The sequence below is a fragment of the Lampetra planeri genome, chromosome 4 (assembly GCF_965212315.1).
Source record: "Lampetra planeri chromosome 4, kcLamPlan1.2.h2, whole genome shotgun sequence".
NCBI classification, from domain to species: Eukaryota; Metazoa; Chordata; class Hyperoartia; order Petromyzontiformes; family Petromyzontidae; genus Lampetra; species Lampetra planeri.
The window spans coordinates 8,270,340-8,331,287 of NC_136110.1; the positions used below are offsets into that span (position 1 = coordinate 8,270,340).

Genomic DNA, 60,948 nt, shown 5'->3' on the forward strand with positions numbered 1-60,948 from the left:
CATCAAAATGCGCAACTTTAAATAAATATAGACAACACGTTCTACTTCATTAAATAGATTTTAATTAATGTTTTCTCTTACAACATCAAAGCGCAGCGCCACATTAAATACGCACTACAATGACAATAGTTTAAAGCGATTTGAAGCATGTTTTATTTTCAAAATGGAAATATGGTTTTGGGGGGGGGGGGCAGAGCTTTGTGACGTCCAAAATCGCGTGACGTCATTTATGGACGGCCCCCAAGACGTGAGGAGGCCTTCATCCAGCAGTGGATTGACAACATTTGCGTAAATTATAATTATTTACACCTTTGTTGCGAGGACATTCAGTGCTGCAATGATTAGTGTGGAGGGTGTCTTGCCCTCAGTGAGGCGTAGTAGAGTCTGTGTAATTGTACACTGCTCTGTATCTCAATACCGCGCTTCATTTATTTATTTAAGCAGGTGAGAGAACGCTATGAATTGAGTTTTCTTGGACAGAATGGCCCTGCCAACGACAGCACAAACCAGAGGTGTGGACTCGAGTCATGTGACTTGGACTCGAGTCAGACTCGAGTCATGAATTTGATGACTTGCGACTCGACTTGGACTTGCATAACAGTGACTTTGTCCCACCTATGAGATGTGGACTCGAGTCATGTGACTTGGACTCGAGTCAGACTCGAGTCATGAATTTGATGACTTGCGACTCGACTTGGACTTGCATAACAATGACTTTGTCCCACCTCTGGCACAAACACACAAGCTGCTTAAATAACAAATTAACAGCCACGCAATAACGCAAGTACACTGTGCAATTATACGTGAACAACGCAAAACACGCAGCTGGTATCGAATGATACCGGTAAAGAGAGCGAATACATTACCGTACCATTACATTGAGAAGAAAAAAACAGTAAACGGCATACAAAAACCTAATATATATTCCATATAAATTTTCGAAATCTTTTGCCGAGGGTAATCCAAACTCAATACAGCTGTTGTAAAACAACATTTTGAATGTCCTACGTGAGTGACCTGTGCTCAAGAGATCCGTTCATGGCAGGCAGCTCTGCATCATCAATAGGAGGGCATTCACGTGGTACAGAATGTGTGTGTGTGTATCTTTGCCTGCCAGGCACATTGGATGCCTTTAAAAAATGTCAATACTGTACCCACTAAGGTACCGGGGCCCTGTTTGTTTGCTAAATATAGTGTACACTGCACATTTGTTAAGCGTGAGCTGTTTTAGCAATATATTCATTACTAATACGCGCTGTGTGTATTTACGTACAGTACTCTGTTTTGGGTGAATAAATAAATAGGCCAATGGGCAGGACGTTTTAGTTGAATGCTTGCCAATGAGCTCGTCAATATTTTGAGTTTCACTGCTGCGGAATATGAATGGGTGTCTTGGAACAAAAACGTGTCAACCCCCCACATAATACATAAATATGAATAAAACCATGCGAACTTGATTGGAACACGTTTCATATTAATTTTTATGGTATAATTTCCCCATGGATAGGCGCAATGGATTTCATTATTACTGTTTTTCATTCAATAAATCCACCTACTCTCACAAAAGCCTTCTTGGTTCAAGTTTGTATAGGGCACAACTCAATTAGTAGAGTTAACAAGATAAGAGCCTGTGATGCAATCAAGAGTCGGCCATTGTTTGACGATGAGCCAATGGTCTAAAAGCTTTAATCAGAGATGCCCCATTTTACAATCTTCTCTTCATTTGCAATTAATATACCAAATGGAAATACCACAAATTCCGTACTCTTTAGGCTCTTGTGAGTTGGTGGCAATCGCAAGGCCGTATGCAGAATGTGCACAAATCATGGTGATGTCATCTTGACATGCAAAGCATCTGGGACACCTGTTATAATGTTGCTGGTGAATGCTACTTTTTCGTGTAAGTATATTATAATTATCACACAGCAGTTCAGATTTCCTGAGTTATGGCTTTTTGTGTTGAATTGAAATTATCCACTCTCCACTTGCTCTAAACGTGTGCATGATATTTCATGCACGGTTAGAGTGTTAACTGTGCAATTGGCTTGAGAAGAAAATGTGCCGAGGTATTGTTTCATTGATAAATTGTATTTCATGTATTTATTTCTGAAGCCCCCTTTGGCAGTCCACTGCTGCATAAAGGCATCCCATACTTCACTACGCTGGTCAGAGTGTGGGTGACGAAGGGGGAGCGATAGTGCAGCGGTAACCACGCTGCGCTACGAATCCGGCCAGCTGAGTGCTCAAGGCCAACACCAGTGACGAATATCTCAGCCCGTCATGTGTATCCCCCAGGTCGACTCAGCCTCAATGAGTAACTAGTGCAGTGTGTAAACATCGCCACCGGGGAGACAAAGGCAGTCGGGCGTGGTACTGGCCTCCCACCCTGTCGTGTACCGTGCAGACCTTAATAGGTGCTTGCTAACAGCACTTTCCCCAACAGTCTGTCAAGGTTATAAGGGTAATCTTTGTCTCAGGCCTAGTTCTGATACCACTCACAAGCAGTGTTAGCCATTACAACGAATCAAACTTAGACCGTCGGGTTCATAGCGCAATGAGCAAACCCCAACTCTGCCTGTCTCCCTTCCATGAACTGTTGTGCCATTAGAACAGCCAGTCATTCTGGAGCTCAAAAACAGCCATTGGAGACATTGCTTATATATGTTGTAATTGTATACTCTCCACAATGATGCAAATGCTAATTTAGAGTTATGTTTGATATAATTTCGCGTCGAACTGGGACTCAGTATCGTAAGGGGAGGGGGGGGGTTATTGCCTGTAAGGTCAGCAGTTCTCCAGCATTGATTAAAGGAAGCATGACTCTGCTGATGAGACACTGTGTTGTTGAAGCCGGTCCAGAATTTGCTTGTTATGAAACAATGTGCGCCTTTTGGCGTCATCTGGTCCAACCCATGTGAGACTAGGCTCTAAGGAAAGCTGTCTCGGGTGTGGACCCATCAACTTCAAGGACAGTGCACATTATCAGAGTTATGTATTTTATTTGTATTATGACTGCAGGTATTGCGGTCTATGCAAACATGACTCCTTGTAAAAAGGTGTCAGTTTTGTTGCCAGATAGAAGGGTAAAAAAACAAATTATCATATTTTTGCTGGCAAATGAGGTTCCCATAATGTTGCTGGAATTATGCACTCCCAGAAGGCCGTGTGGCTGATGGGTTGTGGAAGAAATACTTTTATTTCTTTACGTGGAGAAACAAATATGTGAAGGAGACGTAAAGTCTGCTTATTTATTGTGTACGGTAAGTATTTATTTCTCAACAACGATGATTACTTTGAGTATAGAACATTGGCAGCTGTTGTCTTCACACGGTTAGTTATCAACCACCATAAGTCATAAACAGTTTGTACAGGGCTGCTCGTGACATCACTACAGCAACTGGTCTACGTCAGTAAGGTAGTACGTACGCACTTCAGTTGACTTATCTTGCCATAAATGTCCTTTGTCTGCCCACCCACTCCCTTCACAACAGCATCACACCACCACATCGTAATTTGCATTATATCAGAAACACGTTCCCAGCGTGGGCGATGACACCCTTCTGAAGATGGGATTATTGGACTGCTTAAAGTAATGAAGCAATTCATCACGGATCACACTTTTGAGTAAATAAATCTAGCAGATGACCATGGGAAGTAACGAGACACTTCTCTCGGAAAAAAAAGCCAATCTGTAACTAATGAAACTATTTTACAGGATATAATTAAAAGCAAATGAATATCCAGGTTAATAAGTCCTCCGATTAGCACAGTTGGCCATGTAGCTACGTATGGTACGAAATAAGTTCAAATAACGACGAGTCAACAGGATCCGATGGTTCTGTGGTTGGAATCCCCCTGTTGCCTTATAAGGCATGGAGCAGTAGCACAGTGGTTCGTACATTTGGATATGGGCCCAGAGACCTTGAGTTGGTGATGAGTAATATCTGAGCCAGTCTCGGACCATTACACACCGCCGCTTCCTCCCCCCCAATAACCTACACTGCACGAGGAGGCCTTCATCCAGCAGTGGATACACAAATGGTTATACTTTGTTTATTTTATAACCCGATATTGAATTTCGATTTAAAGCTTTCGTGACTGCAGGGATTCATCTTCTTGGTTCTTTCGGCAAAGTCACGTAGAAGGGAAATAATAAAACAACAAAAATAAAACATAATAAAATAATTCTCACGACGTTTCGGCCACAACGCAAGCAGCCGTCCTCAGGTGAAGAACAGGTCTGTCGGAAAGACAGCGTCTGAATGATTCTGTCGGAAAGACAGCGTCTGAATCATTCAGACGCTGTCTGAAACGTCGTGATAATTATTTTTGTTGTTTTATTCTTGTTGTTTTATTATTTCCCTTCTACGTGACTTTACCGAAAGAACCAAGAAGCCGATATTGAATGCTAAGAAACGGGGGCGTGGGCAGGACGCAATCGCTTGACGGCCCGTGGTCGAGATTAACTACGGAGTGGCAGCCAAAAGAGGAAACCCGGCCGGGAGGATGTCCACCCTCGTGTTGGGGCGATGAAAGCAACCGGTGTGCAGGAGCTAGATGGACTGTTGCATGGTGATGACTTTAGTACGCCTTCAACTAGCAGTGGATGGATCATGGCTGCTGCTGAGTATGATAATGATGATGCTGCATCAAATTATTGTCAAAATAGATTTTTTTGTTTCCTCAGCGGTGTGATTTAAAGAGCAATTGGCAGCATCGACATCGATAATTATGAGTGACTGTGCCAATTTTAAGGTTTTGTTTTAAACAAGACATCCTTAACCAATGCTCACTGACCAGCGTGGTGAAGTATGGTCAAACGACTCTCGCGACTGCCACGACGTGAGAAGGCCCTTTTCCAGTAGTGGATTGACCAGAAGCGCCGTTAATTATTCCAGCCTTATTATTCCGAGTTAGAAGCGTGCTAAATAGCCACACAGCGACACGTGGCAGAGAGTGAATGAATAATCAGCTCTGCCCATGTCTTTAATTCAAATTCAAAATGTGTCTTGAATCAGACAAAACATTGCATCTTTCATTTTCATTCATTCACACATCTTATTTCTTCAACTTTTTTCCAAGGTCCCCCCCCCCTCCACCAAAATCCACTCTGTAGATGAATGAATTTCTGCTTTACAAGGGGGGTCATTCATGACTTTATTTGAATACAAAATCAAATATTTACAGAGGAAAGTTTGTATCGAACCGCCTTATTTTTTATGCATATTTCCCCTGCGAACTCAAATATATTATGATTGTGATTAAAGTATTTATTTCTAACAACCATCTTTAACGGTCAAGGAAAATGAAAAATGAAAACGACGAGAGATATATATTTTTTTCAAAGACTGCCCAAATGGTTCTGTTGAACATTTGCAAAATAAGCCAACTCCTGTGCTCATGTGGCTCCTACCCTGGCTGCCACCTGTGGCCATGCAAAATAGCTTCAGACGGTGTGAATCTCAGAGCCGGCTGTGTGTGCATTAAAAAGACTGGTTGTCCACACATCAAAATGATTGGGCTAAATCATACAATAATTTGTGATGGGAAAATTCTGATATGCTTTGAGATAAATTCGAAAATGACTTTATAAGAGGCATATGCATGTGTGAGGCTTGTCGTGAACTAAAAGGTGAAATGCGTAGGACTGTAAGTTATTGATTTTAATTCCGTGGTGCCTGTTTATAAGAAGTTTGCGTTATGGGTTGAACAATTCACCACCCCCCCCCCCCCCCAAACGATTTGAGAAATGGTAACGATGCGGTGTGGTGATTTGATTTAAAAAAATGAATGTTTCACACTGTAGAAAATATAGCGACCTCCACGAGCTGGTAAGGTTACATTAACGTATTACGCGCAATATATACCATTAAATAACGTCTATTCCACACAGAAAATGTTGCACGTGTATTGGTCATGCTTAATACTTTGAAACGATGCATATACGCATAGTAAGATCCTTGATATTAATCGAGTGATGTAATGCATAAGAATAGCAACCGATTGAATTAAACAAAAATTATTATCATTATTACAAAGTATGTGTGGTGTGGAGTGGTGGCACAGTGGCTTATGCGTTTTACTGTCAACCTAAGTTCGATTCCTGGCCATTGCTAATATGAGTGGCGTGTAACGTCATCACCCATGCCCCCCACCTGCCCACCCCACCTCATCAACCCACCCACACTGACCAGATTGGTAAAGTATGGTCAAACAACCGCCATAATAGCCGACATGGCACGAGAAATCCTTTCATCATCCAGCAGTGGATTGAGATAGGGGCTGTAAATGTTTCCAAATATAGATGTTTACCAATCTTGATTTGAAGCTTTCGTGACTGCAGGAATCCATACTCTTTGGTTCTTTCGGTAAAGTCACGTGGGTAGAAAAAGAATAGATCACGACGTTTAGACCGCAACACAAGCGGTCGTCATCAGGTGGGACAACCACAGCAAGAAAACAAACTGCTCAAGTAGGCCAATTACGCTTTTCTATTGAACAATACCTTTGGCAGAGTACTATACTTACTGTTTTGTTTAAAAGTCGGGTCTGCGCATGATTTACGCTGACTCGCGTCATTTTCGGATGGCATCATATGTTCAGATTTAAGGGAGTGATATTGGCATTGAAGCCCAGAGGCTTTGCAGGGCGGTGGTTACACGGGTTTACGGGGAGTTCCCCGTTCTCGTGATGAAAGCCCACGCGTGTCCGTGCAGTCCCGTAAGTCTTGTTGTTGCACGGGCAGTTTTACACGTGCCCCTTTGGGGGTGGGGGGGGGGACCTCCGAAACCCCCTGAGCAAAACCATATTTCTAAGGCCTCCCACTTTCAATTCACGAACTCTCGTGAAACGACAGAAGAGATTTAGACGCGAGATAAGTGATGAGATGACAGGTAGAGACAACACAGAGCTGAAGCGAGACGTCGCCAATTGATGAGCGTGCAGTGTGATGGGATGAAAGATCCAGGCGAGGCGGTCACGTGGTGAAATGAGAGACGCAGACAAGACAGAGATTGAGAGAGATGAGGACAGATTTAGACAAGACAGAGATGTATGGGGAATGATTTATAAGAGAGATGAAGTGATAAGAGACAGTAAGATAACATTGAAATTGATGTTTTCGCACACAATATGAAATTGATAGGTACGATTTGAGAAATATGTTAAGAGATACATTCAAATGAGCGAAGTGATATGAGAGGTATGCATTCCTAAGATGATCAGGAGACAGAAGATACATTGGAATTGGATAGAAGAGATATATGTTCTGAGAAAGATGAACTCAGATGAATTCTCAGAAAAAGTTAGATATATTAAGATGAGATTGAAGAGATGAGATTGAAAGTAGGAGAGGGTGTATTCAGAGATGGGAAACAAATCAGGCGAGACGGAAGAGCGAGATGCTGGGAGATATATGTTTTCAGATGAGATATAAATGTTAGAAAATAAATTATAATAGGAGATGTACATTCAGTTGAGAAACGTATTCTGTCGAAATACAGGATAGAGATTCAGAAGTGATACACAAGATACAAATAAATACGGGATATATATTTTAGAAGAGAGACGTCTATGAGCTGTGTGATCAGAAGGGACAGGCGTCTTTAGACGTGTTCGGAAAAGGAGCGATAGGAGGAGAAAAAATGTTCAGAAGAAAGGGCACAGGAGAGAGACATCGTCAGAAGAAGAGCGACAGGGTCGACCTGCAGCCAGAATAGGCAGAAGAGAAAAACAGGAGCGAAAGGAGTGGAGGAAAGCCACACGTGGACACGTTGTTCTGCATTTCATGTGACCATGTCAACGATTAAGGGGCCTTCCATAAATTACGTCACGCACCTAGGAGGGGGGGGGGGTCAGACATTTGTGACGGTGTGTGACGAGGGGGTGGCGGTTTGAGAAATGAGACGTCACATCAAAATGCGCGACTTTAAATAAATATAGACAACACGTTCTACTTAATTAAATAGACTTTTTTAATAAATGTGTTCTCCTACAACATCAGAGTGCAGCGCCACATTAAATACGCACTACAATGACAATACAGTACTGTAGTTTAAAGCGATTTTAAGCATGTTTTATTTATTTGGGGGGGGGGGGGGGGGGCAGAGCTTTGTGACGTCATATTTGAGGGGGGGTCTGACTTTTTGTGTCGCCATGTGACGAGAGGGGGGGGTCAAAAATCCTGCAAAATCGCGTGACGTCATTTATGGACGGCCCCTAAGCCCCCACCCTCAATTATGCCTCGACACAACCACCGCCGCCCTCCTGCGTGTTTATTTATTTATTTGTTGTTGACGACGATGATGATGATGGCAACTTTTGGCGTTTACCAATTGTTGACATTCTTGCATTAACGTGGTGTGACATGCTGGGAGCTTCAAGCATTTGTTTTTTTTATGTCGTGTTTACCCCAACGTGTGAGCATATTAAAAGGGCTTTTATGGCAAGGGTGCCCTTGTTTTGAGCGAGCAAATGTCAGTCGACGGCGGGGCCAGGGAGGGTTTGCACGTCGTGAGTGGTGACGACATTTGCCAAAGCTCGAACGAACGCCAAAGCAAGCAATGCAAGGGTGGTGCTCATCTCTGTTGATAGCCCGCAGCCCGTGGTGGAAATTCCACATTCTTGTGGCAGTGGCCTGTAGTGTGTACATTACACAGCCCATTACCTACAGTCGTGGATACGATCAAGTTGTACGTGTTATCGTATTGTACCACGGCGTGTCGACATGTTTTTTCCCCCCAAACACATCTGTGTGTGTGTGCGTAAACAAAGATTGAATAGGCTTATAGACGAATGTATAATGTGGGTGGTATTTATGTATTTTCAACTTATACTGGTAGGACATCGTCCGTCCGTCCGATGTCCGATTAGGTGTAGCAACATCGCCCCCTACTGCAAACACTTGGCAGGACCCTACAAAAACCTTTAGACTCAGTGAGGCTTTCCTGGCTAAACAAGTGTAACATTCCCTTATGATTCCCTGAGATAGTTTTTAATTAAAACATTTAAATTAAAAATTAACTCACAGCGGCCTAAAGCCTACAGCTAGGCATAAAGCCTAGAACTAGGCCTCAAACTCTCCCTTCGTATCGTACCCCCGCAATTTCATTTTATTATAGCCATTCATTTGTTCGTTCCTACCAGCCCACCCCGCAGGGACCTGTTTGCGCACCGTACGTGGCCAACCGCGCTAATCGGAGGTGCAGGGGAAGGACAACAAACTCATTGCGACTTCCGACCGCTTTTCCAAGGGTGAACTGATTCGCCCCTGATGGCCATTACAGAGATAATACTAATCTAGATTTGAAGTTTTCGTGACTGCAAGGATCCATACTCTTTGGTTCTTTTGGTAAAGTCACGCAGGTAGAAAATAAGCAAGAAACGAATTGCTGTGGTTGTCCCACCTGATGACGGACGCTTGTGTTGCGCCCGAAACGTGATTTAATTTATTTTATTTTATACCTACGTGACTTTACCGAAAGAACCAAAGAGTAGCTAATACTAAGTCTTAATTTCACAGCTAGTAAGATCCCACTTCTGGGCCAAGGCCTCCATCCACCCATGCGGTCCCTTGCCACCTCCATCCAGTGCACCCTCCAAATCTTGTACACCTTCACCCGCCATCTCATTTCCCATCTAGCTCTCTTTCTCCTGCACTCTGTCACGTTCCATCCCATTGTTACGTTTTCCCATGTGTTGTCCTAGCTAGATTGTCCTGTCCAATCGGAGACTAGATTACAGAGAGTACATTCAATTGCGCAAAGTTAAATGCAAAAGTCAATGCATCATGGCCGCCGTCATTTATTAGCAGTATCAACATTGCTGCTTGCGTTATCCTATACAGAAAATGGCAGCTATATTTGAAGTAATTAAGTGTTTTAATATGAAAGGATGAACGCCGAGAAACTAAACGGTGATGGTTTTTAACGTCTTCTTGGTTCTTTCGGTAAAGTCACGATAATAAAATAATTATCTCCCTTCTACGTGACTTTACCGAAAGAACCAAGAAGATGAATCCCTGCAGCCACGAAAGCTTTAAATCGTTTTTTAACGTGTTTTTACTTGAGTTAACCGTGTTTTTTTGAACATACCAAACTGACAACGCTGATATATGACCCAACATGGAATCTATACAAAACTGTTGTTTAAAATCGCTCTGGGTCAGAATTGCGAATGCATTTTTTTGACTTCAGAAATGAATGCTTGAAAACAAGCCGTCAGTGTTTTGTCACGGGTGTTGGATGCCACATCTGTGATGGGTTACACACTTTTGCGTATAAATAACGCCTGTAACTGCAGAATGTGCTGCACAACATTAGGGAGAAGGTTAACAGGATATATATATACACATAGATTGACCGCATATTAAAACAAGTGGGCAAGTCAATAGATGGTGTCCTGTTGACTGGTTGTCCGCAGTGGTGGCCCAATGGAGACTGTCTCGTCATAGGAATGTGGAATTTCCACAGCTCAGGGCCACCAGTAGAGATGAGCACCGCCCTAGTGTGCTCATATGCGCAACACTACACTTGATTAGACACGTGTTATGTATGTGTATCAGGGTCGGCGTTGATCTCGTTCAATTGAACATAGGCTGACATTAATCTCCTGTTTACAGCTCTTGAGCCATTGATGGAAATTCCACATTCCTATGGCCCAAACACTGTCGAACTCTCCACTGAGTGGTAATTCATATATTGACCCTGGAGGGATAAAGGGTTAAGTTGACCCCCAACATTTGTATTGCAAGCCGAGTACTCTATCTCTCACCTGGCCTGGTAAATCAAAGAACAAATGATTACATATCGTAGGCATTATTACACTGTGTAATAAGAAAATTTGGTCCTGGGTAGTAAGTGGTATTTCCTAATTGCTTATGCCTCAAAAGTACATAAAATGGATATTATTCCCCACAAACTTTGCTTTTGTGACCAGGACAGTGATATTTAGAAATGTACCTATTTTCAATTACAAAACGGGCGAATTTGTGTCTTTACGTTCACATAAAGTCAGAAAAAATTTCAACCACATCAATTCCATACACCCATCCATCAAATTCACCATGGAAGTGGAAAATGATGGCAAGCTGCCATTCCTGGATGTTTTGATCCAGACGAGGCCTGATGGCTCGTTGGGACATTCCGTCTCCAGGAAAGCCACACACACGGATTCCTATCTAAAGCCTGACTCCCACCATACACCATCCGGCCCAGAAGAACTCATCAAAACACCCAGCAGTCGAGACTAACGACAGAGAGGAGACAGCCGAAGGAGGGAATGGGCCCGAGGAACATGTGGATGTACGGGGTAAAAACAAAATCACAACGCATAACAAAGCCGAGCATCAAAGCGATTCAATAACACGGCAGTGCCCTCATACGTTGTGCGTTGATAGGCCACGCAAAGTATTTACACCATTGAGCTTTTACGCCTGCACTGCAAGTAAGGGGAGCGAGATGGTGCGATTGCGTGAAGCCAATAAAGGCTAATGAAGCGTAGCGGCAATGTAGGCACGCAGTGCTGTGAACTCCTCACCCCGAGGCCCTAGACCCAGTGAGTGCAAGTCTGAGAGTCACTGGCATCAGCTCGCTCCACCGAAGCCCGATACTTTTAACAGTGGTCAAGTTGGAATGTGTTTTTGTATTTTACTAGGGCTCTTAGACTCCCACCCCCCCCCCCTCTTTACGTATAACAGCGTTGCGTATTGTACGCGGTATTTTCACGTAGACGAACTACGCATGAACATGTTGCGTGTGCAACGAACCGCCCTCTTTGTTAATCCACTGCAGGACGAAGGTGAACCCTGACCCTGTTTGGGTTGTGTGACGATTTTCCAAGCTCATGACGACCTGTTTGTGTCTATGGTGGTCCCCATCGAAGCATCATCCAGGCTTAACCCCGCTTAGCTTCTGAGATCGGACACGTGGGTGGTATGGACAAAAATGCAAACGAAACATATGTAATAATATCATCGATATCATCAGACATGATCATTCCACTGCTGGATGAAGGCCTCCCCAAGCCGTCGCTGTCCCTCGGGGTCCTGCAATGCAAACAATCGAACAAGTTCAAGCACATTGTCTGATTTCAGATTGTAGTTGGGAATCGAACTCAGGTGGACGATTTCATAGCACCGGAAGATATAAAGCCTGGCTTCGATCTTGCACCCATTTACTATAGCTAACTATAAAAGTAAAAGCGGACTTTTTTAACAATTCATTGTCTTCGTAACTCTTAGGCGATGAAGCAAGCAACTGTGCGCAAGCAAGCGCGTTATGTAACAGAATGTTATTGTGTGCGATGGTCATGCGCCTGCTGCGGTCTGGCAAGAGAACTCGATCGGCGAATGTCATAAGAACTTTAGAAGGTAGAGTTTGGCGCAATTGACCCTGACAAATGTTCCCAATTGTGATAACTGCAGAATGTCAGGGCCAGCACTGACCCCCGAGAGGTTTGCAAAGAATTCCATTGTTTCGTGTCTTTGTTTCTCTTCAAATGAACGGTACGTACCGGTGATGAATAATACCGGTGCTGAATGATGAGGCGTCTCAAAGTCACCCAGTGGTGTTTACCAAGGAAGCGTCGGCTCGCAAGCAAAACAAAATGCAGAACCGAGATTGAGCGGCGTGCCCATGAACCGCGTTGCGTAACCTTATTTACAGGTTGGTGGTGGGGGGGCATACAAAACTCCATGACACGGCCAATATTAAATGCTGAACAGAATGAGTAACGTAATTCTAGATTTGATGCTTTCGTGACTGCAAGGATTCATACTCTTAGTTCTTTCGGTAAAGTCACCTAGGTAACAAAAAGGATTTTATTTTTATTTTTTATTAATTTTAATTTCATTTTTTTACCTACGTGACTTTACCGAAAGAACTAAGAGTATGAATGAGTAACGTGTCAGCTGGCCGTGTCTATTGTGCATTCTGCCCCGGCTCTCACTCCGTGTATGAGGAAAGGCTCCAATGCTCAATTGTACTATTTTATTTGACTATAAGAGTTTATAAGGGGGAGCTGAGTCTTAAGCAAGAGGGTTCGGGGGGGGGGGCAGGCCCCCCAGCACCCCCCGAGCACTCGAGGCTAAGGGGCCGGTAAACACGAGCTTCCATGAATGCGAATTGTCAGCAACGCCAAATGAGGCACGAATTATTAACGGCCAAATTTCACTGCACAAGGGAGGCACTCTGCGCGCGCTTGCAAGTATGTTAACTTGATCGGCGAAAGAAATAACTCGCTCGGCGCTCTCGGATATGTGTTACGTCGTTGCTTCATCGAGCAGATCATATCCTGTTGATAAGTGCTTTTTTTTTGTTTTCAGGAAGTATCCCCCATCTGCTGGAGGTTTTGGTTTTGGCCGGGGTGGTGGCACACAATGTGGCCTTTGGCGTTTGCGAAACGAGCAGGCGGGATTGTTGAGTGTCGGTCGCGCGCTGGTCATTGCTTTTTTTTTGCGATGTTTCTTCCGCTGTGCGTTGGCTGTGCCAGCCACAAAGGTGTTGAACTTGCAAGGGATGGAAATTTGGACTTCTGGTGATCTGGGGTTGAAGATAACGATATTGAATTATTACCCATAATGCTCTCGTACACAGCACTTGGCAAGACTTGATATCATAAATTCCATCAAGCTAAACACACGTGTCTATGATAAGTAATTACAACACTAGTGTTACAGCTGAAAGGCAAACAATGTATAAAGTATTCCCAAAGCACTCCAAATACTGAACGGATTGTGAATTATTACCTAGAATGCTCTTCTAAAGTACTTGGAAAATGTTTTATATAATAGATTGTATCAAGCTAATCACACATGTCTATGTGAAGAGAGTATACCGCTATTTGTATTGTGACAGCTGATACCAATCGCATTCCAAAAGTAATCTTAATATAACATAAAGAAAATAAACTTAGTTCTTTTAATGGTTTAGGCACACACCAACACACTTGACAAATGAAAACAATTACTTTATCGACAGAAACCTACATAAAAAAAGACAACAATCACCCACATAAAAGATCACAAATCTACTTCGCATGTGGCAGAGATTTGTAAAAAAAAGGGAGGAAAACTGGCTCAAAACGGGTTGTTTTGTTGTGCACTTTTCGCAATCGGTCTACAATTCTGCGCCGGGCGTTCAAGCTATGGCATCATGTGCTTTATAGAGTGTTTCGAAAATATGTGCTGAGATATTTTAATTTGGTAAAAAAAAATGTTAACTCTGAATGAATTCCAACTGATCATCCTTGAAACCCTTGCATGGAGATCAGTATCTTGTGTTGCTCCACGTGTATGAAATGCTGCAATACAAATTGTGCACCCTATGAGCACTCACAGCGGGCTTTGTACATAAGTAAGTATATCTTATTAATTTATATAAGCACACACCTGCATGGCTATTGTTCCCGTGAACTTCACTCATTATATTCCTCCACACATGTCGAGGGGGTGAGGTCTACGAGACTGGGCGTTTAGTTCTCATCCGTACTATTTCCATTCACCATACTCCAAGTCGCAACACTTCTCTTTCTGAGTAATTCCTCGCACTGCTCGACTTTAGAATTCGTTCCCATCGTCTATTTTCCTCATAGCCTTACTCTAGTCAAGAAGCGTAACACATTCCTGCGGAGGGAGCTGGTAGGAACGTTGGGTTGCTCGGTCAATGGCCAGGGTCAACGGCGGCGTGGTGTATTCCGCAAATATGCCCGACTGTGAGGGCAGGCACAAGCCGGCGTGAGTAGGTTAAACGTTGAGTTTTATAAGGGCACCACGGGGTGACCAGCCCCTCCCCACCCAGCCCCACCCCTCCCGCCCCCCACCCAGCTCCTCCCCACCCTCCCCACCCAGCCCCTCCCTGTACGACGGACGGACGGACACAATACTCCCTTGTGGGCTGGTGTAACCAGGAGGTTCCTACCAGTATTACACTCTTACACACCTTCAATAGTGCTGTTTATGACTGGCCGCTTGGTGTTTTGGGCCTGTGCACCTGTGCTCAGCAACCGTGATTATTCTTTCGTATATGTTATCCATGTTCGATCTACTGCTAGATGATGGCCTCCACAAGCTGTCACAATCTCCCATGGTTTTGTGATGCAACAGCCCATCTGACTCACGTACACGGAATAATTGAACCTCTCCATGTTGCACGCATTCTTGGGCCTAAATTAGACAGCTTTGATTTTCGTGTACATGGCATATAAAACATGGCACAACATTTTAAAAGTGCACAAAGAGACATGGGAAACAAAAGAGGAACACATGGATTTGAGAACATGTGCACGTTAAAGACATCATATTGACTCTGAAGAGAAGTGGGCTCCAGCAAGATACGTCACTAGAATGGATGATGGCAGGGAGTTAAGCAGAACATCGGCATCTCGCTTGCGGATCTTTCTTTTCTGAGAGGAACCAGTGAAATGTCAAAGTGCTCAACTATTCGTTGTTGCATTTGACAATATAAAAAATATATAATTTAGAAATGTTCATTTTGAATGAGAGGTCATCACAGCAAGTGTTTATTATGTTTTATTTTTATTATTTTATTATTTCCCTTCTACGTGACTTTACCGAAAGAACCAAGAAGACAGCTCCACATAGTTTTCGACCTTGCGATTGCCCAGGAAGCCACGAACCACTGCGACAAAGCTGTGCTAAGCCACTTTCTCCTTACGAGTGAGCTTCTTGGGGAATTCATTGCACTCCAGGATCATCTTTATCTGTGGTCTGACAAAAACACCGGCTTTGACCTTTGCCTCAGACAGCTTAGGGAAGAAGTTTTGAATGTACTTGAAGGCTACCGACTCCTTATCTACAACTCTGACAAATTGTTTCATAAGGCCCCATTTGATGTGCAGTGGTGGCATCAGCACCTTCCGGGGGTCCACCAGTGGCTCCCACTTGACGTTGTTCCTCCCCACAGAGAACTCGGTCCACTGTGGCCAGTCCCGCCTGTGGTAGTGCGCTTTGGTGTCTAAATCTTTTGTAGTCATTTTTATATAAATTTAATATAAATACATGTTCATTTTGATTCATGTTATTTTTTTCTGACTTTACGTGAACGAAAAGTCACAAATTCGCCCGTTTCTCATTGGAAATAGGTAAATTTCAAAATATCACTGTCCTGTTTCGATTTAAAGCTTTCGTGACTGCAGGGATTCATCTTCTTGGTTCTTTCGGTAAAGTCACGTAGAAGGGACGTAATAAAATAATAAAAATAAAACATAATAAAATAATTCTCACGACGTTTCGGCCACAACGCAAGCAGCCGTCTTCAGGTGGAGAACAGGTCTGTCAAGTAGACAGAGAGAACAGGTCTGTCTACTTGACAGACCTGTTCCCCACCTGAAGAGAACAGGTCTGTCTACTTGACAGACCTGTTCCCCACCTGAAGACGGCTGCTTGCGTTGTGGCCGAAACGTCGTGAGAATTATTTTATTATGTTTTATTTTTATTATTTTATTACTTCCCTTCTACGTGACTTTACCGAAAGAACCAAGAAGATGAATCACTGTCCTGGTCACGAAAGCAAAGTTTGTGGGGAATAATATAAATTTTCTGTTCTTTTGAGGCATAAGCAATTAGGAAATAATACTTACTACCCAGGAACAACAACAAAAATTGTTACACAGTGTAATGGATGACTCTGTCCTCAGAGCTTGACTTCTCACTGAATAGTGTCTGGGTCTCTATTAGACGAGCATCGATGGCACGTGACTAAGTAGCTGCGGCCATGGAGTGGTTATACTGGGTGTGTTGTCCTGGGTATGGAAATATTTTCTCGGTCGCTGACTCGTACAGGTCCAGCTGAAATTAAGCCATGTTGCGCGTACTGCACAGGAAAACATGACGACTCTGCCCATCGATGTGGAAAGGGGCGCGGAAGACGATGGCTACGTGCTGCCACTCAACGGCTACGAGCGGATGATGGACGGGAGGCTGAGGTGCAAATTCTGCGACTACACGTGCAAGGACATCAGGCGTCTGGAGGAGCACATGAGGACACACACAGGTGAGTGGGGGGGGGTCTGTGTATGCCAGAGGTGGGACAAAGTCATTGTTATGCAAGTCACAAGTAAGTCTCAAGTCTTTGCTCTCGAGTCCCGAGTCAAGTCGAGTCAAAGATGAGGCAAGTCCCAAGTCGAGTCTGAAGTCATCAAAATCATGACTCGAGTCTGACTCGAGTCCAAGTCGCATGACTCGAGTCCACACCTCTGAGGTGGGACAAAGTCATTGTTGTGCAAGTCACAAGTAAGTCTCAAGTCTTTGCTCTCGAGTCCCGAGTCAAGTCGAGTCAAAGATGAGGCAAGTCCCAAGTCGAGTCTGAAGTCATCAAAATCATGACTCGAGTCTGACTCGAGTCCAAGTCGCATGACTCGAGTCCACACCTCTGAGGTGGGACAAAGTCATTGTTGTGCAAGTCACAAGTAAGTCTCAAGTCTTTGCTCTCGAGTCCCGAGTCAAGTCGTCAAAGATGAGGCAAGTCCCAAGTCGAGTCTGAAGTCATCAAAATCATGACTCGAGTCTGACTCGAGTCCAAGTCGCATGACTCGAGTCCACACCTCTGGTGTATGCGCCTGCAGTCTAACGGTTAGCACATTGCGTTCAAGCACCTGGGGAGTTTGATTCCAACTTCTAGCCAACACCTTTCATGATTATCTGAGCCAGTCCTGGAGCTCTCCTAGGTCCACTCAGCCTCAAATGAATACCTGGTATGATGTGTAAACATTGCCACGTGGTGGTTAGGCACCCACCCCCTCGTTTTGCGGTGCCGGTCTTCATATGTGCGCGCTGACGGGACTTGCCCCAACAGTCTGTCAAGGCTATATGGGTGATCTTTGTCTTTATTACACACACGGTCTCACAGTAAGATGCAGAACTCTGCCACTTTTTTATCTCCTGTCCCTTAGTCCTAAATTATAATCATTCTCAAATGATAGTCGCGTCAAAGTGTTTTCTTGCTCAAATAAGAAATGAATGAGGCACCGCTCGACTTTGTGAGTGGTCATGAGCCAGTGGCAAATAAATTCACATTCATATGGTAGGGTACCAGTCTATCTGTAGGCCGACCACTGCTGACTTTGCACAGTGGTACTCAGTTAATTGACTAGAGAAACGAAAGTCGAGTCAATCCCCGACTGGAATTTGAACTTGCAACCTTCTGTGACTCATATGGCCTCGTCTTACGTAACTTTCTGTTCTGCTTACAATGCAATCGGCCCACTGCATATGAAGGTCCCTGCATATTTCCTATTGAACATAATTCAAATTGGCTTATTTCTGCTTATTTTCTGCATACAATTGGTACCTTGCATTTCATAATTGGGACCGTAAATGGGCAACTACTATAATGCAGTGCTGTATATATAATTACATTTTGACTTAAAACTTTCATGCCTGAAATAATTCATATTCTTTGGTTCATTCGATAAAGTCACGTAGATAGAAAAATTATAATAAAAAATAAAGTGAATAAAAAGAATAAAAAACACTAATGTAGACTGTAGCCTGGTTCTTAATCGGAGTGAGTGTAGTGGCAATCTATAATGTAGACTGTAGCCTGGTTATAAAGTTTGGTGAGTGTACTGGTAGTCTATAATGTAGACTGTAGCAATGGTTATCAAGCTGGGTGAGTATACTGGCAGTCTATAATGTAAACTGTAGCCTGGTTCTTAACCTCGTTGAATGTACTGGCAGTCTATAATGTAGACTGTAGCCTGGTTTTTAAGCTGGTGAGCGTATTGGCAGTCTGTAATGTAGACTGTAGCAATGGTTCTTAGCCTGAGTGAGCGTACTGGCAGTCTATAATGTAGACTTATTATTGGTTCTTTCAATAATAAAAATATAAATAAAAACAAACACCACGACGTTTCGATCGCAACACAAGCGGTCGTCATCAGGAAAAGGGGGGTTAGCCTCACAAATCAATTCATGACCCAAAGTGGTTGATGACATCTTTTCAATGAGAGCTGAGTTTATAACCATCCTCTCGGTTGAAATTGTGTCTGTGTCTGTATATATGGATGGCTTCATGAACGAATCTTTGTTGATAGCCAGTAGGCTTGCAAAGTACCATGGTCTTAGAGAAATACATTTCGTGCGAGCCAGCCGCATTAAAAAAATGATCAGCCACGGCACAAGTATTGGTCCTACCGTGTTTCAAATCTGCCTTATGCTGACGAACACGGTCCGAGACATGTCGTTTAATTTCCCCAATGTAACTGCTGCCGCAGATACAACTTAGTTTATAGACGCCGGGATATTGCATGTCAGGAATCTTGTCCTTCACAGATGGGATTAGATCACAAATTGTATGTACTGTGTTAAATCGGACCTGGATCTTGTGTTTGTTCATGATTTAGGAAATATTTTTGGTTACCCCTGCTATGTATGGCAAGGTGATGGTTTTGATTGGATCCTCAGATGGCTCCTTCCTCACGGCTGGGGTGATGGCTTTGCGGATTGTGTAGTCAGAATATCCATTCGCCTTGAGAGCTTGGTGTACGTGTTTGAGTTCACTGGTTAGGTGTTCATGGTCGGAGATACATTGAGCTCTATGGTGTGGAGTTTTGATGAGGGAATTCTTCTGAGATGGATGGTGGTGGGAATCAGGTTTTAGGTAGGCGTCAGATTGGGGTACATTCCTGTAGACAGAATGGCTCATTGAGCCATCTGGTCTCTTTTTAATTAGGACATCCAAGAAAGGTAGCATGCCATCCTTTTCTACCGTCATGGTGAATTTGATGGCTGGGTGTATGGAATTGATGTGGTTGAGGAATTGGTTCAGAGCTGGTCGGCCATGTGGCCAGATGACAAACGTGTCATCCACGTACCTCTTCCGCAAGGACGGGCGTAGAGTGGATGCCTGGATGGCATCCGTCTCAAAATTTTCCATGTAAATATTGGCTACAACCGGAGATAAGGGAGAACCCATTGGGGTGCCTTCAGTTTGTTTGTAGAATGTTCTGGTGAGGCAGTGTCTCACCAGGGCCGGTACATCAGCATTCAATCCTTGTTGGACCAAATCTTCAATGATTGCAATGGTATCAGGCATAGAAACTTTGGTGAACAAAGAAACTACATCGAAACTGACGAGTAAATCACCTGGGGACAGTGAGATGTCCTTAATTGACGATACCAGGTGAGCTGAGTTAAGAACAGAAGGGGTGGTCTTACCAGTGAATGGCTGCAAGGTCTCAGACAGATCTCGGGCAGTTTGTAGGTGGGTGAGCCAATGGTGGAGACGATGGGACGAAGGGGTGTACCTTCTTTATGGATTTTTGGTTAGCCATATAATCTGGGTGGTCGAGCGGCAGAAGATTTTAAGGAAACGCGTTTGGTCTGTTCAATTAATGAAGCTGAATCAGTGATGATACTGTTTGCTTTTATAACGAGGCTGTTGGTGGGATCTCTTTTAATTTTTGTGTAGCTACCATCATTAAGTAAGTACACGGTTTTGTCCATGATGACCCTGGCATTGCTGTTGTCGGCTGAGAGGATGACGATATCATCCCTCTTTTTCAATTGAGATAACTTAAAACACTCATCCTTACTGGTATTGCTGGCTGGTATCTTAGCGCTTTTGAGGATTGCAGCGATTTCAGATCTTGTCTCGTCTGCAGCGATGTGTCCCAAACCCTGAAGAGCTACATCGACCTGGGCAAGAATGTCATCCACTGGTTTGTGTTTGTGGGTGACTGCGAAGTTCCACCCTTTAGCCAAAACCGACTTTAGACCATCGGAAATTGGGATATTACTCAGATTAATAACAACCTTGTCAACGTCTAACTTTTTTATGTGGATCTGGTTTCTTCTTGGAAAGGAGGTTGAACTTGGAAATCAGGTTATTTTTACATTTAGCTGACATTGTGGCGGCTGATGAAGCAGTCACGTTATCTACATGTTCATAATCAGATATAGTAATTTTTTCTGTCAATGTTAAGTGTGATTTCAATAGTGTATTGTCTACATGATCTAGTTCAGTATTGAGCAGTCTAATTCTCTCTGAGATCAGGGCCAAGCTAGCCCTGAACAAAATTTGTTTGGCATTGCAAGACATGATGGCAGCAGAAGTGAGTGTAAATGAGATCGGTATTACAATGATGTATATATCATTGTAAATCGGACCCACTCATGCAGACAAGGCAGTCAAATTTTGGATACGTAAAACAATTATAATCAAAGTAATTATATGATTGTATATGACGCTCACGAGACCAAATTAGCCAGAATGCACCTGATCTTCTCAGGTCTCAGAAGTTAAGCATGTTGGAGCCTGGATAGTGCTTGGATGAGCGACCACCATGCGAAAACAGGTGTTATAGGTATTCTTTGGGTCTTTCGGTAAAGTCACGTATGTTCAAAGAAAATAACAAAAAATGTATGTTTTGTTATTTTCTTGGCACCTATCTACGTGATTTTTACCGAAAGACCCAAAGAATATGAATTCCTGCAGTCATGAAAGCTTTAAGTCAAGGTGTTATAGGTTGCTGTGTTGTTAGCATGGAGACGTGCAGCAAAATCCACTGTTGTAGTGCACTATACTACCACACCTATGCTCCCCGCCTACTGCAACCGGCAGTGACAAGTGTGGTCATATAACCCCCACGACCCGTACAGCATGGGAGGGGGCCTTCATCCAGAAAGTCGATTGACAAAAAGGTGGCAGATAAAAATACATCTCAGAAAGAGTAAATGAATTCTACACTGAGCTGAAGGGTTGTAGTCTAGACAGTATGTAGTGTAGACAATTTAAATACATTATTCCAGTCCCGCACTCACCGTACTAAATCATTGTGAATGTTGTGAATGTGATGATTCACCCCCTTGGCGATTGAATGAATTGGTCACTTCGGAGATGGGTGGTGGTGATTCAGCTCAAGGGTAAATTCACGTTGGGCTCGTTGTGGTGCATGCGTAGTCGTCGAGAGTGGCTACGAATAACAGACATCGTATTTGACTGTTAACAAAAGTAAGTGACCTTGGGCACTGTTGTTGTCGAATATGTTGATTTTATTTGTTGTGTGTGGATATATGTAGAAGTTGGCGATCCATTTATAGATACCCCACAAACAAGAGTGATACAAAATACATCTAGGTTTTGTTTAAAAGCCTCTACACGTCAATCTCAAAGTGTGTGTTTATCTTTTCTACACTCTCTTTGTAAGAGAACGGAGCTATAGCTTTCATAGTATATTCATCACCTGTTGAAAATCAAGCGTCATCAGAAATCGGCGGGGTATCTATAAATGTATCACACATCCTACAACCAAGTGCGTTGCATTACCCCATCTCAGACCTCGAAGAATTATGTTAGCAGTGACAACCTATTACTCATCGTCCAGAGCAGTCTAACGCTCGCACAGCAAGAGGACCGGCCCCACGTGTAAAACCACAGAGATTAAAACGCTGGATTAACAACTGTACGCGCACACTACTCACAGCAGCACACGCGTCTAACAAAGACACGACACGTGTCTATCTCGCTATAAACGCCGAGAGGTGCCTCGCTGGTTATTATTTCTCTAACGTTATGAACGAGGTCAAAACAAAGGTCAGCATCGCGTAGAATATTGTGAAACGTGCTCGTGATTGCACAGTTCAAGATGTTCAAAAATGGGCACGTAAGTAAAATAATAGCTCGTGTTTAGAGCCCCTGTTCAATCCGTCGCTGGATGAAGGACTGCCTCCCCGGTAAACATGCAACGTCGAGCCAACGTTGGCACGTGTTGGAATCATTGGACCACGTACCTGTCAACCCATACGGTTTGCCCGTATTCTTTGTACAGATAAATTGAGTTTTCAGGTCCATACGGCGTACAACCGTTTCAATGCGGGCAACAACAACAAAACAACCGATTTGTTTGTGTTTCTCCCTTGTGATGGGACTTTGTAGGATGAACGTTGAGATTAATAAGGGCACGGGGTGATCAAAAAGGTCTGAATTTTTCTGTGATAAGGGGTTGACAGGTATGGGACCAATTCGGCCCAACGTTGGTCTCAAAGCTCCATGTGTACTGGGTCTATGCCTTTTCGGTCGGTCATGGGGTGGGCGGGGAAGGGTTGTTTGACCATACTTCACCACGCTGGTCAGTGCAGGTTTGTGAAGGATGATTTTGTCTCTGGTGAAAGGCGATTCTGCTCTCATGGCAATGGGGCCTCTGTATTTAGTGAAGCGGCTATGGGATACTGCAACTCCATGCATGTGCCCTCCAAGCAATGTTTAGTTTTTATACATATACGGCTTTAACAGTTGAAACCAACATTTCCGCACATTTGTCAATAACTACCCCAAAACAAAATATAAATAATAGGCGACGTTTCGGTAAATGGTCCTTCATAAGGCGTAGAGACAGAATGTCAGGCCAAAGAGCTTGAGTGAACGATAGGCGGACGGCTGCTGCGCTGATCGATATTCAATTGTGGGACAACAGATACCTGTGCAGTATTTGACTGGGATTTCCCCCCCCCCACCTCTTGTTGAAAAGGAAGCTCTTGCAGCCTCGCTCTTTCACTGCCGTGACTTTTTGCCTTGGTTTGTAATCAGTTGTTCAACTCTGTGCGCACTGAGCCAGACTGACGCATTACGCAACCTCCCCCCCCACCTTCCATCGCCGCGTTACGACCCCTACTGGGCCCTCGAGACTGTCAACGTGGCAGCTGATGCTGAAATTAAATACCACCGTCTGTAGACCTTGATGTAATAATAAGTTGGCCATATATTTGACCATATTACAGATATCGTTTAATATTTGCGAGGGTTGGTGGTGGTGGGTATAGAGATTGGAGAGGATAGTGTGATGTGATTATTTTTTTTATATATTTTATACTTTAGCATTTTCATTACATTCTCCACTTGCTTTCTGGGTAAAAAAAAAAGATTCACATTTGGAAGGCAGCTGTGTTTCATGGCATAATTTTAAACTGAAGGGGAGGAGGGCAGAGGAGGGCACATATAGCCCTGAACACGAGACTTGGGTTACATCTCTTACATAATTAGTTTGGACAGTACATAATTAATATGCGTCTCATCAGCACTGTTTTACCTCTTTAAATAGCTTCGACATCTTACTGCCGAACACATTTGCATGGCTGAACGATTTTGAAGTACAACTCTTTCGCGAGTGAACTTTGTACACATTTTGTAAAATTCATGGATTCGTTGTATCTCGCCACTGTACTCCAAACGCCTCCAGATGGGCTAAAAGGGCAGCAAGAATGGGAGAGAATGTATGTTTACACCACATGGGGCCTTAAGAGGCGGCATTGCCTTCTTGTGCCACCCCAACTCTAACCCCTTGTGTCGTCTGCGCCGCGTAGAGGGTTGCCACCTCAGATGTACAACTAGAATGATGGGACATATGGGAAAGAGGGAGAACTACACGCAACTGACCCAAAACAGGGGATAGTAATGTTTAACACGTCGGCCTTCTCGACCAATTCTGGCAAGTAGTAACGAATTGTCAAGTTTTGTTTACGCGACAAACCTCACCAAATTGCCTGTCGGGTGGCGGCGGGTTAACGACACATTTATACTTACGCGATCTAACCCCCCAAAAAAACCCATTATTATGAATATTATCAACGGATTGTAATGTTTAATGGTCCAGGAAGCCGTGGATTTCCCCAAGAACAGCCATCTCAAAAAGAGTGCAAATCCTGTAAAAACAGCATGAAAAAAACCCAGGACAAGGTGGTAAACTCCACCAGTGTCACACAGAACTTCACCTTACGGTTTGAATATTTGACAGTCGGGGAGGATGAGGAGGGCTTTTCTGCTGAACGTGGCGAATCGTAAGCCACCGACGTCCCTGCGTGTGTGTGTGTGGTGCGTGTGTGTGCGTGTGTAGTGTGTGGTGCGTGTGTGTGTACCCTTTGTTGTTGGCCTTGGCATTGTGCCACCCACGCAAGGCGGATGACACGGCCAGTGTTGGTTTATCACGGGGGGAGGGAGGGAGGGTGGTTGGTTGGGCTTTAGAGGATTTAGGGCAGATGCCGGCGCGTACTGGTTTGAACCAGCGCGGTGCGGGTGAGCAAGCCCACAGAGACAGGAAGAGATGCAGGGTGTGTGCCGACCACCACCACCACCACCCATCCCCTCCCCTTGCCTCGCCACAGACTGGCCTGCCCTGTTTGTCCCTTTTTTCTTTTGTTGCTGGCTTGTTGCTAGCCGGCGACTTGCGTCTGGGAACACCGTCTCGAGAGACATGGGTCTCTCTCTCTTTCGAGTGCATTGTTCGGAATCTCCTGGGATGCACAATCGGCCGTTTTAATAGAACCTGCAGCGCGCCAGGCTGACTCCAGTGCCTCGCCCATGACATTGTTAACACGTGTTTACTTTAGAAGGGACAAGAGGCCATTAAACTATTGCATTGTCTAGGGTTGTGGGGGGGCGCAGACAATGTTTTGGCGTTTATGTGGCATTTATATGAAATGGCACTTTTCTTGACCACATTTCTATGGAAACCATAAAAAAATGTTGGCTTTTTTCACCGAATGTTCTGTGTACACCCCTCATTGTGAGCGTCGAAAAATATATAATCGTCTCGTTACCTTACATGGCTTTCACTCGATAATAAAATAACGAGTGTGCTGAGCATATTTTTATCTTCTGTGTAAAAAATAAGCCCGATAATTTTATGCCAATGAAGTGTATACTGTCGCTGATGTGGCACTCACGACAGCCATAACCGGTTTGTGCCGGTTGGGACTAGAGACCAACAACTTCCCTCTTGCAAAATTAACGTATTTGTTCTGCATTCTTACAAATTATACAATGCTGCGATGTGTACAAAGGGTTCAAATGTGATTGGCGTCGTAAGAATTTAAACAGCTTTCCTTCATAAAATCATAATCCTCCGATTATTACACGGAGTGTATAGTGCGAGATGTGTTGGCATGCCAACTGCGTTGTGAGGCTGTGAACATTTAGGGCTTGTTTTACGGGGTGGCTTACTGCCGTCCTCGTACGTGGGACGTTTTCTTGATTAACCATCTGTCAGAGGCGTAGCTAGGGGGGGCAGGGGGTACATGTGTCCCCGGGCGCCAAGGTAAAGGGGCGCCAAAATGAGGCTTACAACGTTACATTATAACTTATTGCGGCGGGCGCGGCAGCCTGAAACTACTGCACAATCTACACCGCAACCTAAAAGTTTATATATCCCGCCACACACAGCCTACATGTCATGTAATTACATTTTCTCAGGTCATAAGATTTGTGGATGTGGATTTTCAAACTAAAAAAGTAACTATCAAAGAATAATTTTTAGGTTATATCGATATAAATGCAAAAGATGCAGCAAGCCTAGAAAGAGTCATCGTCGAGAGACTAAAATCTGACAACATACCTCTAGCCGACTGTCAAGCACAATGTTACGACAATGCTGCTGTGATGACTGGGAATATATCCGGCCTTCAACAACGAATTTGTGACAAAAATCACAGAGCATTGTTTGTCAACTGTGACAACCACAGCTTAAACTTAGCAGGAGTACATTCAGCTAAAGGGATCCACTTGTCGTCACATTTTTTGGAACAGTTGAAAGTATATATTTGTTTTTCTCTCCTTCAACAATTCGTTGGGAAGAGTTAAAAAAGCTGTGCCCATCACAGTAAAGCGGGAGTCTGAAACACGCTGGAGTGCGCGATCAAAAGCTGTTAAAGCTATCTATGAAGGACTGGATGAACTAGTAGGGCTGCTAGACAAATTATCGGAGGACGTAACTATGACGCCTGAAACCAGAAGTGATGCAGAACAGTTACAGGAATGCGTATTAAATTTTAACTTCATAGTTTTATTACATTTCTGAAATGTCATTCTTGGAAAAATTGATCGTGTTCAGAAGCGCTTACAGGATCCTACTATGAATTTCAAGGAAGCAGCAACTGATCTTGAATCTTTGGAGTATGAATTTGTCAAGCTTCGTGATGATTTGAGCCAAATTGCTGTAGAAAACGCCAAAACAAGATGCACAGCCTGGGGGATCGATGTGGACAGAAGAATTAGGCGACGTTGGAAGATGCCAGGAGAACTGGCAAGAGATGCAGGACTTTCAGCAGAAGAAGAAATTGTCCGCGTTATGAAGAGCGTATTTTATCGATGTCAACAGGAGATGTCAACACGGTTTTTACGACTAAAAGACCTGAACACAAAATTTGGATTTCTGCTGGACGTCAAAACTCTTTTATCCGACACAGATGTCGATGCAATTAGTCGAAATTGCACAGATTTTGGAAATTTCTATGACACCGACATCAATGGCCACGATTTTTTCACAGAAATTGAAGATTGCAACATGCTGCTCAGTAACCGAAATGAAATTCTACCAGAAACTCCTTTTGGATCTTATTGGTTTTATTGTGTTTTATGGAGACGACATATTTCCGAATTTGCTAATTTCACTGCAAATTTTATTAAAAGCAGTTTCAATTGCAAGCTGTGAGCGGTCGTTCAGCAAATTGAAACTTATTTTGTCGTATTTGCGTGCTTCAATGGGACAAGATCGTCTCAGCAATCTTGCTCTTCTTAGCGTTGAAAGAGAAACATTGGAAAAAAAACAGATTTTGCTTACGTGATTGACCAGTTTGCGACAGTGAAATCAAGATAAATTAATCTTTTGTAGACTGTCAACCAGTCTACGATAGTGACTGAGTGAGCCATGTAATATAATTTCTATAAATTTGCTTTAAATACAATGTTTCATTAAAATTTAGATTGTTATTCCTTATTCGATGTAATAGGAAAATGTGATTAAACGGGGGGGGGGGGGGGGCGCCATATTTATAGTTCGTCCCCGGGCGCAAAATATCCTAGCTACGCCTCTGCCATCTGTTCTTCAAATATAACATTCCTGCCAGCGTTTGGTGGGCAAACAACTCAGAGTTCACTCAATAAGGTCATTCGTTTGCGATGTGAAGCTCATCGAGAGTTGAGCGAGAGCTCGTTCATTGATTTTAATGATTCAGCACTCGCTAATTCACTCCAGTTGCTCGCTCGCCGGCAGTCAGCTGCTCCCTTGTCGCTCTTCTATCGCTACTGGCATCGTTAACGTTCCCGTGAACTCCACTCAATGATTCCTCGACCCGTGTTGAGAACCATCATACCGCGCACGTCAAGCAGACCTCTCTTCTTCTGCTTTTTTTCCTCGAAAGAAACAGAACTTTTGGAATTTCTCCCCATCGTCTCTCCCAAGAAAATGTAACCTCGCTCAATTCAAGAAACGTGTTAACTCTTATCTATTGCTTATGTTTGTATTTTTTTATTTGTTGCACGGATGGTTCCATTTAGCCATTTTGCCCGGGTATTTCACGAGGTAATACCTTGGTGGGTGAGCACAGCAACGACAAAGCCAAACACGTCAATGCTGCAGAGAACGAGTACAGGGTCCTTCAGGAATATCGCAGAAGACTGACTACTTTGATAGTATGTTAATTGTTGCTGGTTGTTTGACAATGTGGGCCTTTGGGCCCGTGCCCAGCAATTGTGTAAAAAACTATTATAGAACTGAGAAGGCTGGCACAAGGCTTTTAGTTTGTGAAAAATTCCTGTCACGGTGGCTGCATCGTTCTCCAAAAGGCTCCTGTGAAGAAGATGGTGGTGTCTCGGTGGTGATGATCGAAACTGAATAATTTAATTACAACAAAAAGGATCTGTCCCACCCTCTAGTGGAGAATGTGTATTTTAATTCGTGAAAATCTACAGGAAAATCTTGCATGAGACAGGCAAACAGTGTTTGTGAACTGTGCATTGGAATTGTCTACCCAATAAGACAAGGAAATCTTATCGTTTTCTTGCAATGCTTTGCTTAAGATTTAGCTATGAACGTATTAAATGTAAAAAAAAACAACACAGCTCTCATTTCCATATTGCAAATTTGTAAACGCATCAGCTAATACCCTCTGCCATAGGTAACAGATTGTGTGCTGTTGTCAAACTAATTGGGGGCAATATGTAAGTTATTGTGCAAGGAACAAGCCTTACTTGGCAAACAGTTGTATCTCAATGTAGATAACACGGTAGTAGACACACGGGCTAAATCAAAAGAGAAAAGAGTTTGCAGAACGATAGAAATTCATGAATAAAAAAATATACGAAGAATGAATGGAATGTCACAATAGAAAAATAAATATCAATAAACATTGTATTTAGTTATGGGAGCACGCTTTAAAAAAGGTATATAGTTGCTGGTATCCTCAAACTGCGACACTGCCAAATTGGTTACATTTTAACCATTTAATCAGCATCAGCCAGGACATTCTGTCGGTTTGCGCCATAGGCTTTTCCATTTAATGAGGGGCGAGGGTTTCTGTTCAAATCATTAACCACTATCATGTTTTTAGCCATGTTGCATATTTGTTTTGTCTTTGTAAAATAAATATTCAGCACTTAACACTGCCACGAAAGGGCATGCACACCTTCCCACAACAAACACGAGCTCGTTAAATAAGTGTTGCACTTATGAAAGTATCCAAAAATGGCTTTTTAAAAATCAAGTTTCAGCCGCTTGCCAGGTCCATGGTGCTGGTGCCATTTATGTCGGACACCGTATTGAAAGTTTGCATGTGGTGGTGCATCTGTCGATTTCGAACGCTACCGCCTGCAACCTCAGAGTCTGCGCTCGTAATCCAAACCACGAAATGTATCATACCCAGTGCCGCAATGAGACGTTGTTTACCGGCCACATCCTACTTGCGTCAGGAGAAGACACAGGCTGTTTACTGGACGTCCAAGTATAGAACCCACTTAATGGTTTCTAAAATAGTTTCCGTGTACAGAGCAGCCTTACGTTAAACAAGACTTCCATAATTGCCATAGCACCACCCTTTTCCAGGAAGAATGTTGCCCTGCTCGTCGCGTGGCTGCAGACGACGCTGGCCTGCAGTCTCGCACGGAGGCATCTCTGCCAAAGCTGCCTCGGGTCACACGGCGAAAAACGTTTCATAGTTTTGTTAGTCTTTCGGAGGGCTGGAACATTTTAAGTGATTTCAGTTTTTAGACCGACATTAATATATGTGTAAGCGCCGGTGGATCAGCTGTGGAGCGAGCGACTTGTAATTTGGAGTTTGCTAGTTCAAATACTGTTTGGGGGTTTGACTCGGCTCATTATCTCTCCGGGATCGATACAATGATTAACGCTTTAGTGGGGAAGTCAACAGTGGCTGTCCTATGGATAGACTCGCCACCTTTGTAGAAATGCGAAATTTCCACCACTGCCTCTGGGGTGTAAACAAGAGATGAGCACTAATCTCGCTATGCTCATTTGAGCAGGAAATTGCTTTTACTTTATATGCTCATGTGCCTTCACCAAATCACCCCGAATGCATTTGATCTCGCCACATCTCGGAAGCTAAGTTAAGCAGGACGGACGCTTGTGTTGCGCCCGAAACGTCGTGATTTATTTTATTTCATACCTACGTAGAGTAGGATTTGGCATGTATAGTGTTTGGATGGGCGGCCAAGACGTACAGCAAATTGTCTGGGCTGTTACGTGATGGTCAGCAGAGGCGAGTGAAGGGAAATCCATTGTTGTACTATACGCCTATGCATCCTGCCTTCACCAAACCTGCATTGGTACTGACCGGCACGGTCAAATAACGCCCATGACCCACTCGGCATGGAGGGGAGGGGGAGGAACTCATCCAACAGTCGATTGACACAGGGGCTGTACATGAACTCCACGAATGGTTAAGTAGTTTGCCGAACCAAGTCTATGTTGACATTTCAAAAATTTAATCATCTTTGCTCATTCCGTTGCTTTTTTCTTTGTTAAATGTCATCACACAGCTGCCGGTAATTAACACTGTCAGAGGCGTTTCAAGATGTTTCATAATTAATGTGGATACGTCCTGTCACTCATACTCCCTCGCCCCAGAATAAAAGATAATATCTTAATGATTTTGATTCAGTTTTATCTTCAAAATATTTTAACTCTACTCTTTCTCCAACAAATGAATCTTCTTACCACTCAATTACGTCAACAGGTAATGTTTGGGATATCTATGGAAGGCGAGGGTGGTGCTGCAGGTGTAATCTACACATGCAAAAAAAAGTCTAAAGATAAATACCCTTAAGTCTTGAGCAGAATCATCATGAAAATCACTACAGTATTGAAACCCCAGAGAAACGAAAATTGGGCAAATACGAATCAATTACATGACAAACAAATGTATTTTAGAAAGTTATGGTGAAGAGTTGTGCACATTTCTTTATTTTCGACGTTTATTCTCTCAATCCAGAGTAAATCACTAATTACTGTATGTTGAAATAAATGTTTAACACGTAGGCTTTCGCGACCAATATTATTCATAATAAACGTTTTAGGATTAGATCGCGTTATTAATAAATGTGTCGTAACCCTCCACCACCCGACACGGCCAATCACCAAAAAAGTGTCACGTTGACTAAAGACAAATAGTTCACTACTTTAGCCCACCGGTGTGTTGAAGAGTGAATCCACAACATTTACCATTTTTGAGTACGGCGTTTCGCTGGTAATTACATCCAGCATCATCGGGCAATTCGCCAGAATGGTGAGGCTCTCATCAAGAGAGGGTCTTCAGCTGACAACTGCCCATACTGATTGCACAACGCAGCTGTAGATCAGAGTACAGCAGTCATGGCAGCATAGCTAACTCAAATATGCCTCAGTGAGTGTCCGACATCATGAAAGTATGTAATATGCATTACCCGGCTGAATAAAGACTTGGGTGGATAAGGGCTCTATTTACAGAGGACCACACAGGACCACCATACCTTTTATAGACGTTGCACATGTGTCACTATTTAGATTTGTCAGCAGTCTAGCCATTCGGTGTTGTGTAATGGTTGCAAAAACAACAAGACCCGAGAAAGAAATCATTGCGGTCTGCGTGATATCAACAGGTTGGTGTATGTATGTTGAACTTATTTTGCGCCGTACGTAGCCAACCTTGATACGCGGACGTTTGTATACTGTACAAGCAAAACTCTGCTTTGTCTCCATGCACCAAAAATTAAGTCCATCAGCCTATTGCTTACCAGACCAACATTATCAAACTCTTAGGTTTTTTCGGTAAAGTCACGTAGGCAAAAAAATTATAATAACAAAATAATAATAAATGAAAATAACTAATTCTAGATTTTAAGCTTTCGTGACTGCAAGGAATCATCTTCTTAGGTTTTTTCGTTAAGTCACGTAGAAAGTAAAATAAAATAAAAACAAAAATCACGACGTTTCGGAGGCAACACAAGTCTCCGTCATCAGGTGGGACCGTCACAGCCAGATTAGCTGTATCAAGTGAGGCAATGATTCAAGATGTAATCCCTTAAAAGCGAGTTGAGGGGGGAGGGAGAGGGAGTGGGGAGCTCATCAGACTATGGTAGCCAATGAAAGGAACGTATCGGGAGGGAGGGGGGGCGAGGCCAAAAGGGTGGGCGATGGACGTGGAAGCGCTTGTGCGCAAGCGGCCAATTACTGCACACGCCAACACAATGGAGCGATTGTGCGCAAGCGGCCAGCCACTGCACCCGCCAACACAATGGGCAGAGAGGAGGAGGGGAGGTCTAATACACATGATAGACAAAAGAACGAAAATGATGATGGGTACAAACTTAGGGGGAGCTCATCAGACTATGGTAGCCAATGAATGGAACGTATCGGGAGGGAGGGGGGGCCGGGGGGGGGCGAGGCCAAAAGGGTGGGCGACGGACGTGGAAGCGCTTGTGCGCAAGCGGCCAATTACTGCACACGCCAACACAATGGAGAGAGAGGGGGAGGGGGGGGTCTGATACACATGATAGACAAAAGAACGAAAATGCCCATGTTTATACCAATGCTGGCTGAACAATGAAGAGAGTACTGTTAAAATAACTGGGGATGTTAACACTCGGTAAAGTACAGTAAAATAGTGCCTGTCAGATAAGATGGTCCAAAAAATTTGTGATTAAGTCTTTTTTGCGTGGTTGATAACATCTTTCCAATGATTACTAAGTTTGTACCCATCATCACGGTTGAAATTATGTCTGTGTTTGTATATTTGTATGGCTTCGTGTACAAACCTTTGATGGTAGCCGGGAGGTTTGCAGAGAACCTTGGTCTCGGAAAAGACAATTTCATGAGAGCTGAAAATAACTAAATTAAATCACGACGTTTCGGAGGCAACACAAGTCTCCGTCTTCAGGTGGGACCGTCACAGCTAAATTTACTTAATACAGTAAATTATACACCTGAAGACGGAGACTTGTGTTGCCTCCGAAACGTCGTGATTTAATTTAGTTATTTTCATTTATTATTCTTTTATTATTATTTTTTTACCTACGTGACTTTACCGAAAAAACCTAAGAGTATGAATCCTTGCAGTCACGAAAGCTTCAAATCTAGAATCAACATTATCAAGCGGCAGTTCCTCAAGCAAGCAAACTCTGTACCGGTTTCAACCTTTTGGGTTTCATGAGCAGTCAGGCTGGTTAAACAAATGCTGTTGATTGTATTGGATGTTATTGGCAACAATGCAACATCACAAAAATAAAGCTGGGTACCGGATGCTATTTCTCTCGTGCAACAAGTTTAACTGCAATATGCATACTGTGATGAGAAAGCATGGTCAGGTTGTTGGAAGGTGTCAAGGGATATTGTCCATATGTAGTAACAATGTGCGAGAGAGAGAGAGCGCGATAAGAGATTGACCTAAATACTTGCACTAAATGGGGATAACCTTGTAGAGCAAGTATTAATCTCATGGAAATGATTTCACTATGTAACACGATTTTTATTCCTGCGTAGTAAGTGTTATGTTTTTTATTGCTTATGCCTAAAAAGTATAGAAAATGGCTATTATTCCCCATAAACTTAGCTTTTGTGACCAGGACTTTACGTGAAGGAATGACACAAATGCACACCACGTTTTCTCATTGAAAATAGGTAAATTTCAAAATATCACTGTCCTGGTCACAAAAGCAAAGTTCGTGGGGAATAATAACCATTTTCTTTGGCTTTCATAATCAACGCTGTAATCAATGTTGATCTAACAAAGGATGTTTGAAAATTACCTATGGCTCAAAGAAAATTTTACAAAATCTGGAAAGTGTGCAAAAAATGCTAGAGTTCACGCATCGATGGAATTCCACTGATAGAAATAGGAACATGTGGACCAGGGAACAAGTGTAAAATCAGTCATCATATTGACAGTTATGGAACGTTAGCTAGGGCAGTACACGTTGCTAAAAGGGGTGATGGTCGATGGACAAGACTAGTGATGGGATCGCAGCCAAAGTAGGGAATCGCCTGAGAGGCGATGGAGCAATGAGATCGGTGTACGTGCAGGAGTGAGATGGATCGTGGAACAGCACGGGGAGGCCTTCACTCCGCAGTGGATAGACAATGGCTGATGATGACAATGAATAATGCTCATTCATTATGAAGGTTTCTGGGTTAGATCGCGTAAGTATAAATGTGTCGTAACCCTCCACCACCCGACACAGCCAGTAAGGTTTGTCACAGAAACAAAACGCGCCAATCTACATTTTAATTTATTTTATTTTATACCTACGTGACTTTACCGAAAGAACCAAAGAGTATAAAACGCGCCAACGAGTTACTACTTCAGCCCACTGGTGTGTTGGAGAGTAAATCCACAACATTTACAATTGCTCGTTAAGGATTACTACTTTACTTTGTCTTCTTGGTTCTTTCGGTAAAGTCACGTAGAAGGGAAATGATAAAATAATTCTCACGACGTTTCGGCCACAACGCAAGCAGCCGTCTTCAGGTGGAGAAAAGGTCTGTCACGTAGACAGAGTCTGAATGGCACGCCCCAGGCTTGGAGCGACTATTTATGCTGGAAAGGAGGGGCGAAGAGCGTCTTGACAAAATAATTTGCATATCAAGAGGAATTTAGCCTATTTACGAAAGCTTTAAATCGAAATTTATACTTTACTTTGCTCGCAAGGATCCAGAGAAACCCCTAATTTCAATAAGCAAGGCGTTGCTCAAACCTTAACAAAATAAAGCTCAGCTGAACGTACGTGCTCAATGAGAGAACTCGCCCCAGGGAATCACGTTGCCCGGCTGTGCGGCGCGCAGGAGAGAAGCCATTCCGCTGCCAGCTGTGCCCCTTCGCCTCTGCGTACGTGCGCCACCTGGAGGCGCACACGCACTCGCACACGGGGGAGAAGCCCTACAAGTGCAACCTCTGCTCCTTCCGCTGCGGCGACCGCAGCAACCTGTCGCACCACCGGCGCCGTCGCCACGAGGCTTCGGGGTCGGCTCCGTGGGGTCTCCGGGGAGGAGGAGGAGCCCGGGGCCGGATGGCGTCGGTGGGGTTCGTCCACAGGACCCACCATTCGCCGCAGATCAGCTTGTGCCATCGAATCGCCGGCCACGGCGGAGGGCAGTGGGCTGGCACCAAGTGCACCAGAAGCGTTTTGAACGTGGCGAGTGTGAGTTGCACGTCCGACGCCGTGGGGACATTTGGCAGTGGCGACATGACCCCTGACCTGCGACGTGACGGTTTGATTTCAGATGGTGGGGCTGCTGCTGCTGCCCATCTGTTGGACGGGCGTCCGCTTGGCCAGCCATCCATGTCTGTGGAGCACATCTCCGGTTTGGGGTTGGAAGTGGATTGTGGGTCTCGTGCAGTGCGAATCGAGGAATGTAGCCAGAAAGTGATCTGTTGGAAGACTGGCAGGATCATTGATGAGGTGGGCTATGGAAATGATTATGGAATAATTCACAGTGACACTGAAGAGCACATTCAGGGATACAACGCTGATGAGTTGGCATCGCAAAAGAAAGATAAGCAAACACAAAGAAATTCACACAACCTGGAGGCACTGTCTAAAAGCCCCGTGATTGCATCCTCGTACAGCCTTACTCAGCATTCCCCAAATCAATCCTACCCAGAAAAGCAACCACAGCATCAAACACACAGAGAGCCACGTTGCCACTCACAATCCTGCTCGCCCCACACATCTTCATCATACACAGGCAAGATGGAGCCAGCAGAGAATGGCAGCGAGTGCTCAACATCATTGCACAGGCCATCGAGCGACAGGGAAATCATCATAAAAGGCAACACGCTGAGGAGTCGCAGCAGCAGCAGCAGTAGCAGCAGCAGCAGCAGTGCAGTCATCCTGTCTGTGCCCCACGTGTCCAGGTCCGTCCTTCCAAACTCCCACTCCTCACTTAGGTTTCCTGGCCCAGGACCTGGAGCCCCAGTGGATGGCCACACGTGCCCACACTGTGGCATATGGTTCCCAGACAATGTGCTCTTCACCATTCACATGGGCTGTCACGGTCACGACAACCCGTTCTGGTGCAACTTGTGCGGGCGCCGCTGTCACGACCGCTACGACTTCAACTGCCACTTTGCACTTGGGCAGCACAGGCGGTGAGTGGAGGTCGCACGCGCCCTGCGCTGGAGGGAGCAATGGCAAGGGGACCTGGGCAAGCACCCAGGTTGTGAATAATCGCCTCCTTTCTCCAGTCCAATGCAAGAACCTCCCCAGCTTCACCCTTCCCAGGAAAGCAATGGCCAATGTTGATTCGCATCTGAACATTTCAAGTTACGGAGGCAGGGTGCCACAGTGGCAATACCTGTCCCTTCCAGCAAAAGGGCCTGGGTTTGATTCATGACTGGTGCATTTCTGTGTGGAGTTTGTATTTCGCAATGTTCTGCATGAGTTTCCTCTGATTTCTCCAGTTTCCTCACATAGCTACACATATATACAATGCAATTGATATTGGCCGAACATCCACATACTTGCAAATTACTCCATTTGGGTTACACACCGCGACATCGCCCCCTACTGCAAAAGAAACGTGGCAGGAGCCTTCTAAAAAAAAGTATCTTGAGGCTTTCCCCCCAAGATCATTAATCGAGAGAACTGAAGCCATTCACTCAGCCCTGCTCAAGCCATTGAATGGCTCTCTAATCTAACTCTAATCAACATGAAATATTGTGACATGAAGATGTTGTCCAAAGCATATGGTCATGACCAGGGGTCAGTAAAAAAACCCTCAATTTTTCAAGAGCCACAATGCATGTGAACACGAGACGGTGGCCCTGAATAAGTAACGGTCGTTTTGCGAACAAATTGATCTCAATTCAAATTGCTTGTGAAAGTGAATTGTAATAGAAAAAAACACTTGTTAAGCGAGACAAGCCTGTATTTATGAATGAGTTTGGAATCCAAAGTATTATATTTAGCCTTTTCCATTAAATCGAAAATCTGTACATATTAATGTTTCATATATGCCATTGCTATGATATATGCACATATTCAGATATGTTGCACATATTTATATATGGATGCTCATATGATCTTGTGTTTTTTTCCCCACAAAGCAATGGCAACAATAATTCAGGGCGTTTGAGGACATGTGTTAAAGTATACCAAGAGGATTACTTCTGCGGAGTTGGAGTGATGAGCTCAATGAACAAGAGATAGACTGTGACGTCAAAGTACCATGTGGGATGTCGAGGGGAGGTCTTCATCCAGCATGATGGTGATGATGGTTGATAAAGTATGCTTTGTGTGTGACTTGTAAGTTGTCTTTGCAGAACCCCGCTGTTAAACATGTACGCTCATGTTTATCATTGATCATCCTTCGTTCACCACTGGATGCATTTCTCCCCATGCCATATCAGCCAAGAAAATAGATTGGCCATACTTCACCACACTGGTGGGTGTGGGTTGGTGATTGGGGGTTTTGGGGGCAGGACGGTTTCAAATATTACTTGCCACTGATATTGGCCGTGGCCTGGAATCCAACTCGGGTTGCTGGGTTCATAACACAGTGCACTAACTCATGTGCCATAACCCCTTGCATGTTTACAACCCCCGAATTTGGCAGGAGACTCGCATTCATTATCCCTGTGATCTAGGGAGACCGAACCTCCCGTATTTTGATATTTTAACATCGCCACCAGCCACCACTCTCCCCGTGTAAACATGGACGTATGCTTACACAAATGTTTTGTTCTTCAGAAAGATTTGAAGCACATTCTTGTTGCATTAGGGCTGTGTAGGGCATAATTGTGCATAATCGTATTGACAAATACAACTTACATGGATAATGTTTCTACATGGGCATAGATGGTTAAACTTCTTAAAATTATGCTTGATTTAAAAATAAAACATTATTACGAGTCAAAAATAAAACGAATTCTGAGTTTTAAAACATACTCCGAATGCAAGTCCCGGGCTTTGCCTGGCCGCCTTTGTCTCCCCAGTGGCAATGTTCACACACCACGCCAGTTTCCCGTTTGAGGCTGAGTCGACCTAGGGGAAGCCCAGGACCAATTCAAATAATCGTCACCGGTGGTGGCCGTGTGCGGGAATCGAACTCAGGTAGCCGGGTTCGTAGCAAAGCGCGCTAACCACTACACCACCGCTCCACCCACACACAAACGCGCGCGCGTCCATAGGTACACATAGACGCGCTTGCTGCAGACACACGCAACTTTCAGGGTGCGTACGGCAGTAAACGACTGAAATCATCAAGCAATGGTGCGCGAAGAACGCCATAGACCTGCAACACATTTGTAATTTCCACACGGGTCACATGACTGATGTGACGTCACAGCTCACTTGCCGTGCAAAATATATGCATTATGCCGCCCCCCCCAAAAAAAGTCTATTTTAATAATGTTTGCATGGTGTACAGTCTGGAAAGTACCCACATGCCAAATTTCAAGTTTGTTGCATGTCGGGAAGTCCGCTAAACATTTGGAACAGACACACATAATCACAAATTTCCCTCTTTTTATATATATAGATAGACTTTCAACCCAGAAAGTACATTGTTAACGTATTCATTGCATGTGTAAATTACTGTCATGACGAATGACAACATTTGTTAGATTTGCTTATTTATTCTTGGTACCAATGGACGTCCACACACTATACAGAGCATCTTTTTTACATTTAACATTCAATCTAAAAAAAACATTTATCACATGAACAAAATTACGTAAATTGTCCTGCATTAACTCAGTTGATGTTTATCAAAATCTACATACGCCCAGAAAACCATAATAAGAATAGAAATTAATGAAATCCATCAGCCTAATTTAGTTGAATGCTTGCATTACTTATAGCCCTGTTTCGTTTGCCATTCAGTAAAGCACACTGTGTGCCCTGCGCATTATGATGTGACATTTTGACCGGTATATGTTTACATTCTATTTCAAAGAGGCTGAAAATACTTCTCATGGTCATTATTTTCAAATAATGTCTTCGAAGACCATTATGACCAAATTTATATGTTGTTGAACCGTGCTTATTGTGATTGCGATGAAGAAATTGAATGTTAAACTGTCCAGCAAAACTGAAATAAAGTCGCTTACAACAGTATGTCTGTTGCTCGATTTAACATGGAATGCAGCAACGGCAAAATTAATCTGCATATTCATTATCACAATGTCTCATTTATACCACCCTTCCCATGCAGTACATCTTGAGTTGCCAGCACAAAGGGGTATTTGAGGTAAGTGCTCATGAAGAAAGTGATTGGAGACTACTTTAATTACAATATAAAAACAACAGTACACACAACATATGCAACAAATGGCAACAGTATCGAAAAAGCTAAGCTGTACTTCTCTTAAGTTATTCACAGGCTATCTGAAAATGGCTTTAACTTAGTCTTCAATTGATTGTGGATGCATACATAATCTCTGGGAAAGCTCTTCCACAAGTTGAGTGCCAAATCGCAAAATTCCCATTCACATTGGTCTGCAACATGCAAATTTGCTGAAACGCACGAAAGAAAGTGTTGCGTAGGCAAAGATACTTTGATTAGTTTTATATGGCGTTGATGGTTATCATGGAAGCTCAAAATTCAACTTGGTGGGAATGTTACACTCTAAACCCTGGGAGAGGATTCATTAAAACAAGCTGGTGCCATCAGTTTTTACCAGGTTAGGTTTTTAAACTTTTGTATTCTTCCTCTAAAGTATATTTTTTTGGTATTCGTAGCCTGGGGAGGCACCAACTCCTTGCCTATATTTCCTACGATATTTCATTAAGGTTTATTACAATAGGCCACGATTGACTATAATTACTCTTGCAAAATGGAAGCCAATAAATTGCAGTGTTTACCATTGGATGTTGTGCAACATTTTAAGAATGCAACAAAGTTCTGTGCATAAAATGTATGCAATTATTTTTGAGCTTTACGTGTGCAAATGTCTTATAAGGTGGTGCCTTCGCAAAAACTTTGACAAATTTTCTTAAACAGGCGACCAGTCAAAGACAATGGTGAGAATGAATGTTCACCATGTTGGCATTTTATTTCGACATTGATTATTATTCACAAGAAGCTCAATATCACATAAAAGAGACCAACTTGCAAAATATAGAGGCGATATTTGGAAATATATGACTTATTTGCGTGGTGTACTCCTTGCTCTTCATCAGACAATGCTGGCATTTCATCTAAACAGAAGCAACACGCCAGAGGAGTGCAATGTCCTGCCGGCACCTATGTTATTGATGCTGCACACTGCGTCACTAAACCGATGCACGAGGCGGAGTTCTCAGCGCATCCCTGCGTCCATGAGATCGCGGATGAACCTCGCGCGATGAAGCACGAGCCACGCTTCCAGCTTTGTGCCCAGCATTCCTTTCAGATCCTGCGCGTGCACACACACACACAGCACGTCGGGATCTTAAAGCAGCGTTAGCAACTCTCATAAAGCAGAAAGTCGCCAAACGAACATCAAAGAGTCACTAGTTAGACTTCCCTTGCATCTGCCACCGCCTCTAAAGTCAAAAATGTCACCATACCCTTTACCTCTACAGTGCTGTTGTGGTTATGCGGTCTAAACTATGGACCAGACAGTAAACGCATGTAGTCTGCACTCTTTCAACAAACTAATAGCAAAACTAAACACGCTCTCCTGAAGTTCTCTCGTGGCTAGCAGACCTCAATATTGGCATTAGTTCCTGAACATATTGCTACACGCAACAGAACATCTTATTACAAATAGTAACGAGTGGTCGTGCAGCGGTTCGTGCAATGCACTATGAATCCGGTTACCCGAATTCGATTCCCAGTCACGGCATACATCAGCGGCAAGCGATATCCGAGCCAGTTCTGGGTCTCTACCAATACACAGATTTTCACTGACCAGCGTGGTGAAGTATAATCAAAAGCCCATGTGATCAACACGCATTGGGAACGCCTTCATCCAGCTGCGGATTGACCATAGCTGATGATGATTATTAATCATTGTAAACTGATACAATATCTTTGGCACGGCTGGAAGCCCTCCGAATCAGACATCATTTTATTTGCAGTAAATGGCACTAAATTTGTCCCTCCAGTGGTGGCTTTGACAAAAAAATTGCCAGGAGGGGAAACACAAAAAGCCATGAAAAATAGTGATAAAATCGCAGTTGGCATGACTGGCATTAACAACATCAGCACAGCGGCTTCAGTGTGTAAATCAACGCTTTGGAAGCGGGGATGGTAGGTTTGTTTGTTTGGAATTCATCGTGCACAAAGGGTTGTGAGGCAGCCGGAAGCCGGCAGTGAAGCAAACAGGTCGCTGAGCTTCATATGTTTATGGAAACACAGTATGCGCGTGTTTGTTTTCTGGGTACTTCCGTTATCCTTCCACATGCAAAATACTTATTTAGGGACTAGGATATAATCCCATTGTGGTCGTCTCTCTTTGTATGACGGTCACATCAGCTGAAATGTATGTTCAGTGACCTCAGATAATAGGACCACTGCATTTTTTCAGCAAATGCTGGTGTTTTGCATAATGCACGAAAGCCGGTTCTCATTTGTACACGTTTTTGTCACGTGTCGTGCGACATCTTAGAGCGGGGATTTCTAGAAGAAGAAAAAACAAAACTCAACCCGCCAAGACTCGGCGAGATTTATTTGGATATTTGACGAGACATGTTTTCGATGTAAAGCTTTCGTTACTGCAGGAATTCATCTTCTTGGTTCTTTCGGTAAAGTCAGCTTAAATAGACGCTCCAAGCCTAGGACTTGTCATTCAGACTCTGTCTTATCGACAGACATGTTCTTCACCTGAGGACGGCTGCTTGCGTTGTGGCCGACACGTCGTGATAATTATTTTATTATGTTTTATTTTTATTTTTTATTATTTTATTACTTTCCTTCTACGTGACTTTACCGAAAGAACCAAGAAGAGACATGTTTTAGCAAAGAGTGCATTTCATATGAATACACCCACGTGTTACCATCCTAGAATTTCACCCACGTGCAGAAGAACACTGGCCAACGGAGTGGAACAACGCGAACGTCCAGAATAAACACCACATTCGAGACCCTTTGACATTCCTCCTCAAAGACACTGGGTGTAACCATCAACTGCATCAGAACATCAACAGACCGATGCGCACATCTCCTTCATGAATGGAAAATGAGAGATAGTGGTGCGACTGTGACCCTGCAACCACAACTCTGGAGCATATAGTGAACTACTTGTACATCTGCGCTCCTTTAACGGAGCAAGCAAAACCACACGAACTCTCTAATGTAGTTAGCAGACGTCAACATTGGTATTTAGCTTCTGAACAGATTGCGATATGCAATAGAATTACAAATGCAGTCTCAACACGTCTGTTCTATTTACTCAGTAAACATGAAACATCAGAACAACGTTAGCCCAATGGTTCCAACCACATGCCGTTGTTTACTGGGTAAGCATGTTATACGTGTACAGCACTTAAGTGAAGTCATTTAAACCACAGGATGGCAAACCCTCTCGAAGCCAGAATACTCTATGGGAGCGACGATCATGATGGCAGTGCCCGGAATGCAGAGGTGTGGACTCGAGTCATGTGACTTGGACTCGAGTCAGACTCGAGTCATCAATTTGATGACTTGCGACTCGACTTGGACTTGCATAACAATGACTTTGTCCCACCTATGAGATGTGGACTCGAGTCATGTGACTTGGACTCGAGTCAGACTCGAGTCATGAATTTGATGACTTGCGACTCGACTTGGACTTGCATAACAATGACTTTGTCCCACCTCTGCCGGAATGCTGCTATTAATTAGATACTATATCATTACCGTGAAATTAGATTTACAAGCAATTTAAACCCAACATTTACTTAACATGCAGTAAGTTGATAACAAATAACAAAATATTCACTGTTAAATTGAGCTTTACAAATCTTTAATCGTGTACGGTACGGTTTTATCCATGTCAATGCCAACACCACAAAGCAGAGGAGGAAGGCCGATTCTTAAACTTAATAAACAAGAGGCTGATTCTTAAACAAACAAACAAAAATCCCAAGAGGCTGAATCTCACGGGCGCTATATTAACATGGAGCTGTATATCATAACCGAGTAAACAATTATAGATCCCAGTAAACGCTGTGGCAACGTTTGTCCAACGGGTCTAACCAGAGCCGGCCCAGCCACTAAGCGACCCTTGCAATTGCAAAGGGCCCCGTGGCCAGCAGAGGGCCCCCTAGAGTCACTGCTAGCTAGTGGGTGAAAAAAATCATACATCAAAGGGGCCTCCAACCAAATTTTGCTTAGGGCCCCCAAAGGTCTAGGGCCGGTTCTGGGTCTAACCACAATGACAACAACGGTGACCCAACTTTGCCATGTTTACTGAAATCGTAGAGCGATAGTTGTTATAAGTTGGAATGATCCGGTTTATTTTAAGATGTAATCATTTTTCTTCATCTTTCCGGCTCATCCTGAATCCCATCTTAGCCGTGTCTGGCTTAGCGCTGTTTTACTGTATTGCATACAAACATTACGTCAATAAAACATTGGCGTGTAAACTGCATAGTGCGTATGCGATCCATGACGTTATGCACGATTTGAATAAAGACTTAAGACCCTTTCCAAATATGTCAACACGAATCTGTTTTTTTCCGTTTTAAACTTTACACGGGCATGACTGCCTCTGGGACTTGATCATGACCCAGGAAACATGCCGATGTTGAGCTAACCTTGGCATTGGATTTGATATTCTTAGGTTTTTTCGGTAAAGTCACGCAGGTAAAAAATTAAAATTAAAATTAATAAAAGTAAAATAAAATAAAAATAAAAAATCACGACGTTTCGGAGGCAACACAAGCTTCCATCTTCAGGTGGAACTGTCACAGCCGAAAGCTTGTGTTGCCTCCGAAACGTCGTGATTTTTTATTTTTTTTTATTTTATTTTACTTTTATTAAATTTAATTTAAATTTTTTACCTACGTGACTTTACCGAAAAAACCTAAGAATATGAAACCTTGCAGTCACGAAAGCTTCAAATCTAGAATTGGATTTGATGTTTACTAGACAGTTGTTGCCCTAGATTTGAAGTGTTCGTGACTGCAAGGATTCATACTTTTTTCGGTAAAGTCATGTTCGACTGCTGTGTTGATGATTTAGTTGTTTTTTCATTTATTTATTTTTACCTACGTGACTTTACCGAAAAAACCAAACAGTAGTTGTTGCCCTCCTTCCACCTGGTCTCGATGGTTCACAAAGGCAAATTGCGAATTAGGAGTGGTTGGTGAAAGGAGGGCGACTTAGGCAAAAACTGGTGGTTTGCGTTGCTGCTCTGGAGAGCTGAATATTGTAGATCGATGTTCGGCTGCTGGGTTGATGATGGCATTGGTCATGATTTCTCATTGTGCCGCGTGAAGGCTACAAAAGTGATGAAGTCCCACACGCTGTCAGAACCAGAATAAAGTTTAAAAATGAGTTTCAATCAAGGCTGCAGAAACCTTAAATCGAAGTTATCGAACCAGTTTGCTACCAGTAAAATTACCTTCACTTCATTCTTGGGCTTGAGGATGTCAAGAGGGTGTAAATTGACCTCTGTGAGCTGCCAGAAATCTCCCAGCTTCCCGTCAAATGAAATGTCCTCTTGCTTTGTCTTGTCGGCGATCATATCGGGGTTGATGCTCAGAACCTGTCCGGGGGAAAAAGAAAACGTGACAAGTTTCTCCGCAGGGAAACTGAATGTGGAACAATCTCGCTTCTTGACCCCCTGCAGCTTTGCTCTGTCGCCCATTATATTCAATCAATGGCAGGGAAAGGACCAGGTCAAACACCTGCTCTTTTCTATCGATTTGAATGTACTCTGTGATTAAACGACTGTGTCTCCCTAGCCGGCGCATGGCGCTCAACTGATTGAGTAAGTGCAATAGCTTTCACTCAACTGCGCAATTTTGTCTTCGACAAGGCACAGATACAAAGGCTAATTTTAACTTTTCTTGTAGAATGTAGGAGCAAGTGCTGTGAGTGGGCGCTGGTGCGTGTGCTCGTACACGTACACAAGTACATACACAACTGTACGCACAGCGAAACTCCTCTTTCTCTTTTCTTCGCACTAAATGCTTCCCATTATCTAAGCCTTCATAATTTAGGATAAGAGGAAGTCACCAGAATTGTCGGCGATATCTTCCTATAAACCGTGTTTATTCGCGCTTTGCCACTCACGTAAAAGTAGTAAATGTGCGGACGAACAAGGCGACTCGGATTCGTACTTAGTACCCCACACCAATTGGATAGGATTCCCACTGAACTGTATAATTATATATTTTACAACAACGCTCATGTAAAACTGATTAGTTACAACAAGTTAGTGGTTTCCTGCTTAACCAACTATGAGGCACTGCCCCTCTCTATTTCCCAACACTGATTTAGCGATGGAAATTCTACATTTCCATGGCATGGGGAGAGGCACTACAGATGCTATTGACGTCACAGGAAGGAAACTAATTTTGTTGACCCCAGGGAAATGAAGAGCTGAGTGGATCTGCGACCAAAAGTTGAACTTGTGATCTTCAGTTGTGCTCTAGCCACACGATAACTCAGCACACTGCATGGATATTCTGCATCGCGCAAAGATACGATCACACAAATAAATTATAATTTACGGCCTTGTTCAAATCAAAATTGGATCAAAGGCTCCCCATGTTCATGTTGGTCATATAAGTTGTTTTACCATACTTCACCGCACTAGTCAGTGCAGGTTGGTGAATGGGGGCCAGGCACCGGCGCAGATAACACTTGCCGCTGTCTTTAGCCACGGCCAGGAGTTGAACTTGGGTTACCGGTGGCACACAGTAGCAATTCTAGATTTGAAGCTTTCGTGACTGCAAGGATTCATTCCTAACAGCGTGCTTCAGCCGCACCGAACCTCACAAAAATAATATTCAGGGCCTACCTTGGCTCCTCCCACCCTCAACCAGGATATATACAAGGACTGTTTTCTTGGAATTTCTCTCACTTGATACAGCTATTTGTGCTGTGACGGTTCCACCTGAAGACGGAAGCTTGTGTTGCCTCCGAAACGTCGTGATTTTTATTTTATTATTTTTTTTTTACTTTTATTAATTAAAAAAATTTACACAGTAGCAAGTTCAGTGCGTGAACATCTGCACTGACCTCTTAATAATACATTTGATGTATTCCCCTCTTTGCTTTGTGTACTGTGGTGAGCTTGAGAATTGATGTTTCGGGCCAACGCTGAGTAATCATGAGAGGGCACTCACAGCTCTTGGCACCTGTTCCTGTGGATGCAGTGAAAAGATGCGCTCACGCTCACCTTGGCTCCCTCCACTCTCAAGTCCCACGGATCGTTTTGGCGTTGTCTTTTCAGCTGAATTATCACGGCCTGTGGTACTCTCCGCACAGAAACTGCGACCTTCATTGTGCAAAATCAACAAACAAACGTTCACCGTTTAAAATTAAGAAACAACAAGTTGGCCCAGATTAAATTGATTCGTGACATTTCTGCTAATTTTGTTCAAACCGACACAATACAATATACTGTACATGTGAAAATGCTATTACAATTCACGATAATGCACAAGATGTCCCATATGCCAGATAGAAGAAATGAAAAATCAAATATGTGGCCAATGCCTGTATCACACGAATGCACACAATTTTTGTCCGATTTAGGCAGCATAACCTACTTAGTTCTTGGAAGGCGAGATTGCCTGGGGATAACCAGGCGTTGTAGCCTTGGGCCACGAGATGGTCAGACACGGAAGTGCATCTTAGTGATGGATTATGGAACCTATGGGGGAGCCTTGATTATGCACACATCACTCCCAACTTCTAAAACCCATTCTGCACAGCACATGGAGAGGACACGCGCTACCTGTCTGGCTCTTCTATGTGCTGTGAAGAAGGGCCATTGCCCGAAACGTCGCCTATTGTATACTTTTTGTTTGTAAGGCCGCACTGTTATTGACAAATGTGAGTTATAACTTTCTGAACCGCCCCTACTGGACATGTGAGAAAGAGCTGTATAGCTCATAGAAGCCGTCCATAAATGACGTCACGCGATTTTGGACTCTTTTGCCCCCCCCCCCCAAATAAAACATGCTTCAAGTCGCTTTAAACTATTGTCATTGTAGTGCGTATTTACTGTGGCGCTGCACTCTGATGTTGTAGAAAACATTTATTAAAAAGTATATTTAACTAAGTAGAACGTGTTGTGTATATTTATTTAAAGTTGCGCATTTTGATGTGACGTCACATATCTCACCCCCCCCCCTCGTCACACATCGTCACAAATGTCTGCCCCCCCCCCTAGGTGCGTGACGTCATTTATGGACGGCCCCATAGGAGTCTTCCAGTATAAATACATAATCTGATCATGCATGGCATAGACCAAACATCCCAATGTAGGACGCTCCTGGACAAATGCCGGGTGGCTCAGCGAGGCATTCTTCAGTAAATAAAGATAATTATAATAATAATGTGCATGATATTACAGCCTTTAAAGGTATAATTTCAATGACTATGCTTAACTTTAACGTTAATAACAATGTTATAGCAGTTGGAGTGGATACAAAAGTCATACCTCCTCCTTGATGCTCTGGGATGTAAAACGCTTTATGTCTCCGGCGTTTCTGGGTCTAAGGTCATTCACGGCCAGAATTTCATCACCAAAGTGCAGTTCCTTTATTTCTGATGCCTCTCCGATTACCAGAATGCTGCGCACACCACAACAGAGATATACAGTTCAATACCTGTTTGGCGAGGTTTAAAAAGTTAAACAAACTGACGGTGATGTCAATCTGTGTCTCTGTGTGTGCATATCTCCGTGTCTGTGTGTGGAAGGGTTAGCGCACTGCAATCTGAACCCGGCGACCCGATTCAATTCACGGCCAACACCATTGACGATTACCTGAATCTGTCCCGGCCCTCCTCTAAGTCGACTCAGCCTCAAATGAGTACATGGTGCGGTGTGTAAACATCGCCACTGGGGAGATAAAGGCGGCCGGGCGTGGTGCTGGCCGTGTCTCTCTGTGTGTATCTCCGTGTCTCTGTGTGTATCTCGGTTTTCATCTCCCAGCTGGGTATGGTTCCCCCAGTGCAACCCTCATGACAGACGTTATGGAGGTAATTGGGGCCGTCCATAAATGACGTCACGCGATTTTGGACGATTTTTTACTCCCCCCTCGTCACACGGCGTCACAAAAGGTCAGACCACCCCCTCAAATATGACGTCACAAAGCTCTGTCCCCCCCCCAACCCCAAAATAAAACATGCTTCAAATCGCTTTAAACTATTGTCATTGTAGTGCGTATTTAATGTGGCGCTGCACTCTGATGTTGTAGGAGACAACATTTATTAAAAAGTCTATTTAATTAAGTAGAACGTGTTGTCTATATTTATTTAAAGTTGCGCATTTTGATGTGACGTCATATTTATCAACACCCCCCCCCCCTAGGTGCGTGACGTCATTTATGGACGGCCCCTATCAACTTACTATATTCTGCCATTGTATTCAGAAAATGACATGTTGTCAAGGACATCACTGCGGTTGACCTTCACAGTGATCAACTGTGCAGTCTGGTCCTTTTTCATCTGCCTGTGGGACAGAGAAATACAATATTTAAAACGCGTTGTGCGTGTGCATGTTAACGACTTAGCAGTCTCACGAGCATGGGTCTTTCAGCTGCAGCGAACCAATGGTTATGCCGATTCGATGTAATAATGTCTGATGAGACGATTTGTTCACAATTTCACCCAATAAAAGAGTCCCCCCACTGCCCCCCAAAAAAAGAAAGGCCTAACAAATGAACAAAATCATGGCGGTCAACATTCGATCACCGATTGTACATTTGAAAATGTCACGCTTCGTGGGTCACGTTGTTTTGTAGAGTGCTAAATGTAAACAACAACACAAATCCATTCTGAAAAAGTATAAATGGTGACAGGGAGCGGAAGCCATGTGGTTCGTGTGCAATGAATCCGAGCGACCTGAGTTTGATTATTGGTCAAAGCTAACGTCAGCGAGAAGTGACATTTGAATCGGTTCTCCTGGGCGACCCCCCCCCCCATCACCAACTCGCATTGCCCATCGTGGTAAAGCAGTTTGGTCAAACAACGCCCGTGACAAACACGATGTGGGGGAGACCTTCATCCAGCAGTGGACTGATAAAGGGCTGGAAATAAAACAATGCGCACAAAAACAAAGAACAATTTGCATGTGTCGTGCATCTATTACAGGTCCTGGTCATTATTTGTGTGTTTGCTTTTTCGAATCAAAAGTGAAGAGTGTCTCCTGACTCAAAGGATGGAACAATGACTGCTGAATGAGGGTCCCCGCAAGCCACGTGTACAACATTCTTTAGGACGTGTTGTGACGGGTACTGCAGGATCTGACCGTGTCCGTCCAGTGCACCACCGAGCTGCATTGGCTTCCAGTTGCCGACGGATACATTAGAGAGTCGCACTCATTACACACAAAGCGCTTGCCACAAGTGAGCCACAATACCCTGCTTATCTCGTCAAGGAGCATAAACCATCACGAGAACTCCGGTCATCCTTGCAGCAGATTTTGGCTAACCATCGAACAAACATAGTCACTGCATCGCACGCTTTCAGATGTGCTTCTTCTGCGGGACGTCTGGAATGCTCTTCCTTCAGATAGTCGGAAGCAACGGCAGCTATGCACTTTTGAATCTAGATTGAAAACTAATTTATTTAGAACTGCTTTTTGTGTTTAGTTCGTTGTCTTTTCCCCGCACCTCCTATTAGCGCAGTTGGCTATGTACGGTGTGAAAGAAGTTCAACATATATATGTACAACAGTGGTAAACACGCTACTCCACCGCTGGGCCGTGTCGCCACCCCATAAATCACCTCACCTGTAGCAGTCGGAAACCTTCCATGACTGTCCGGGGCTGGTATGCTGCTCAGCAGCAGCGCTGGCTTCCATTGGGCTCGACGACTTGGTGTGTTCTGGCTGGCCTGCTGCAAACTCCTTATCAATTCTGAGCTTGTCCATTGACCACGCGGGGAATGATTGGTTGCTTGGTTTAGACAGGATGCCGATTCCGTTGTCCTTCGTGTCTTCATTGTAGCGTATGGGCTTATAATTGTGAAAAGTAAATCGGAGAAAAGCGTCGTTGTTAATGTTTGCATGGTTTTTACACGATGTGATTGTTGGCAACTAGTTCTTTTCCACCATATTTGTCCATGAGCCCAGAATAGACATTTTGCTTGTTGGTACCACCTGTGGTGCCAGAAGTTGAGTGGTTCCAAATTGTTTACGTGACCAACAAAGGTGAATTATGTGATAATGGGTGGGTTATGACATAATTGACTCTCATTATCCATATAAATGCATCGGTACGAATACAGTTTTGCTATCTTAAGTGGTACCAATTTTTGCTCTGGTTCATGAACCGTCATATTTAAACCGAAGGCTATACATGCTTGCTTTAGTTATGGCTTTACTGTCACACTGCCATATGTTTCAAACAACATGTTGACAAATGTGTACATTTTTACATTTGTACATTTTGTAATAAACCATCAACATCTCCTGAAGAACTGCATTGCAGTTATAATACAGGGTGTTATTTTTTAAAAGATGGACCCATTTCAAAGCAGTATATTTCACGATGGCAGCATGTTACAATTACACAAACAGTTACAAACGGTTAAATGAGTTATCAAGTTTTACTAACCATTTTATAAATGCTCTATGTGCCCTCCACCTGCTGTACGGACAACATCGAGACGATAGTTAAATTCGTCCCAAACGCCTCTCAAAGTGTCTTCTTTCGCTGAATTCACCGCTGCCGTGATTCTGTTTTTGAGGTCATCCAAATTCGTCGCTAATGGTGGCACAGAAACACGGTCTTTTGTGCCACCATGCACTTTGACATTGGCGGATCAATGCCAAAACGCCGTTGAAACGCACGCTGCACCGCAATTACGGATTCAGTCTTGCTGAACTGCAGAAGGCAAAACGCCCCTTTGTGTTGCGGGGTCACCATCTTGCGAATGACTGAGGCTAGGGGCTGTTTGTGCGCTGGGAGAGGCATCGAGCAGTAATCATTTGAAACTCTACGCCCCGAACTTTCAAGTGGTAAGAGTTTCATTCATGGGCGGTTCGTGGTTTCAGAGATATAGCGATTTCAAATCGGGTCTATTTATTTGAACACCCTGTATTGTACACGTGTCTGCGATATGTTTGAAAGTTATGGATTTTCAGATTGTGCTATTTTTGTGTTATGATGGGTTTTTATTGTCATTTAAAGATTTGATGACTACCCTATATGCACCTGACTGCCAACATTCATATAATTGTGCTGAATGTTATATAATTCATACACAGTTGTATGTTGACTGCTAAATCATTAATTTGCCACCTGTACATCGCTATAGCTGTGCTAAATGTTTAGTACATGTGCTGATGCACAGAGTTTAAACACATGCAATTAACGGGTACATTTTAGAAGTTGAAATCTTTGATACATTGTTTCATGGCATCAAATACTCTTGACATTTCCATAGCCAGACTGAATATCCATTTTAAAATTCTTATATAGTCTGGGGTCTCAAGGTGGTGCCAGTGGTTTGCGCACAGCACTTCTGAACCCTGTAACCTGAGTTTGTTCCCTGCCTGTGGCTGACATCGGTGTGGCGAGTGACGTCTGAACTGGCCCATTTTTAAATCCTTTATATTAAGTTCACTTGCTTGCTTGCTTGCGCGCCTACGACCGTGAAAATCTTTCGGTCGTTTTTTAACCCACTTCCCGTGATCCAATCGAGCTGACATTTTGCACACAGACTCGTTGTGCGTGACAATTAATTTTCGTGAAATTTTTTTTCCAAATGTTTACACTTTTTAGGAAAAACTTTTTTTATATTTAATTACCAATTGCTTAATGGTGGCAGGCAATCATCTGACCCATAGGTGGCAGCCATCTCAAGCCAGAGGACGAGATGACTCTAGCCGCCACGCATATAAAGGATTTATAGTGAAAAACTTTGTTTTTACGGGTTAATTTTTTGTGGTACCCCTTCACCAACCTGCACTGACCAGCGTGGTGAAGAATGATCAAAAACCCAATCGACCACCATGATTGACATGGTGTCGAGAGGCCTTCGTCCAGCAGTAGATTGATAAAGAGCTGAACATTGTTATTTGTATTGTTTGATACTCGAAGACCGCACGTCCCTTGGACGTAACCATGAGTCCCTCCCTCCACCCAGCAATTTTTTTTCTTTCTAACATAGTATAATACTCCATAAGCTGAAAGACGTATACTGTGTATATTTAGACCAGGGGTGGGGAACGTCCGGCCCGTGGGCCGTATAAGGCCCGCGAAATCATTTGGTGTGGCCCTGCCAAGGCAACCGCAGGCGGGACTCGAAATTCAATAAATCTCGGAGCAAACCTGGAAAAGCCGTTGCGAGTAGCAACATCATCAATACCAGCTAACATCACACTCCTTTCGATTTAAAGCTTTCGTGACTGCAGGGATTCATCTTCTTGGTTCTTTCGGTAAAGTCACGTAGAAGGGAAGTAATAAAATAATAAAAATAAAACATAATAAAACAATTCTCACGACGTTTCGGCCACAACGCAAGCAGCCATCCTCAGGCGAAGAATGAAACACCCCAAGCTTGGAGCGTATATTTAAGCTGGGTTAGAGGGGGGGGAGGTGGGAAGAAGAGCGCCTAAACAAAATAATTTGCATATCAAGAGGAATTCAGCATATGGAAAATGCGTAGGAGGTGGGCGGGGGGGGTTCCAAATCAATACTATGCCCGTGCATTATGCAGGATTAGCAGCATCAAAGGGGGGGGGGGAAGGGGGGGAGCATTAACAAAGGAAAGGAATGTTAATAGTATGTAGCTGTAGTTACTAAACAACCACGTAAAAAACTACAGTATAAACTGCATGACAAACTAAAGTATAAACTACATAGCATCATCAGTAAACTTACTATACTCTACAATAAGCTGAGTTACTAACAGTAAGTAATACATGAAAAATTCTACGTTGTAAAAAATTATATAATATGCTTCCATCTAAACTTTATTCTCTTACATCACACGCGTCTATACCGTACTATATACTTCCATTCCCTTCTACGTGACTTTACCGAAAGAACCAAGAAGATGGATCACACTCCTTACCAAGGAGAAGCAGTTCCAGCCATCACATTAGGGGTGAGTTAATTAAATGTTTGACCAAATATAGCAGGCTAATTTTTAAGTTGATCAATTTGTATGGCCCGCGAATGATGTTATAAATATCCAAATGGCCCTTGGCAGAAAAAAAGGTTCCCCGCCCCTGATTTAGACAAACAATGATTATTAGCTTGCAGATATATATCTAGGCCGTGTGTATCTCTCTTTCTCAGGACACGCATCATGGACCTCGGATTAGCACGGTTGGCTACGTACTTTGCGTAAGAAATTCAGATTCACTTAAAAGTAAAAAAAACTCATTTACGAAACCTGTTCTGACTTTGTCATTCATTCATGGAAAACTGAACACATTACGTGTTGGTTTTTTTTGTTACTTCATTTCCAACTTTGCTGCTATTGATTCTCCAGCGACTCTCCATTGGCCGAAGCCAAGCCGCCACTCACGACTCCAGCCTGAGCACAACCTGAGCAGCTGCCACGCTCAGCTAGCTCGGCGTAATCAAACCCTCCTCCGACTGTGCGTAGTGTGCGTAGACTTGTGGCACTTACATGGAGCGGCGCACGGACCTCTTTTAGTTTCTGCATCCACTTATCAATGTCCCTCCTGTGAAGCATGTCACAACAGATACCACTCACTGGGTGAGCGATTGGTAAATCTAACACAGAGATTGCGACGTGAATGCACCACAAAGCAGAAATTTTTTTCACAATGGTCTTGCCACGTTGTTGGCTGTACTGGTGATATTGCCACGTGTATTCCAATTGAGTTATTTCTAAGCGTTGGGATGTTTGGTCAACGCCGGTAACATTGTGTGTGTGTATTGCCTTTTTGTTTTAGCTATGGGAGGGAAACGGGAGAACCCGTATGAAACTCATGGAGATCGCGGGGAGACCGTGCAAATGCCAAGCAGAAAAAAACACCCGAGTAGGCTATTGAACCTAGGTCCCTTCTTGCTACGAGTGACAAGTCTTATACCACTGCGCCATCCTGCTGCCCATTCGACTATTCAGAGTGAATTTGAGGGAGACGCCGTCTGCCACACAACAGTGGGGCCAAGTGTTTTATTGCAGTCAGCAAATAGCCACCCTGTTCTTTACTATATAAAGTGCACGATTGATTTTTGCAAATCTCACTTCATCTCACCTGCTTGTCCATAAGTGCTTTAGTTGTACTAACATATGCAGTACGGTACTCGATACAACATCTAATGCTTGTCACAAGTTAAGCTTCTCATGTTGAACAAAAAGTAAATTTACTTGACCTTACCAATATTTTAAATAGTTTTTCTGTCAAGCTTCTCATACATGTTGAACAAAAAGTTCATTTACTTGACCTTACCAACATTTAAAATTATTTTTCTGTTAACCTCATACATATTCTTTGGGTCTTTCGGTAAAGCCACATAGCCAGAAAAAAAGAACAAAAAATATCGACGTTTCGATCGCAACACAAGTGGTCGTCTTCAGGAAAGGGGGGTTAGCTTCTAAAGACAACTGCTTATAAAGGTTTGAAATGGGCGTAGCCCAAATGTCAGCAGCCAATGCCAATGCAAGTGGTGGGCAGCGACTGCGGCGGTGGTGGGGTTTCCACCAATCAGAGGGCTGCCAGGCAAAAATTAGCAAGTCAATGCAAGATCGCCGAGCCTTCTACACGGCGAATGCGCCAAGGTAGCTATGTTAATGTAATAGATTAACATAACCACCTTAGCATGTTAATGGAGGATGCTTGGCGATCTACCTTTAACATGCTAATCTCTGATTGGTGGAAAGCTCACCATTATGTATTCTAACTTACGATGCTACATTTGAGCATGTACTGCAAGTGCTTAAACAATATATTTGAATCTTAGTCACAAGAACCAGTTTTTAATTTAACGTTGATGCTACTTCATATAGCATTATTATCAAGACTAAAAATAATTTCACCCACAGAAGGAATAATCAGTTAGGCATATCCAGCAGCCATACAGAGTTAACGATGCCGAACGTTGTATGGGTGAGGTACCCACAAGTGAACTGTGAGGTTCCAAAAAATTGCAGCCAAAAAAATGGAAGTGTAATTATGTTGATGCTGCCTCAGGAATAGAGTTGCCTCCTCTGATGTACAAACACGACCCAGAAATTGCCTCGAGTGGTGTCTCATAACTATAATTATGCAACTGGCAAAAACTGGGACTTTTTACGTCACACGAAGACTTACAGATTTCCAAAGACAGTTCCGTCAAAAAAAAATTAACATTCCTGGAAAACCAAAGAGGTGGCAACCCTACCCAAGAAGCATTATGCATACTTATTTACAGTTTTATTTTAGTTCACATACAACTGGTTTCTTCATAGCTATGTTGGATCTTTACGAGTACGTTTCCTCCTTACCTGCTGCCAACGAGGAAGTACTGACGCTTGTAGACCTGGAAGTACAACACGGCGTCCCCTGGATCGTGCAGCATCATGGTCTTCACAGCCGACCACTTTGGGTTCTGCTCCGGATTGACTTCTATATTTTCAACGCTGCACATTAATAGCACAGCAGATAATACATCAGTGGAGAATTGTTTCTGCGTTGGCAATCTACGCCGAGGTATCAGTGAAAAGGTAATACAGAACGCAGAGGCCTTAGCCATCATTCTTTTGGTGAGTGATTTGTCCTGCCCAAGGCCACAAATGTATTTCTTTGTTCTCTGATCTATGTGTTTCCTCTTTCTGTATGTATGTCAGTGTAATACTCAGGATGCATCTGTACATGCTTTGTGTACTGTTCATCTTTATTTGTCAATGTATGTTAATTAAATCCACATGTTACAATAATATGCAACGATTGAAAACTTTCTTCTCTCAACACACCGGCATGCTGTTTATTTTTTTTTAAATGTTCCAAAAGCATGGCTGCTTGCTCTCGCTCAAATCTCTGTTTTAGTATTTTGGTGTCAGTCTGCCTTCAATAATTGTCCTTGAGAAACATACATTACTTCATTGCGCTTTCAAGTTGTGTGCCATAAACAGATATTTATTCTAGATTTGAAGCTTTCGTGACTGCAAGGATTCATATTCTAAGGTTGTCGGTAAAGTCACGTAGGTAAAAAATTAAAATTAATAAAAGTAAAATAAAAATTATTTGTATTTTATTTTTATTCTACTATTATTAATTTTAATGTTTTACCTACGTGACTTTACCGAAAACCTTAGAATATTAAACAGATATGTTCTTCTAGATTTGAAGCTTCTAGATTTGAAGCTTTCGCGACTGCAAGGATTCATACTCTTAGGTTTTTTCGTTAAAGTCACGTAGGTATAAATAAAAAAAATAATAAAAATGATAAAAATGATAATAGAAAAAAAAAATGCAGTGTTAAAACCTATGCTGTAATAACGAATTTATTTCATTTAGGTCTGCCTTGAAAAAGATCATTATGGTATCAAAGTGCTCTTTCCAGGTCTTTAAATAAATGAATTGACATTAAAATTCATGCCGCACTGATCAGTCAGGTGGAAATTATTTAAGAATACAGATAATAACAATTGAAATCTCTCTTGAAATAGGTCACAAGAATGCACCATTTTGAATTCAACATCGATGTCTGTCCCATCGCTGATTCCAAATATAAAGGTCATTGCAATCCATATGTTCGGATCAGAGCACTTGGATCGTATTAAATATTCACTTAAAAATGCCTGTGACAAAAATACAGTTAATCCACAGCATGCGTACACATTGAGGTAAGAAGGATGAGGACGTCAGAATGTTAAATGTCAGGGGAAGTACGCCAAGCCCTTAAACGGTTCAAAGGTGAATTGTGAAATATTTTGCTTTGTTGTCCTGACTATGACGTTAAACTGCGCCCGATTGTGGCGTCACCTAAGGGACCATTAATACTTTTATTGGAACGCTCGGAAGAAAACACCACAGCCATCGCTCCATACTTATTGCACAAGAACCATAGAAAGATCAATTGTGTTACGAAGTGAACAGGGGTGAATAGGGGGGTAGGGTGTGATGGATGGAGGAAGATTGTATCTTTATTGGACTAAAGAAAAATGGTGACTTATCTATTATAACTTTGATAGTGTTGTCTGTTGTTGGACACTTGGTGTTTTGGGCCTTAATGCTTGAGCTCGGTTTTTTCGCGTATATATATGAATGTGTCGTTAAGACCCGCCACCACCCGAAACAACCAACGAGTGAGGGTTGTCACGTAAACTGAACATACCAATTCGTCACTAGTACAGCACACCGGTGTGTCGGAGAGCCAAGCCACAACATTTACAATCTCAGTACGATCTAACCCGCAAAAAAACCTTTATTATGGATGATATTGGTCGCGAAAGCCTACGTGTTAAACTCAGGATGATCCTAAAACGAATAAGTTTGCCAAATACCGAAATGAATCACTCGACAGATATATTGTTTTAAAGACGTGTCACTAACTTCAAACTGCAGTCAGGAAAATCAAGGTCTTCTAGAAATCGAAAACGTGCTGCGATAATACCCAATTCCAGCTTGTAAATCATATCAAGCCGTCACGGAATGATCACCATCTATTTAAGCTTTACCACTTCTCAATAAACCGTATCAACACCATCTGCCGTAGTTAACGCATCTTGTTGTGTGTTTAAACCGACTAAACTGGTTATTGGAGTCCACGAGAGCAGTGTTTTTATAATGTTGCTATACTCGACTGTGTGAATGTACACAATGCATGGACACAGCCTGGCATTGACGTGTGTCGGCTCCAAACCTTGACATGGAAATGATTCCAAGCGGTTGGTTGGTGACGTAGTGGCTTTCGCTCTCGTAATACTCCAGCAAGCACTGATAACCAAAGTCCCGAAGCACAAAGTACCTGTTTTTCCAGCTCGCCTGCATGCAAAGCAGTGTAACACGTGTTACATGTACATCAGCATACGAATCTTATCTTTTCATCAGGGCCTAATTTCTCACCGAATATTTTCCATGTCGCAGCTCGAATGGACGAGGCACAGTAGGGGACACGAGTGGTACATCGGCCAGTCATCTTAAGTCAGTCAACCCATGGCACCCGTGACCTCCTGCCAGCGGGCGTTCAACACTTCACGTGGCCTTAAAGGTGCACGTAGCCTGGCACAAGCGCCGCGGTGCAATCACCGCCACTTAGTGGCGAATGGCGGTTGTTGTTGGACTAGGCATGTGACGAGCAGCCACAACTTTGCTGAAAGGTATACTGGATGTAATGTGCCGGATGCAGAAATATTTCCCCAGGTTACAGACCCGGACAGACCTGGAATAATTTAAGCACGACGTTAAATACACAAGTTAATTTACTCGCTCATATGGTCAACTTTGACTAGTCGTTTCATAACGGTGTGTGTGTGTGTGCCCACACTGGAGTTAAAGGGAAATGTATTTTTAAAGCCACTGTTTGGTGGTGATTTTCTACATTTTCTGCCATGAAGCAGCCTGCATGCACGATTTACCAGATTGGAAACATGTGCTCTTCAAAGCCCGTTTGAAAATTGTTATTTTTACGATTTAATGTCAACACAGGACAAGATTACGCAAAAAAAAAATACCGACACATATGTGTACGGTTTTGTTCCAAGGACAGCTGTGCAGAGTCAATAAGTTATCATTTTATGTACAGCATTCTTGTACTAAAAGTGCACCGATGTGAGTTTTCTTTCTGAGTGAGCATGTGCACACGATGGATATTACAACCTCAAAAGCTTTCACGGACAGCGTCTTCGCGTGTACTGTGGAGACGTACGCACGCCAGTGTGTGTCGTGGACCCTCCTCCACCCGACTCGGCTAAATTAATGAAGCTGTCGCGTGAGCAGACACGACAATTTGCGTTGTTTCGGCACACCGGTGTGCTGGAGAGCAAAGCCACAAACATTTAACAATTGGGTATAACGTTTCGCTGGGATTGAGCTCCTGATCGCCTGATGATGCCTGTTACGTATACACGTATGCCACAGTGCCTCATACAAAGGGCACAGATCCATCAATGCATCTTTATTTAACGTGCCAATATTGCCCTCGCTAAAGTAAAACATCAGTGCAGATTACAGAAGATGAATAGTATGGATACACGATATTGGCATGTAAAAGAAAGATTTAATTATCTGTGCCCTTTGCATGATGCACTGTTAAATGTAGATGTGTATCCATAGCGATGTTGGCACGTAAAATAAATATTTAATTATCTGTGCCCTTTGCATGATGCACTGTTAAATGTAGATGTGTATCCATAGCGATGTTGGTACGTAAAATAAAAATTGATTGGATCTGTGCCCTTTGTATGAGGCACTGTTAAATGTGTGTATACATAACACGTTGCACTCGTGAGACAAGTATAACACACACGAGTATATAAAAACTAGTTGTTGTGTTTATAAATATTAACGAATCCATCGCCCGACAGTCTCAGTAGGTGTTAAGTATGCGTGTGGTCTGAAGCGATTAATTTGCCCGCATAGAATACCTTCCTTCACGCAGCAAGGTAAACCTACAGCATATATTGATGCCGAGCAGTATAAATCATGCTCCAAGGCCCCGTCAGTAAGCGATGCCATCGGGCACTCACCTTCTTTCTGAAGATGAATTGGTCTTGAGGTGGGGACTTCCATAAATTGCCACTCATCAAGATGCTCGGCAAAGCCATCGCTCAAAACGTGTGCAAATAACTGCTGGAGAAAATACGAGTTGATCAAATCCAACACATTATGGAATGATTAAACATTTTTTATTAAGGCACCGTGAACATTTCGGCATATTGCGTACTATATTGAAATGTTGGTCTTGCGTGTTTAGAAGATACATCATTAAATCACATTGTACGTGTTCCTTACCTTAACGTGCTCAATTCACAAGTGTGTTGGTCGGAGCAACGCAGGAGAAGAGACTTGGCAGGTGCGTCACTTGACTTCCTCGTGAATTCCAGTGGCCATCATATCAGAATGTTGCAAAGCTAGTTTTAAAAGCCCTATTCATCAATGCATCTTACCTTATACTTGTCAAGTCGTTCACACGCAATATATATTTAACATTAATGTTCATGAGAATCGTGAAGTTACATATTGCTCGAACACAAAATGTGGATTATCACGTCACGCAATGAGATGGCGGTGGCTTGGAGAGGGTTTCATCTAGCAGTGGTATGATCATGGCTCAAAGATGATCAAAGCGAAAAGGTAATTTTGAGGATATCTCAACTATTTTAAAAGAAACAACCCAAAAAACTAAAGCGCTTTTGTCGCTAAATACATTATTTGGCAGAGGTGGGACAAAGTCATTGTTATGCAAGTCCAAGTCGAGTCGCAAGTCATCAAATTCATGACTCGAGTCTGACTCGAGTCCAAGTCACATGACTCGAGTCCACATCTCAGAGGTGGGACAAAGTCATTGTTATGCAAGTCCAAGTCGAGTCGCAAGTCATCAAATTCATGACTCGAGTCTGACTCGAGTCCAAGTCACATGACTCGAGTCCACACCTCTGTTATTTGGTGATACTCTGTTGCAATGGTGCACAAGCACAAATAACAAAAACAATAAACACATTCGTGAGTAACGCTGCGTGG

At 43.2% G+C, this 60,948-nt stretch overlaps 2 protein-coding genes across 5 annotated transcripts; one reads left to right on the forward strand and one right to left on the reverse strand.

Annotated features, from left to right (window-relative positions):
• The first annotated feature begins 16,778 nt into the window (after positions 1-16,778).
• On the forward strand, positions 16,779-40,587 carry LOC144717660 (uncharacterized). The gene is made up of 2 exons (XM_078593191.1): positions 16,779-17,009; positions 35,056-40,587. Exons 1-2 carry the CDS (start codon positions 16,844-16,846, stop codon positions 36,363-36,365), a joined length of 1,476 nt encoding a protein of 491 aa, XP_078449317.1. The 5' UTR covers positions 16,779-16,843; the 3' UTR covers positions 36,366-40,587.
• On the reverse strand, positions 39,483-60,313 carry LOC144717661 (uncharacterized). 4 transcript variants are annotated; one of them, XM_078593193.1, is made up of 11 exons: positions 60,220-60,313; positions 59,955-60,057; positions 58,130-58,251; positions 55,770-55,904; positions 53,946-54,000; positions 50,093-50,316; positions 48,710-48,811; positions 47,798-47,930; positions 46,529-46,627; positions 44,744-44,887; positions 39,483-40,609 (listed from the first exon to the last, which is right to left on the reverse strand). In XM_078593193.1, exons 2-11 carry the CDS (start codon positions 60,030-60,032, stop codon positions 40,514-40,516), a joined length of 1,188 nt encoding a protein of 395 aa, XP_078449319.1. In that variant the 5' UTR covers positions 60,033-60,057; positions 60,220-60,313; the 3' UTR covers positions 39,483-40,513. The 4 variants fall into 4 exon arrangements, with proteins under 4 accessions (XP_078449319.1, XP_078449318.1, XP_078449320.1 ...); XM_078593192.1 differs by having other exon boundaries at positions 59,955-60,054; positions 60,220-60,303; XM_078593194.1 differs by lacking the exons at positions 58,130-58,251; positions 60,220-60,313 and adding an exon at positions 58,333-58,648 and having other exon boundaries at positions 59,955-60,036.
• Between the last annotated feature and the right edge of the window lie 635 nt (positions 60,314-60,948).

Coding starts and splice junctions, on each gene's coding strand:
- LOC144717660 (XM_078593191.1), top strand. CDS start 16,844: ATGACGACTCTGCCCATCGATGTGGAAAGGGGCGCGGAAGACGATGGC. Junction 17,010..35,055: donor GCACATGAGGACACACACAG/GTGAGTGGGGGG, acceptor TGCGGCGCGCAG/GAGAGAAGCCATTCCGCTGC.
- LOC144717661 (XM_078593193.1), bottom strand. CDS start 60,032: ATGGCTTTGCCGAGCATCTTGATGAGTGGCAATTTATGGAAGTCCCCA. Junction 55,905..58,129: donor GGAATCATTTCCATGTCAAG/GTTTGGAGCCGA, acceptor ATTAATGTGCAG/CGTTGAAAATATAGAAGTCA. Junction 54,001..55,769: donor TACTTCCTCGTTGGCAGCAG/GTAAGGAGGAAA, acceptor CATGCTTCACAG/GAGGGACATTGATAAGTGGA.